Consider the following 72,089-nt stretch of genomic DNA (forward strand, 5'->3'; position numbering starts at 1 on the left):
TAATCGTTGGAGAAAGTGAGTACCCAGATTTTAGAAAATGGAATATTCCTAAGGTTTCTACTAAATCTGTTTACGATCTTAATTGGACTGAAAAAAGTATTTTCTCTGAATATAGAGCTCGAACTGTTGAACAAACTTTTTCTATTTCTAGAACTCATGAAAAATGTTGTTTATTTTCCAAGAAAAATATTAACGAGTTTTTGTCCAAGAAAAATCTTAAATATTTACACATTGGTTTGGTCCAAGTTGCTGTTAAACCTTTAACAAGAAAAGGAATTGATGCTTCTCTGCTTATGTGTTTACGTGATGCTAGATTTAAGAAATTTAATGATAGCATTCTTGGCATGATTACTGCTTCTTTGTATAATGGTCCCGTTTATTTTGATTGTTATCCTGATCTTGCTCTTGCTCTTGCTCTTGATGATCCTAATATTATTAAAGCTTTAACTTTGAATATATTGATTTCTGGATATGATATGGATGATGGTAGTAGACCCTTTACTCTTATTTATCGAATTTTTTATAGATTGCTTGATTCGCAGCTAACTCCTCGGTCTAGAGGACGTGATCCTGTTGGAAAAACTATGTTGATTCAATGTTCCACACCTGATGCTAAGATCCAAGTCCCTAAAATGATTCAATGGCAAGATATTACTCTTCCCAAAGAATGGACTTTGGAACAAGTTGCACCACTTTAAACCTTGTTTTTGATGAACTTGATCTTTCTAAAATTGCACACTATTCTGATGGAACTGTGAAAATATTTTTTGATGATACCAAATGTTTTTCTTCTCACAAACCTTTATGAATCCATGAAGGAAGAAAGTCCTTTCTTCGGATCTCGAAAGTATTGTTAAAAGAAATGCTGATGTTGACGAATTTTTGAAAAAGAATTTTGAACCACTTGATTTAAAGCTAAAAGGAGTTGCTAGCAACAATTCCCAAGTTAGTAATACTTATTATTCAACTAAACCCGAATTTCTTCCAAAAGATGACCAAGAAGAAGAAGAAGATGCAAAATCGAAGCTCCTTGGATCTGATTTTCCACCTATTGAAACTCCTCCTCCTTTTAAACATCTGCGTGTAATAAATTTGATGGATATGGATGTTGAAACCCCTGCTTTTCAAATTGATATGGTTGCTTTAAGTAATGAATTCTTTTCTAAAGCAAACCGTGATAAAAGAAAGTATTACCAAAGTACTTTTGCTCAGTCTGAGAAAGACAGGATCAAAAGGAAATGGAGAAAAAAAATGAATTTGTTAAAACAACATATTTTGTTTTTTGATTATCTTGGGAATTATTATGTTTCAAAAAATGAGGTTAATACCAATTACTTGAACGTAATAAAAAAATCTGATTTTGTTAAACATGATAAAACTGTTGTTAAATCCAGTCATCCACCTCTTGAAACTGTTTTGATTACTTGCAAAAATGATAAAGAAAGCACTGAGGTGAAAGCCTCCCCTTTCAAAATTGCTGATGATAAAACTCCTATTTCTGCCATTATTGAACAAAACAATTTTACTAATGAATCTTTGCATATTATTGGTCAACAGCTTGACCGTATTGAAGAAAAAATTGATGAAAAACCTTCTATTTCGAAACCTGAGAAACCTTTGATTGATTTACCCAGTCAAAGAAAAAATATTGATTTTAAAACTTCTTAGAGTAAGACTTTTGATTTAGTTAATTCCCAAGGATCAACTGTTGAAAAGATTGAAAAAATGCTTGCTGATTTAAAAGTTAAAACCGAGCAAACTTCTACTTCTAGAAGCGCTGCTTGTGCTATTTCAAGAAATGAGAAAGAAGTTGTTTCTGATGCCGACACAAATTCTGACTCATTATCTTCAAAATCTTCCAAAAATGCTTTTGATGATGGCATAAGTTTACCAGAAATTAAAAGATTTGTTGGAAAACCCACTCCCATGTCTTTTACAAAAAATTGGTATTCTAAACCCACTCCTCCTGATGTACAGTTTGAAGAAAGATCTTCTTAAACTCAATTTTCTGTTTCTGCTGATAAACTTTGTGAATGGAATATTGATGGTTTGTCTGAACAAGAAATTATTAACAAAATGACTCACATGTCTATGGTTGGTATTGCATACATAAATAACCATGACAGTTTTGATCATCCTGATATTGTTGATTTGCTTGCATCTGGTTTTACTGGTTGTCTTCGCGGATGATGGGATTCACATCTCACAGAAGAATCCAGAGAATTTATTAAACATGCTGTTAAAAGAGATACTGATGGTATGCCTATTTTTGATCAAAATATTAACCGTGGTGTTCCTGATGGTGTTAATACTTTGGTTTACACCATTCTTAAACACTTTGTTGGTACTCCTTCCAATATTTCGTCTCGAATTTCTGATTATTTCAATAATTTGAGATGTCCTACTATGTCTGATTACAGATGGTACCAAGATGTATTTACTTCCAGGGTCATGCTCAGAAAGGACTCTACGAAGCCTTATTGGAAAGAAAAGTTTATTGACGGTCTGCCTCCTATTTTTGCTCATAAGGTAAAAAATGAATTAATTGGTAAAAATGATTCTATTGACTTTGATAATTTAACCTATGGTGATATTTTCAGCACTATTAAGAAATTGGAATTAATATGTGCAATGATGAAAAATGGTTAAAACAACAGTTAAAAGATAAAAAGAAAGCTAAATATGAAATGGCTAATTTCTGTGAACAATATAGTTTACCTCCTATTGCCCCTTCCAGGCAAAAAGAGAAAAGTAAACATGATAAGATTTACAAAAGTTATTCCCATAAAAAGTATAAAAGACACAGAACCCACTTTGTTAAACCCAATGATTTTTATGCTAAAAACAAAACTGCTTTTCGAAAACATGATAAACAGAGATCAGGTAAAGGTAAGTGCTTTAACTGTGGCAAATTTGGCCATTTCAGTAAAGACTGTACCCAAAAGCCTGGTAAGTTGAAAAATAAGTTGAACCTGTTGAACGTTAATAATAGTGATCAAAATGAATTATTTCAGATTCTTGAATCTGCTGCTTCAACTGATTCCTTTGAAGAGGATTTTTCCTCCTCATTTGATTCTGATTACCACTCCCGTAGTGATGTTTCTAAATCTCCTAATATTAAACTTGGCTGTAGAGATTGTTGTTGTAATGTGATTAAATCTGTTAAAATGTTAACCAAAAGTAAAGAGAATGATGATTTACTATTGACAATGATAAGTAAGATTGAAGATCCTAATTTACAGAAAGATTATCTTGATAAGTTTTTGAAAAACTTAACAAAAGAAGATAAGGTTAAAAGACCTAATTCTACGATAAGTTTTGAAGAAACTCTGAAAAGATTTAATAAAAATAAATCAAAAGAGATAACTGTTAATGATCTTCAACATGAGATAAAAACTGTTAAACAAGAAATAATCCAATTAAAGAATGATGTTAAAACTATTAAACATGATAATGATCATCTTAAACAAGAATTGTTAATTCTAAAAATTGATAAAACCATGGATAAGCACCAATCTGATGATGATGAGCAAAAGGACGGAGACAAATCCGATCAACAAGTTTCTCCTTCTGGAAATGTTTCTGATAGTACGTTGATTAATTTGATTGATAATCAATTGTCTCTTGTTAAACATATGCTGCCTAAATGGTACACTAAAGTCAAAATTGTTGTTGCTCATGATTATGCTTTTGATGTTGTTACTATGATTGATTCTGGTGCTGATGTTAATTGTATTCAAGAAGGGCTGATTCCTTCTAAATATTTTGAAAAATCTACTGAAAGATTAATTTCTGATAATGGAACTAAAATGAAAATAAAATATGAATTAAATAATGCTCATGTTTGCCATGATAATGTTTGCTTTAAGATCCCCTCTGTACTTGTTAAGAACATAACTGATAAAGTAATTCTTGGTTTGCCTTTTATTAACTCTTTGTATCCTTTCCTTACTGAGGATGATGGAATTACCACTGATCCTTCATACCATTGGCCTTGGTGAGTATATCCGTTAATAAGAACAAGATGCTTGGAAGGTTGAACATTCATCCAATTATTCTTTTCCCATTTGGGTAAAGTACTCCAACATCGGATTGAAACATAAGAGGTTGCTGCAACATTTGCAACAGCCTTTTGGATAATATCAAGGAACTGGTTAATTTGATTATGACTCGTTAATTTGATGAGTCTGACAAAACCAGATTCAAACATTTGAGAAAGCCAAAAAGAATCATCATCAGAACCATCTTTATAATTAATCAAAAGACTGGGGAAAGGATGGGTTTTTTCATGTACTCTGAGACTGCTCCCAAAGTATTTTCCCCATTTCTTTTTCAGGTAGCCTCTGTTGGGGCCATCAGGTTCAACAATGGTAGGAGCAATTGAGACAAGAGTTTTGAAATGTTTTAACCAAAGATCAAGATCTTTAGTCATAGCCTTGCTTTCAAAAATACAAGTTTGTACTTCTGGATGCAAGTTGGCAACAGCACTTTTAAGCAAAGATTGATTTTTTAGACTCAATCTAGCAAAATCAGTACCCATTATAGTCTTTCTATCCATTGAATGGATTTCCTATTTGCCAAAGAGTTGACTAATCATGTGTGATTCATCATGATGGTTTTGAGCGTAAACAAGGCAATTAAAAAGTTGGTCGGCAAAGGCTGCATTTTCAGTAGCAGGGTCAATAATTTGGGTAGCAAGATTAACAAGGTGAATTTTAAGTGCTCTCATGGTTTTGTTGAATAGTTTGTGGTAGTCTGAAGAATAGGCAGCTTGAAGATTGTCTAGAATGAATTTAATGGAATCTGGTAATTCACTATAGATTCCATTATGGAATTGCAAGTCTGTGTTCAATACTTCCTGTAGAGTTAATATGATATCACCACTAGAATATGTCACCTCTGCTGTGACAAATTCCTGAAGGGATGTTGCATTACTGGATTTTACTCCAGAAGATGCGCCTTCATGCATTACAAAAGGGTATCCTGCTGGGAACCTTTCGTCTTGAGGAAAGTCCTGTGCAGGTGCTTTCCCCTTGTCCCTCTTCTCTGCCAAAGAAGTCATAATATTCCACTTAGTAGTGGTAGTATTAAATCTTATTTTGTCCTGCCAAGTAAGGGAGAGGATGTTAAGCCAGTTGGCCATAGTTAATAATATGATAGGATATTTTTTAGAAAAGTGTGAGTCAATAGTATCAATAAAATTCTTTTGAAAAGTATGTTTTAAAAGCCAAAGTTCAATAAGAATATGTAATAGTTGTGCCGGACAATGAATGTTGGAATGAGCATGATTGTGTTGGAGAATATTGTGGAAAGAGAGTTGGAGAATATTTTTGTAGGAGGATATCATGCTACGGAGAGTTTTGGACCTATGTAAAGACTTGGTCAAAAGTCTAATGCAAAGAAGACTTTCATGGGTTTTAGCATCCATAGGAATTATAGGAAGACCTTTGGTGAAGATATGCCTTTCACTAGGGATTTTGTCATCATGCAAGGAGTCAACAAGAGAGATATTCATATTATTTTGGTATCTATCATCCATCAAGGCACAGTGGCAGTCTGTAATAATTGTTGGCAACAATTGAGTAGAGCTATCCTTTTGTTTAATAAAGTTAAGATGTTTATTATGGGTTTCACACTTTGTACAAAATTTGAATTTTACTTTTTGTCCAAAAGGATCAGTAGTAATTCCATCATCCTCAGTAAGGAAAGGATACAAAGAGTTAATAAAAGGCAAACCAAGAATTACTTTATCAGTCATGTTCTTAACAAGTACAGAGGGAATCTTAAAGTAAACATTATCATGGCAAATATGAGCATTATTTAATTCATATTTTATTTTCATTTTGGTTCCATTAGCAGAAACTAATCTTTCAGTAGATTTTTCAAAATATTTAGAAGGAATCAGTTCTTCTTGAATACAATTAACATCAGCACCAGAATCAATCATAGCAACAACATCAAAAGCGTAATCATGAGCAACAACAATTTTGACTTTAGTGTACCATTTGGGCAGCATATGTTTAACAAGAGACAATTGATTATCAATCAAATTAATCAAAGTACGATCAGAAACATTACCGGAAGGAGAAGCTTGTTGATCAGACTCGTCTCCGTCCTTTTGCTCATCATCATCAGATTGGTGCTTATCCATAGTTTTATCAATTTTTAGAATTAACAATTCTTGTTTAAGATGATCATTATCATGTTTAATAGTTTTAACATCATTTTTTAATTGGATTATATCTTGTTTAACAGTTTTTATTTCATGTTGAAGATCATTAACATTTATCTCTTTTGATTTATTTTTATTAAATCTTTTCAGGGTTTCTTCAAAACTTATCGTGGAATTAGGTCTTTTAACTTTATCTTCTTTTGTTAAGTTTTTCAGAAACTTATCAAGATAATCTTTCTGCAAATTAGGATCTTCAATCTTACTTATCATTGTCAATAGTAAATCATCATTCTCTTTACTTTTGGTTAACATTTTAACAGATTTAATCACATTACAACAAGAATCTCTACAGCCAAGTTTAATATTAGGAGATTTAGAAACATCACTACGGGAGTGATAATCAGAATCAGATGAGGAGGAAAAATCCTCTTCAAAGTAATCAGTTGAAGCAGCAGATTCAAGAATCTAAAATAATTCATTTTGATCATTATTATTAATGTTCAACAGATTCAACTTATTTTTCAACTTACCAGGCTTTTGGGTACTACTTTTACCGAAATGGCCAAATTTGCCACTTAAAGCACTTACCTTTACCTGATCTCTGTTTATCATGTTTTCGAAAAGTAGATTTGTTTTTAGCATAAAAATCATTGGGTTTAACAAAGTGGGTTCTGTGTCTTTTATACTTTTTATGGGAATAACTTTTGTAAACCTTATCATGTTTACTTTTTCCTTTTTGCCTGGAAGGGGCAATAGGAGGTAAACCATATTGTTCACAGAAATTACCCATTTCATATTAAGCTTTCTTTTTATCTTTTAACTGTTGTTTTAACCATTTTTCATCATTGCACATATTAATTCCAATTTTCTTAATAGTGCTGAAAATATCACCATAGGTTAAATTATCAAAGTCAATAGAATCATTTTTACCAATTAATTCATTTTTTACCTTATGAGCAAAAATAGGAGGCAGACCGTCAATAAACTTCTTTTTCCAATAAGGCTTCGTAGAGTCTTTCTAAGCATGACTCTGGAAGTGAATACATCTTGGTACCATCTGTAATCAGACATAGTAGGACATTTCAAATTATTCAAATAATCAGAAATTCGAGACGAAATATTGGAAGGAGTACCAACAAAGTGTTTAAGAATGGTGTAAACCAAAGTATTAACACCATCAGGAACACCACGATTAATATTTTGATCAAAAATAGGCATACCATCAGTATCTCTTTTAACAGCATGTTTAATAGATTCTCTGGATTCTTCTGTGAGATGTGAATCCCACCATCCGCGAAGACAACCAGTAAAACCAGATGCAAGCAAATCAACAATATCAAGATGATCAAGACTATCATGGTTATTTATGTATGCAATACCAACCATAGACATGTGAGCCATTTTGTTAATAATTTCTTGTTCAGACAAACCATCAATATTCTATTCATAAAGTTTATCAGCGGAAACAGAAAATTGAGTTTGAGAAGATCTTTCTTCAAACTGTACATCAGGAGGAGTGGGTTTAGAATACCAATTTTTTGTAAGAGACATGGGATTGGGTTTTCCAACAAATCTTTTAATTTCTGGTAAACTTATGCCATCATCAAAAGCAATTTTGGAAGATTTTGAAGATAATGAGTCAGAATTTGTGTCGGCATCAGAAACAACTTCTTTATCATTTCTTGAAATAGCACAAGCAGCACTTCTAGAAGTAGAAGTTTGCTCGGTTTTAACTTTTAAATCAGCAAGCATTTTTCAATCTTTTCAAATTTGATCCTTGGGAATTAACTAAATCAAAAGTCTTACTCTGAGAAGTTTTAAAATCAATATTTTTTCTTTGACTGGGTAAATCAATCAAAGGTTTCTCAGGTTTCGAAATAGAAGGTTTTTCATCAATTTTTTCTTCAATACGGTCAAGCTGTTGACCAATAATATGCAAAGATTCATTAGTAAAATTGTTTTTTTCAATAATGGCAGAAACAAGAGTTTTATCATCAGCAATTTTGAAAGGGGAGGCTTTCACCTCAGTGCTTTCTTTATCATTTTTGCAAGTAATCAAAACAGTTTCAAGATGTGGATGACTGGATTTAACAACAGTTTTATCATGTTTAACAAAATCATATTTTTTTATTACGTTCAAGTAATTGGTATGAACCTCATTTCTTGAAACATAATAATTCTCAAGATAATCAAAAAACAAAATATGTTGTTTTAACAAATTCATTTTTTTTCTCCATTTCCTTTTGATCCTGTCTTTCTCAGACTGAGCAAAAGTACTTTGGTAATACTTTCTTTTATCACGGTTTGCTTTAGAAAAGAATTCATTACTTAAAGCAACCATATCAATTTGAAAAGCAGGGGTTTCAACATCCATATCCATCAAATTTATTACACGCAGATGTTTAAAAGGAGGAGGAGTTTCAATAGGTGGAAAATCAGATCCAGAAGGAGCTTCAGATTTTGCATCTTCTTCTTCTTCTTGGTCATCTTTTGGAAGAAATTCGGGTTTAGTTGAGTAATAAGTATTGCTAACTTGGGAATTGTTGCTAGCAACTCCTTTTAGCTTTAAATCAAGTGGTTCAAAATTCTTTTTCAAAAATTCGTCAACATCAGCATTTCTTTTAACAATACTTTCAGATCCAGCAAAGGACTTTCTTCCTTCATGGATTCTTAAAGGTTTGTGAGAAGAAAAACATTTGGTATCATCAAAAAATATTTTCACAGTTCCATCAGAATATTGTGCAATTTTAGTAAGATCAAGTTCATCAAAAACAGGTTTAACAGGTGGTGCAACTTGTTCCAAAGTCCATTCTTTGGGAAGAGTAATATCTTGCCATTGAATCATTTTAGGGACTTGGATCTTAGCATCAGGTGTGGAACATTGAATCAACATAGTTTTTCCAGCAGGATCACGTCCTCTAGACCGAGGATTTAGCTAGGAATCAAGCAATCTATAAAAAATTCGATAAATAAGAGTAAAGGGTCTACTACCATCATCCATATCATATCCAGAAGTCAATATATTCAAAGTTAAAGCTTTAATAATATTAGGATCATCAAGAGTAAGAGCAAGATCAGGATAACAATCAAAATAAACAGGAACATTATACAAAGAAGCAGTAATCATGCCAAGAATGCTATCATTAAATTTCTTAAATCTAGCATCACGTAAACACATAAGCACAGAAGCATCAATTCCTTTTCTTGTTAAAGGTTTAACAGCAACTTGGACCAAACCAATGTGTAAATATTTAAGATTTTTCTTGGACAAAAACTCGTTAATATTTTTCTTGGAAAATAAACAACATTTTTCATGAGTTCTAGAAATAGAAAAAGTTTGTTCAACAGTTCGAGCTCTATATTCAGAGAAAATACTTTTTTCAGTCCAATTAAGATTGTAAACAGATTTAGTAGAAACCTTAGGAATATTCCATTTTCTAAAATCTGGGTACTCACTTTCTCCAACAGTGAGGTCTTCTTCATTTACAATATCAGGAGGACAACCAGTCATAGAGCTAACAGAGGAGTCGGATCTCCACATCCTATCAATATCTAACTTAGTTATAACACTCAATTATTATGTTTTTCTCACAACCGTTGCATTTTGTAACACATACCGGATATCAACCCTATTCCTCTCACGCCCTCACGCTCTCCTGGCTTCACAGGCCTTACTGTTCGGATCTTGGACTTTTTACAATGGCGGTGGCGCCAACGATAGTGAGATCGACACAACAACGAAGTATCACAAGGTCAGGTAGACACGGACAGAAAATGAAAGACACAACAACACTATCGGATATATATATATATATATATATATATATATATATATATATATATATATATATATATAAAGAAAAGAAAATGTTCACAATTCATTTATAGAATGTGGTAGGGAGGTGATGAAAGTTGTAGCTTAGAATTTTTAGTTTATTTTTACTGCTATTTATAAATTCTGTTACACTTTTTAGTATTATTTATGAGTTTTACTATATTATTCAGTTAGTTTTTAACTTTTTTTACCATATTTTTAGCAAAAAAATCTTAAATTTTAACTAAATAGATAGGAAAGTAATTTCACTTTTTGGAAAGACATTAATTTCACTTCATGCTTCCTGACTCTCGCATTATATAAAAAGAAGAAAAAGCAAAAGCAATGATACACTCACGTAAACTTTATTGGGCAGCTTAGTTATGTTTGATCCGAACTCGAATAATGTTACGTGATTTTTAATGAGAGATTTTCTGAGGCTTAGTTTATAGGGCGAAGGCTTGGGCAATAACTTGTTTTGTAGCCCATTGTAAATCCTGTGTACAAAATGAAAAAAACGTTATTTTTATAATTAGGGTTTGTTGTGATCGATTTTGAGAGAAAAAAATTGTAGCTGCACGTTATATTTGTTCTTTAATTATAATAAAATTCTTACAATTTCGTAAACGTAGGTAAATTACCCAACAATATAAATACTGTATCGCCCATGTGATCATTTTTTATATAATTTGTTTCTAAGGAAATTTCGTGGTATTTCCCTACCAACTTTCCAGCTAAGAATTTTTGTCTTCACTCTTCAAAGAGACTTCTGACTTTTGATAGGGGAAAAACTTTCCTTCATCCTTCCGGACTGTCCTTTCCCAACAACCCTCTGCCCCCTGAGAAAAAAATCTGTAATTGTTGTACTAAGTTTTAGTGTTTTACCCACAAAGGAGGGAAAATAATCAATCAGACATGGCAGACAGTGTTGTGAGTTTCCTGTTGGAGAACCTGACTCAGTTGCTTACCCAAGAATTAGACTTGCAAGGTGGCGTAAAGGATCAAGTCAGGTCACTTAAGAACGAGCTGTCACTGATCAACCTCTTCCTCCAAAAAACTGAAGGCAAGCGACACGACGAATTGGTGAAGGAGGTAGTCAGCCAAATTAGGGACGTAGCCTATGAGGCTGAGGATGCTATTGATACATACATCATTACTGTGGCGGAGCACAGGAGAAGAAGCAAGCTGAGGAAGTTAATCCATTCTTGTGACCGAGCATTTACGTTTCACGAGGTTGCAAGCAAGATAGAGAGCATCAAGAAGATCGACAAGGAAATTGACGACAATAGGAGCAAGTACGGCATAGAAATTGCTGAATCATCCGGAGGAGATGCAGAAGCAGAGAAGATACTGCACAGGCGCAGGAACCATGTTGAGGAATATCAAGTAGTGGGCTTCGCTCATGACGCTGAGGAATTGGTGAAGAAGCTTATGGAAGGGAGCTTGCAACGGAATGTTGTTTCAATCATTGGCATGGGCGGCTTAGGCAAGACCACTCTTGCTAGGAAGATCTACAACAGCAATGATGTCAAGAATTACTTTGATTTCCGTGGGTGGGTTTATGTCTCTCAAAAATATAGAATCAGAGAGCTGTTGCTTGAAATTTTGAAGGGTGTGACACCAATGCCAAAACTGAAGAAGTATGTGTTGAAAGCTGAATTGAAAGAGGAATTATTTCACGGTCTGGAAGCTAAGGATAGCTCGAGTAAAGATAAATTGAAAGGGACACCAATTGAAGACTTGAACGATATCAAGGCAATGAATGATGAAGAATGCAGAAAGGCATTGTTTGAGTTCCTGGAACACATACAAGACCATAAATTGAAAAAATCGTTGTCGGGTTTTGTGCAAGGTATTTACAAAAAGAATGGTGAAAGATGGCAAGATTTGGATGAAAATGAATTGAGAAGTTTGTTGTTCGATTGCTTGAAAGACAAGAGGTACCTAGTTGTCATAGACGACATCTGGGATGTTGAAGCATGGAATGAGGTAAGTGCTGCCTTTCCTAATAACTCGAATGGGAGTAGAATATTGATCACTAGCCGAAGTAAAAAAGTAGCATTACATGCAACTATAGTTAATAATAGTGTTCCTCCTATTCCCCCTTATGAACTCCCATTTCTTAATAAAGATCAAAGTTGGGAACTCTTCTGTAAAAAGGTATTTTGGGAAGGTACCTGTCTTCCAGATCTAGAAGATCTAGGTAAACAACTTGTGAAAAGTTGCCGTGGTTTACCACTTGCTATTGTGGTATTGGGAGGTCTTTTGGCGAGTGAGGATAAAACACGTCGAATATGGGAAAAATATATTGGCCATGTCAATTCATATCTGACTGAAGATAAATCAGGTTGCATGGACATATTGGCTCTAAGCTACAATCACTTACCCCGACGCTTGAAATCATGCTTTCTATATTTTGGTATCTACCCAGAAGACTTTGAGATACCGGTGAGGCAACTAATCCGACTTTGGATAGCCGAGGGATTCATACGGCAAATTGGGAATAGAAATATAGAGGATGTTGCTGAAGACTACTTGGAGGAACTCATTAATCGAAGCTTGATTCAAGTGGCAGCAAAAAGGCTAGATGGAGGAGTCAAAACATGTCGTATCCATGATCTTCTACGAGACCTCTGTATATCGGAGAGTTCTGAAGAGAAGTTTCTTGAGGTTCATTCAAATGTTAACCTTTCACCCATAGGCAAATCTCGTAGAATTTCCATCCACTATGGCAACAATCCATACATTTCTTCCTGCCCTTGTAAGCCTTCAAATAGTCGTTCTATAATAGGCTTCGGGGGTGTTGTCAAGCTCAAGAGTCCTGATAATTGCTACTTGGAATGGATTTGCAAAAGTAACAAGTTGGTTCGGGTGGTAGATCTCAGTAATCTGGGCATCTGTTGCTTAATCTCCAAGGGAATTGAAAAGCTGGTCCTACTGAGGTACTTAAGCATTTCGTCTGGTGAGCGTCATGTCATTCCGAATTCCATATGCAACCTTTGGAATCTAGAGACGTTGGACATGAGAAATTCTACAGGGATAACAATATGCTTGCCCGAGGGGATATGGGAGTTACAAAGATTAAGACATTTGTACCTGGATGGGCCAACATCTCTACCTAGAACTAAAAAAAATACAGCGGCTTTACCCAACCTTCAAGTCCTTACTGGTATAGCTATAAATGAAGACACTGAGAGTCACTTAGCCAAGGCCAGATTTCCTAATCTAAGAAAATTAGGATTGTATTCTTCGAGAGGGGTAGAGTCAGGGATTTTGTCAAGCCTCCTTCCCTTGTGTCATCTACAAACTTTGAAGATCTCTGAATTTTATGAGTTTCCAAGTGCAACTTCAATTTCGTTGACCGTCACAAAAATAACCTTAGTAGATGCAACCTTATCTACAGCCATCATGAAATTGTTGGGTAGCCTTACCAAACTTCGAATACTCAAAGTAAGACGAGATGCCCCGTATCGATTCCTCGGAATTACTGGCCTCATTTGCGATGAAGGAAGTTTTCAGCAACTTGAAGTCTTTAAAATGGAAAATCTGGGCGTTTCAGGATGGTATATGGGGCAAGGTGCAATGCCAAAGCTTCAACGTTTGGTCATCCAAAGCTGCGAGGATATTCCCATGCTCCCGGACGAACTATGGTGCTTGGGTGCCTTACGGGATGTGGAAATTTCACATCCCCATCCAGATTTGGCAGAGGGGCTTCGACAGTTGCAGATGAGGGACGGATGTAAGCTCCATGTCTATCCACCTCTCAATCCAACTAATTGAGAAAAAGTTGATCAGTTGTGCCATGCTTTGGTGCGAGGCTGGGTCCTGAGGGTCAATGGTCGTTTGCTTTGTCGTTCATTCGTGTTTTAAGGGTATGATATGATATCACATGTACTAGTTACTTTTTTTCTCTTAATCCCCTGATTTTTGCTTTTTTTTTTGTTATTTATTATTATTTGTAATTTTGTATAAAATAGTTTGTGAGAAACAAGTATTTTTTTTTATTTCCTAATTATCCAAGCTTTTACGCCTTTATTGCTATTTTTTTTTTTTCCTTTTTTAAATCCTATATAATAATTTATTGTGTTTATGGTGAAATATCCATTTTGGTTTGAAGGAAGTTAATTAAAATGTTTAGTAAGTCTGTGTTTGGGCTTGATTATATTATGTGTTTGTTTAGGTGTCTCACTAGGACTCACAAATAATAGAAAAAATAGGTAATAGTATGTTGGTTTATAAGTGATCTAATCTCATCTAATGTTCAAAAGAAAATTCAATTAGATTCTATAATTTAACTCCAATTTTTTGTTATGTCCCAAAATTTCTCAATTTTTGTGTCAAAATGGGGTACCATGCCACGAATATTCATCCTGATGAATAAATCATGTCTGGATTTCTCTTCGAAAAGCAAATAAAGACGGTAGAGTTATCTTCTTCCATACACATGTTCATCCCAAGCTAGATTCTAAAACTTTAGCAAATTAGAAACGTCTAGCGGTTGAAAATTACGGTCCTACACAACTAACGGTACATATTAGCACCAGCTATTTACATCACTGCCATAACTAAGGAGTCAGACTCAGAGTCCAATGGAAAAGGCCGCAAAGAGTGAAACCTCCTGGCTGCTCCTCCTGATAAAACCATATTTATCACATACCCACGTTAACAATGATCAAATTTCTCAGGTAATTCACCCAAAGCTTTTTGTTACTTGCACACATATTGTTTGTTCAAATAGCTGAGAGTGTTTTGTTCTTTTTATTTTTTTTAAGAACTTAATTTTGCTAAAATTGTTGGGTAACATACCTCCTATTTATCTTCGATAGACTATCATGAAAGAAGACCTGCTTTACTTGATGGCCTATTTAGTTTCGCTATTGGTTTGGTTCTTAGATGAGTAATTGATTAACAAGACAAAGTTGATCCAATTGTGTCTGTGATGAAGGTTGAGAAGCTCCACTAGAATCATGTGTGGACATAGGCGGTTTAGATGAGGCATTTGAAATCCCTGAACTATATGAAGTTTTACATCCCAATCCAAAATTGGCAAAGAGGCTTGAATAGTTGCAGATGAGGGATGGATGTAAGCTCCAAGTCTATCCACCTCTGAGCCTAACAACTAATTGAGATAAGTAGTTGATCTGTTGTGCTATGCTTTGGCCTGAGAAGTTAACTTAAGCCTTTACTATCTTCGTTTTTGTTTTTGCTTTTTGTTCTGATAAATCGGTTTTGGTTTGGAGGAAGGTATTCTGTGTTTAAATTCAATTATATTATATTAATTTCTTAAGGTTTTTTTTTTTTTTTCATCTTATAGACTTCCGTCCTTTTCTGTTTATTACAACAAGTAGGAAAGGAAAGTTGAATCCAAGCGACAGACGTTGGTTCTGAAATAATGTTGCTTTAACCATAAAACGCTTGTGCATACACAAACATTAAACATAATATCTAGACGCTAGTTTTGTCTTCAAGATGATTCTTCAAAGATATCTTGGAAAGGGAATGCAATGCACCAACGAATTGGCCATATGTTTTGATAGTGAATTGACTGAATTCTGCTTGTGATTGTACTCAAAGCTAGTAATTATAAGTAAACTGTTTTTTTAAATTTTAAATAAACGTAATTATTAGTTAACTGATGGAATCAGTCAAGTTACTTTGTCATAATGCTCTTTTTATGGATATCTATTATTGCACTATTTTCTTAGTCTTTTTTTTTTTTGACTTTTCAATGCTTAACAGTCTTTTTTCTTATGTTACTATGTATATCAATGTCTAACACTCATTTCAGATGTGTGAACCAAACATGAAAATGTTCAATTGTAACTCACAAGGCTTCTTTCTATCTGCTCCTGGCTAATTAATTTATGAACCAAGTAGTTAATTACATTGTATGATTCCAAGAAAACTATCAAACGTGAATTGATAATTGAGCTCCGTCATTGTTGTATTAGGAGACGAAAAAGAATGGAACTAGAACTTCTATAAAGAATTGCAAAAAGCTAGCTCACTTGATATGTCCATGAGGAACATCTTAACACACACACGCACAGGAGAAAATCCATAATTCTAGTACAACAAAGTTGTTGAAATTCCTGACTTTTAGTTCTTGGCTCTGTATAATTTGCCCCACTTACCATATGATGGAAAGTGAAGGTCCTATTCCCCCTTATGAACTCCCATTACTTAAAGAAGATAAAAGTTGGGAACTCTTCTCAAAGAAGGTGTTTTGGGGAGGTACATGTCCTCTGGAACTTGAAACTCTAGGCAGACAAATTGTGGAAAGTTGTCATGGTTTACCACTTGCTATTGTGGTATTGGGAGGACTTTTGGCAAATAAGGAGAAAACAAATTGAACATGGTCGAAATATGTTGGTCATGTCAATTCATTTTTGATTGAAGATAGATGAAGTTGTAGAGACATATTGGCTCTAAGCTACAACCACTTATCCCGACACTTGAAACCTTGCTTTCTATATATTGGTATCTACCCAGAAGACTTTGAGATACCAATGAGGCAACTAATCCAACTTTGGATAGCCGAGGGATTTATACGAAAAATTCGGAATAGAAATATTGAGGATGTTGCTGAAGACTACTTGGAGGAACTTATTGATTGAAGCTTGATTCAAGTGGCAACGAAAAGGCTAGATGGAGGAGTCAAACTTGTTGTATCCATGATCTTCTACGAGACCTGCGTATATCGGAGAGCATTGAAGAGAAGTTTCTTGAGGTTCATTCATATGTTAACCTTCCATCCATAAGCATATCTCGTAGAATTTCCATCCACTATGCCAACTATCCATACATTTATTCCAGCCCTTGTGAGCCCTCAAATTGTCGTTCTATAATAGGTTTTGGGGGGGGGGGGGGGGGGGGGGTGTGTTGTTGAGCTCAAGAGTCCTCCTGAAAAAAGCTACTTAGAATGGCTTTGCAAAAGTGACAAATTGGTTCGAGTGATAGAGCTCAGTAATATGGGCATTTGTTGCTTAATCCCCAACATGATTGAAATCCTAATCCTTTTGAGGTACTTGAGCATTAGATCTGGTGAGCATCATGTCATACCAGATTCCATATGCAACCTTTGGAATCTAGAGACGCTGGACATGAGAAATTCTATAATAGAACGCTTGCCCCGGGGGATATGGAAGTTACAAAAATTGAGACATTTGTATATGAATGGACGAACATCTCTACCTAGAACAGACAATAAAGCGGGTTTACCCAATCTTGAAGTCCTTACTGGTATAGATTTAAATGAAAACACTGAGAGTCTCTTTGCCAAGGGTAGATTTCCTAAGGTAAGAAAATTAAGATTGCGTTCTTCAAGTTGGAGGGTATCAAAGCTTTTGTCAAGCCTCCATCCCATGCGCCATCTACATACTTTGAAGATTTGTGAAATTCTTCAACTGTCAAGTCCAAGTTCAATCCAACTGACTCTCACAAAGATAACCTTAGAACGCACAGACGTAGGTTCTGCCATGACAGTGTTGGGTAGGCTTACCAACCTTCGAATACTCAAAGTGGTAGGAGGTGAAATTCAGAACACCCTCTTTTGCGATGGAAGTAGTTTTCATCAACTTGAAGTCTTTAAAATGGCAAAGGTGAATGTTATAAAATGGTCTATGTGGCAAGGTGCAATGCCAAGGCTTCAATGTTTGGTCTTGGAGAGTTGCAAGTTCGGTATAATGCCCCCCGGACGAACTATGTTACTTGACTAACCTGCAGTATGTAGAAGTTTTAAATCCCGACCCAAAATTGGCAAAGATGCTTCAACAGTTGCAGAAGAGGGATAGGTGTAAGTTCCATGTCTATCCACCTCTACATCTGGACTCAACTAATTGAGAAAATAGTTGATGGCTTCAACTGCTGTACTATGCTTTGGTGGGGGGCTGAGGCCTGAGGGGTCAATGCTCCATTTTTTCAGGTTTTGATGGTATGATATCAAACGTAATCATTGTTTTTCTAATTCCATAATTATCTTAGATTTTAAGCCTTCATTGCTACTTTTTTTTGCTATGAAAGTCTTTCCAATAATTTATCATGTTTGTGGTGATAAATCCATTTTGGTTGGGAGGAAGGTATCTTGGGACACTAATTAATCAAAATGCTTAATAAGTCTGTGTTTGGGTTCAATTATATGTAATATATTCAGTTTTTTTTCCCTTATAATTCAAACTTCTTCTTAATTTTTTTTAACAAGTGAGGTGGTAAATTTTTTTCCAGATTCTCCTTAAAAGTGAGACTATAATATTACTAAGCCACAATACTCTTGGCATAACTTCCCATTTAAATGTGTATATTAAACAATCTCCTCTCTTGTTAATTTCTAAAATGGTATTCTAAACTTAAGTTTACTGATGTAACAGACTTTGGGTTTGAAATAATGAACATTGAACATAATATGAAGACATTACTTCTGTCTTGAAGATGATTCTTCAAAGATATCATGGAATGGGATTGCAGAGTGTCGATGAATTTGTCATCTGTATTGGAAGTGAATTCTGCTTGTGGTTGTAGTCAAGACTGGTTATTATTGGTATATCACCGGTATATCCCATGAGTTTATATAATAAAATTCTAGTTAACTGGCGCAATCAGTCAAGTTACTCTGCCATAATGCTATTTTAATTGATAGCTATTATTGCACTATTTTCCTTGTTCTTTTTGTTCTTTTTTTTCCTATGCTTAACAATTTTTTTCTGCTGTTGCTCTGTATTTCAAAGTTAACAGCCATTTTGGAATGTGTGAACCAAGCATGAAATGTGCAATTGTAAGTCATAAGGCTTCATTCTGTCTCCTACTGGTTAAATAATTTGATTACCAAGTACCAAATAAAAATTGAGCCACATCATTGCTGTATTAGGAGATGAAAAAAAGAATGGAATTAGAAATTTGATAAAGAACTACTAGTTAGCTCAGTTGATAGTTACACTAGCTCTAGCTGTCCCTGAGAAATATCTTAACACACAGACACAGGAGAAAAATCAAATTTCTAGTATAGCATAGTTGTTGAGAAAAGTTCAATGGTTGTATCCTGCATTTTAGTTCTTGGGTCTATATAATTTGCCCCACATATCATATGATGGAAAGTGATGGTCCTATATTGGGGCATGCTTGGAACACATGCTGAAATATAATAGAAATGTCATAACAGACCTTTATTGATGACCTTATATTCAACTTCTTAAGCTTTGCAATATCCTAAGTTGTTTCCCCATTGTTGTTTCCTAGGGCCACTTCCCATCTCAGTTTTGGCTCAAGAACTAGAAATCTGCTTCCACCAATGGTTATTAGTTTTAATTATCCTTTTGTGGACTTAAGGATTAAATTAATTTTTTTATACGTACACTTCAGTTACCCAAAAATAGATGATGAGAGATAGCCAGGGTCAAATTATTTTCATGAATTCAGTCACACCAAAAATACTTGCTTTTAATTTGTTGAAGTAAATGGGGAAAAACAAGAGTGAAGAGAAATAAAGATTGCACAGAAAAAATACATGGAATTAATGTAATTCAGTTTTTGTCGACTAAGTACTTGCTCTACAAAATGGGAATTAGGATAGGTTTTTCTATATCAGTAACATTAGGATTCTGAGTATAATGAACCTGGATCAGGATAATACAATAGACTTGGGGCTTGACTAGATCGTATAATTGGCTTCTACACGTCTATTTTAGTATTTTTAGTCCACAACTTTTCTGTAATTATCAACTTTGGCAAGTTAGCATGAGTACAAGCTTGTCACAACACCCATTGGGAAATACTCAATTGTCAACTACTTGAAAATAAATGTTTTGACTACAATAACATTAGTAGTTAAAATGAGGTAAGAAAATTATCAACCATCTAGGCAACCAAAGATACCGGTTAATAATAAATATAGGCTGCAATAAACTCTCAATCTTTTAGATTCTTTTTCTTTTTTTGAGAAACCAATCTTTTAGATTCTGAATTATCAAATGACATCCCTTCAAAATGCAAAAAGAGTGTGACCTAGAGGTTGTAAAGAATGATATTGTATTCATGACGTATTTTTTCAATGAAATAATTGGAGGATATGCAATTCAGTAAAGAAAAACTGTAAACTCTAAAGCTTCTGCCTCAAAGCCTGGCCCTGGAATCTGCAATATGAGCTGAAAAGGGCCTGCAACTATACATTTAAAAAGACAAATTCAACTTACTTCCGTGCCAAAGTTTAGTTCAATTAACTTGGGATGGAGTGGTGCCTTTGATTTGCTGAACTAGACATCAGATTGTATTAATTCAAGCCACCTCTTGACTTTACCTTAAAGTTCAAAATAGCATCTATCATCCCACTGCAAGTATTCTTTCTTCTTATGCTGCATTACCTAGCCGCTAATCTTATCTGGTTCTTTGGAACGAGATGATTAAACTATTTCTGTTACCAATCAATCAAGCAATTCATCTCCTCAGAAAATTCAGCCTTTGCTCGGATAGATTTTCTTGCAGCAATTACCATTGTATTGTTGTTCCATCTTGTAAGGCCCAAATATTTTGGATGTTCAAGAACGAAAATAGTGGAACAGATGAGTACATATAAAATTGGAATCATGGTTTCGATTTTCAACCATGGCTACATCAAACTAAAATAGAATAATTAAATTAAAAAAAAAAAGCAATTTTAATTTTTTACACATTACCCCCTTACAAGTTACAATGTGGAATAAATGTCACAGGGAATACGATTTATAAATTTTGATCACCATTCTTATATCCAGAAAAACATTTGAATTTTGATTTCTTACTATTTTCTATGTTAAAGTGATAGTCCTGAAGACTTCATAATTACAAACACTTCCCTCCAAGGCCAGATTGACATGTCAAAGTATATAGCCCGTGACTGTCATGATAAACAAGGTGTGCGGGATGTTAATTACTCCAACGATGCGCAGCTCAATTTGTCCGGCATTTTCACGGTCTCTAACACCCAAAACAAGTTTGTGGTAGTTGGCTGTGACACTTATGCATACCTTAAAGGTTACCAGCCATATAATGAACAGTTCTCCACGGGCTGCAGGTCCCAATGTGAAAGCATAAGGTACATAGTCAATGGATCTTGCTCTGGTGTTGCGTGTTGCGAGCTAGATCTTCCTATTGGGTAAAGAGATATTGCTATCACATCCGAGAGTTTTAATAAACACAAAAAAGTATGGAGTTTCAATCCTTGTGGCTATGCGTTTATTAGCAAAAACGGCACTTTCACTTTCTCTGTAGACTCCCTTCGCAGTCTACGGGACAAAAAAGAGATGCCAATGGTTTTTGATTGAGCAATCGGGAATGAGACATGTAAAGATTTTGAGAACATGTGTGGAGGTAATAGTACATGCATCGATTCTGACAACGGGTCTGGGTACCGTTGTGAGTGCAACAACGGCTATCATGGGAATCCATATCTTCCTCACGGTTGCCAAGGTATTGATTTATGTATTTACATTAAATTTTTAAAAAAACAAATACTAAATTTCAAATTATGCTCTCTAATTTTTATATTTTTTAGGGAGAAAAAAAAATACCTCTCCTTCCCAAACCTCTTTCTCTCCCATTGCCAGCTTGTTATCTAAAAAGTGGACGAGACAGGGCCGGTTCTAGACATTTTGGAGTATAAGGCAAGAATTAAAAATGAGACTTTTTTATACCTATATATTAATTAAATTAATATTTTTATATTATAATATATTTCATTTAAAATCTATTTTTCTTGCCTTTTGAGATGCAAACTGACTAATTAAATTTTTGTATTTAAATTCTTCTAACATTTCTTTTTCAATCGATAGTATAACTAATCTACTTAATCTTTCTTAGGATATTGTCGATCTTAAATATGATTTTATTAATTTTAATTTTAAAAAACTTCTTTCTGCAGTAGCTACTGTAACAGGTATTGTTAGTAAAATCTTATAAGCAATGATTGTATTTGGAAATGAATCTAATATTTTTATATAATTTAGTATGTCAATTTGAGTATAATTTTTTATTTGTAAAATTTCTTTTAAAATCTTTAACTCTGACAATAAACCAAAACCATCAATATCACAATAAACATCATATTTGAGAAAATCTTCAAGTTTAAGACAATATTTTTGTAAACTATCATTATCTAGTGACTTCAATTTTGTGAAGTTAAATAGAAAACAAAAAATATCTTCATATATTTGAAATTGTTCAAATCTATTCTCAATTGAACTAATTGTTTTATCTACTATATATAAGAAATAATTAATTCCAAAAGATTCTTGAACGTGTTATCTCATTATGAATATTTTCATCATTATTTTCATTTTCTTCTAAATTATTTTGAAGTTCATTATCAAAATTTGTTGTATTGCAAAATTGAACATCACTGTTATCTTGCAATTGTATCATTTCATTATCTTCTAACTCTTTTTGGTGAATTTCTTGCTCATTTGTGATATTTTCATCTAAATTTTGTGTTATATTTTGTTTATTACTAATAACAAATTTATCCATTGATCATGTTTAAGACTCAATTAATTTTTTTTCTTTTTTTAAGTTTTTCATATCCAGATGCATATTTCCTAGTGGATATTTCTAATCAAACAATATATTTATAAAGACTAAAATAAAAAATAACTTTTAAGTGTAGAGCAAATGAAAAATAGAACCTGATTTATATAAAAAGTATTGTTGTAGTTTCATCGAACAATAACAAGTTTTTAGCAATTTTAACCTGCATAAATAAAAACTTATTTAGTATATGGCCACTAACTAATATATATATATAAACTGAAAACACAAGATTAAAATTTTAAAAAAGAAAAAGCACAACCATAACAAAATTTAAGCACAACTATAACACAACAACACTTATTATTAATCTTATCCCAAAGTTTCAGACGATTATTAATCCTATCCCAAAGTTTCAAACAAATTATTAATCCTATCTAATCTTATCACTTAGACGATTCAGAGTTTCAAACTTATCTAAAACAGTAAAACCCATTAACCCAATACCCAAAAAACACAGTAGCAGCTAGGCAGCCAGCAGGCTTTATAAATGCACTGTACACACAGCAGCAAGCTTTTATAAAAAATCCCAACTATCTAACCCAAATCCAAAAAGAAGAAACGCAGGCAGCAGCAAGCCAGCAAGCTTTATTATTTAAAAAAAAAAAAAAAAAAAAAAAAAACCTTGAAAGAAGCTTGTCGGCTGAACAGAACTGAGGAAAAGGAAGAGAAAGGCCGGAGGAACTGAGGAACAGAGGAAGCTTGTTGAATGAGAGACTCAGAGACAGAGAGTGAAAGAGAGGTGGAGAGCAGAGATTAGAGAGAAAAAGATAAATTTTTAGGGTTTTGAGTTATTTTATCTGTTGTGATTTGTAATTGTTTTGTGGTTAATGTGTTAGACCGGATTTGTAGTTTATCCGAATGATTTTTGGTTTGTCTAAAAATTTGTCATATCGATTTAATTTTTCGAGAGAAATGCCACGTGGCGTGTCTTGATTGGTCACGTAATTCGAGACACCATTTTTCAACGCCTATAAATAATGGAATTCCTCTCGTACCCTCTGCATTTTCTCAAATTTTCTTTTTTGGCATCCCTCGTCTTAGCACCTCATCTAGAAGTTTCCTGCATCCATAGTCTCCCTTCGTTTAGACCTAGGTATTTTCTCCATCCTTGTCCTCAGGTTTTAAGCTTCCTTAAAGAAAGTATGAGGCAGTCTTTTCTTCGTCTAGCAATAGTGTTGACAAAGCCATAGACGAGTATCATGACCTTAGTAGTTTTAGTGGGTCTATTGATAGTAGTAGTAGTAGTGATTGCAATAGTAGTAGTGAGGGAAATACTACAGACGAGAATACGTTTGGTGTCCCTGGGGTTCCCTTAGAGGTATTTCAGGAAAGTCTTAGGACGAGGGCTGAGTCCGGGTTTAGGGCTAGTACAAGTGCTCCCTCGTCTTCCGCTCAAGACGAGGAAGAGGTAGTTTATAGTTGTGCTGTTGGGATTGCCTCTAAGACTGACGAGAGAAAATTAGGCATCCTTAAGACTTGGTACCAAATTCTTGAAGACTTGAATCCCAAGGTACCTATGCGTGGTGAGTGGTGTTGTCAACCCCATTTTGGTGTTGGCATTTATGAGGCTTACCTATTGGGGGTTTGAGGTTGCCCCTTAATGCCTTTGCCAGGGAGTTGCTTTCTAGGTTAGGTTTAGGTATATGTCATTCAACCCCAATGCATGGAGGCTAATTGTCGCTATGCAAGTTTTATGGAGGGAGGTGTTTGAGGGGGATCGTCCTCTTACTATGGACGAGTTCCTCTTCTGCTATAAGCCCTCCGAGATTAACCAATCCCTTGGCTTTTATCAATTCACAGCTAGAGGGAGAGATTATAGGCTAATTAAGTCCTTAGTCACCTCAGATAGGAAATGGAAGATGAAGTTCTTCTTTGTCTCTAGCTTTAGGGCTGGACGCCCTATTGAGGTTGATAGGGACTCATTCCCTCCCTACACTAGAGAAAGTTAGGGAACCTTCGTCCTGAAGGTATGTCTAGCCATCATTTTATTATTTTATTGTTTATTCTTGATTGTGGTTGTCTAAACACTCTTTTTTTTTTCTTTTTTCTTTTTTGTTAGGTGCTAGATGGCCTCACTTGAGCAGGTTTTATCTTGAACGGGTCTAGAAGGCACGTCTATATACTGACATGACTTTCATTCTTTGGTAAGTCTTCAACGTCTTGCCACTTAGGGGTTAGGTCCAGAGCCATCCGCTGAAGCTATTGCCCACGAGCTCAATGTTCATAGACGTAAGTTGCCCTTTTTTTTGTGTGACTAATGTCTTTCTTTTTAGGAATGGTGATGATGAAAGAAAACAAGGGCAAGGAAGTGGTGGACGAGGCAGCTAGGCAGGGGGCGCAATCCCAACCTCGTCTATCTACTGGTGATAAAAGAAAGAGCCTATCACTAGGAGTTGATTTAGGGAATCTTCCAAGTAGACATAAGGAGAAAAAGGCTGAGCACAGGTCGTCCAAGCCTCAAGACGCCCAAACTTAGGACAACCAGCCCAATCCTTTCCTTGTCCCCCAGGGTCATTTCGTCCAGATTCGGGATGTTGATTCTAAACCTAAGGATTCCCCGTCTGTGCAAATCTCGTCCAAGGTTAATGCTCTTGCCTCATCTCAACCTTCTCAACAAGTGCCTTAAAACCTTTTTCCAATGAGGATTTGGCTTGGGAAAGGTTTGAGAAGGTTGTGATGGACGAGGACGTAACGACATGTTTTGACATGTCTTTAAAGGACTTTGAGCGCTCCGGAGTTCATGACCTTTTTAAGGTATGTACTCTTTATATATGTATTCCTCGTCTTTGCCAGTAATACTTGTATATATTGTGATAAGATTTTAATGTATGCAGATAATGTCTAAGTTTATCACCGCATCTAGGCAGGCAACTTAATTAGACAAGACGAGGATTCTACTGGAGAAGATGGTTCAAAAGGGGAAGGACGAGTCTAAATGGTGGGCTAAGGTGGCTGCCAAGGCCAAGGAAGATGCAAAAAGGTTGAAAAATGACATAAAGGAGTTGAAGACTGATGTAAAAAAAAGGATGCTCGTCTTGATTTGCTTCAGAAGAAGAATGACAAGTTGAGTGTCCATCTTGAAAAAGTGAAGGGATATGTAGTTGCAGAGTTTAAGTCGTCCAAACAATTCATGGATTTAATGGACACCAACTATGCAGCTGGGTTTGAAGACTTCAGGATGGACGCCATGGAGAAATTTCCCGCGATTGACTTCAATCCGATCAAACTCAACCTTGGTGGGACTGCTACAAGCTCCCTCCTCCAGATGAGTTCAGAGGATATCAATGTGGAGGACGATGCTACTACACAGCCACATCAAGACAACCCAAAGCTAACGCCCCTCCTGCTTGAAGACGAGACTTTTAATATTTTGCTCTTTCCAATGTTTGTTTTTGTTTTGTTTTGTTTTTTTTGTTTTTTTTGTTTTTGTGTTTGGTCCATTTTTTTAGGACCATCTTTAAGATTAATTTAAGTAGATTTCACTCGTCCAGAGTGCTTTGGACGAGTTTATTAACAATTGTCTTTTAAGGCCTACTTTGTAAGGGTTTTTGGACGGTGGTTGTCTACCCTCTTTAAACTTTGATGAAGGTTATTTTTACCCATCATTGAATGTTATTGTATGAACAAGTTAATCTTTATTATTAATGTTATTGGCTTCTGAATAGTTTGCCCACTCCAAGTGTCAGAGGGTCGTCCATGCGTTTTCCCTTATGGACGTCCTATTTATGCATGGACGTCTTGTTTGCCTACTTAAGTTTGCCTGTGTGGCTCGTCCTAGGAGTGGCAATGATGATTTTGCGTCCTTTTCCTCATCCATAAGCTGGGCTATTGGTATTCATCCTTCGTCAAGACGTCTTTAGTGTTTTACTCATCCTAGAACATTGGAGCATCTTGGCTAGATGCTCGTCCATAGACTCTAAAGTTTCACTGTATGCCCTTTTATCGTCTGTCTGCTTTTCAAACGAGTATTCCTTAGCTTATTTTTCTTTGCTTTATCCTCATTTTGAGGAAAGCTTATGAACGTTACATCCTTGCATCTAGAGATTTTCATTTGTCTTTGGCTTTTGCCTTTTTTGTGGATACTATTATGGAAATTAGATTTATACATTAAGTACATTAGAAATCCAAACCATATTATATATATAAACATCGTCCACAAATAAGGTACATGCTTTGAAGCTAGTTCCTTAGGAAAATACTTAAATGTACATAACTTCGTCCTGAACAAACTTGTCTATAGACGGTGCAAAAGTTTTTATTCTTAAAACACACAATAGTAGTAGTAAGAACACAACAGTAAACATGAGTAAACACGTGGACCATAGCAGTAACCTCGTCCGTAGTTGGAACCTCACCCTTGGTAAATTTCATCCAAGCTCATTACTATAGTACCTCCTCAGGTGCTCCACGTTTCAGAGATGCTCTAACTTTCGTCCGTCCAGAGCTTCCAAGTAGTACGACTCCTACCTTTTACAGTTAACTACCCTATAGGGTCCTTCCCAATTGGGCCCTAATTTTTCATGAGCTGGGTTCCTAGTTGCCAAGGACACCTTTTAAGAACGAGGTCCCCAACGTTGAAACGCCTGGGTTTTACCATGGCATCATGCTGCCTAGCCATAAGATTCTTGTATCTTGTTGTCCTTTGCTTTGCGTCCATCCGTACCTCGTCAATGAGATCAAGGTTAAGACGGAGTTGCTCTTCATTATCTTTCTCCTGGTATTTCATCACTCGATGATTAGCCATATGAACTTCTGCAGGTATGACTGCTTCACTTCCATAAGCTAGCTTGAAGGGGGTTTCTCCTGTCGGTGTCCTCACAATCGTCCTATAGGCCCAAAGAACACCTGGCAACTCATCTAGCCATATCCCCTTTGCCCCCTCGAGTCGAGTCTTGATGATTTTCAGCAAGGATCGGTTTGCTACTTCTGCTTGTCCGTTTTCCTGTTGGTGGGAGGGCGAGGAATAATGATTCTTGATTCCAAACTGTTCATAAAAGTCCCTGAAAGGTGCGTTGTCAAACTGTCGTCCGTTATTAGATATTAGTACCCTAGGTACTTCGAACCTACATATGATATTTTTCCAAACAAAATTCTTAACATTTTGCTGAGTGATTTTTGGAAGAGGTTCGGCCTCCACCCACTTGGTAAAGTAATTGATCCCTACTACCAAAAAGTTCGGCCTCCACCCATTTTGCTGAGTGATTTGTCTGGTTCCTAGGGGGAAAGGACCTAGGATATCCAGTCCCCACTATACAAAGGGCTATAGGGCCATTATTGGAGTCTGTACTCCGATGGCTATCTTGGGACGTTGCTATAGCGTTGACACTAGTCACACACCTTGACATAAGCCTTAGCATCTGCTTGAATTATAGGCTAGTAGTAGCCTGCACGGACAACCTTATGAACTAGCGATCTTGCTCCCGAGTGATTCCCACATGCTCCTTCATGTACCTCCCTCAACACATAGTTTGATTCGTCTGGAGCCAGGCACCTTAGGTAGGGCTGAGAAAAGTCTCCCTTGTAGAGTACTTCATTTATGAGGACGTAATTGACAGCCCTGACCCTCAGCTTCCTAACCTCGTCCTTGTCTTCTGGAAGCCTTCCATCCTTAAGATAGATTACTATTGGACTCATCCAATTTTCATATTCTCCTATATGTTGTACATCTGGAAGGTCTATACTTGGCATGTATTGGATTTTGTCGTATTCGTCCATAACTCCTCCTGCCAAAGTTGCTCTTGCCAAGGCATCTGATTCCATATTTTCCTCCCTCGGGAGTTGAACAAAACTCACTTCTTTAAACTTTTGGACAGGCCGCTTCACTTTGTTGAGGTATTTATTCATCCGATCTTCTTTAGCATCACACATTCCATTCACTTGGCTGATGACTAACTGAGAATCTCCTTTAACTATTGTTGATTCCGCCCTTAGGGACTTAGCCAATTCTAGCTCTTTGAGTAGAGCTTCATACTCAGCTTCGTTATTGATGGTTTGGTACTGTAAACGGGCTGCGTACTCCAATTTGTCGCCCTCCGGGGATTTTAATATGACTCAAATCCCTCCCGCGTATAGTGTGGATGACCCGTCTACATTGATAACCCACCTCTCAACTCCTACATCTTTATTCAGCTCGTTTTGGCTAGGGGTGAACTCCGCAATGAAATCTGTCAACGCCTGTGCCTTTATAGCGCTCTTCGGCTAGTATCTAACATCAAACTTACTAAGTTCCATTGCCCATTGGATTAGTCATACTGCAGCTTCCAACTTGTTCATTGCCTTCTTTAGGGGATGATCCGTTAGGACGTTGATAACATGAGCTTGAAAATAATGTCTCAGCTTTCTAGAAGTCGTGATCAAAGCAAAGGCTAGCTTCTCCATCATCGGATATCGTCCTTCCGCTCCTCTTAGTATTCGACTCGTATAGTAAACCGGTTTCTGAACCCGTTCTTCTTCTCTAACCAATGCCGAGCTTATAGCGTGCGGGACACTGCCAAATACAAGTACAATTCCTCTCCAGGTACAGATAGGCTCAGCAACGGTGCTGTCGTGAGGTAAGCCTTCAGGTCTTGGAAGGCTTTCTGACACTCTTCCGTCCACTCAAATGCCTTCCTGAGGACTTTAAAGAATGGCAAACACTTGTCAGTAGCTTTTGAAACAAACCTGTTAAGGGCAACAACTCGTCCGGTAAGAGACTGGACTTTTTTAATGTTCTTCGGTGGTTCCATATTTAGTATCGCCTGGATTTCATTTGGATTCACCTCAATTCCTCTATGCAAAACCATGAACCCCAAAACTTCCCTGACGAGACTCCAAAAGCACACTTGCTTGGATTTAATTTCATATTATACCGCCGAAGCGTGTCAAAAGTTTCTTAAAGGTCGTCCAAATGCTTCTCCTCGTCCAAACTCTTTACTAGCATATCATCTACATAAACCTCCACATTTCGCCCAATTTGAGGACGGAACATGTGGTTAACTAGTCTTTGGTAAGTCGCCCCCGCATTCTTCAAACCAAAAGGCATTACCTTATAGCAAAATAACCCTTGGCTAGTAATGAATGAAGTCTTCTCTTGATTTGCCTCGTACATCTTTATTTGATTGTAGCCTGAGAATGCGTCAATGAAGCTCAGCAGTCTGTGACCCGCTATCGAGTCCACCAGCTGGTCAATGCGTGGCAATGGATAACTGTCCTTGGGGCAAGCCTTGTTTAAGTCAGTAAAGTCCACGCACATCTGCCACTTGCCCTTGGCCTTCTTTACTATGACTACATCCGCCAACCAGTTCGGATAATAAACTTCTCGGATAAACTCTGCGATAATTAACTTTTGGACTTCTTTTTTTATGGCATTGTCTCGTTCAGGAGCAAAAACCCTTTTCTTTTGACACACTAGTTTGGAGTAGGGGCGTACATTCAGACGATAAGTAATACACTTGGATCAATACCTGACATGTCCTTATGACTCTATGCAAAGACATCAAGGCTTTTCTTCAAAAACTGGATCAGAGTATGCTTTGCCTCTTCTTCCATGCTCACCCCAATTCTAGTGAACTTCTCGGGTCTACTTTCATCCAGAGGGACATCTTCTAACACCTCAGTTGGTTCCGCTGCAATCCTTTTTTCGTCTATGCTCATTGTCTGTACATGCTCGTCCATCGCCAACATGGCTAAGTAGCATTCTCTGGCGGCTAACTGTTCTCCTTGTACTTGGCCCACTCCGTGCTCGGTCGGAAATTTGACAGATAAATGGTAGGTAGAGGTTACCGCCTTCTAACTATTCAAAGTCGATCTTCCAATAATAGCATTATATGATAATGAACAATCAACAATAAGGAAGTTTACCTCTTTGGCTATCTACTGCAAATACACTCCAACCACCACTGGTAATATAATGGTACCCACAGGCTGCACTCATCCGTGTCGTGCCCATGGTCTTTGTGAAAATGGCAATACTTGTTCCTATTGCGCTTGTTAGGATCTCCTTTCATTTTCTCTGGCCATTTCAAGAACATATCGTCCTTGATTTGCATAAGCACTTGTTCTAGTGACGTATTCAAAGGAGTGTATTGTTGGTTTCTCCTTAAAGAACTCACCTTCTTACTATCTCTATCCCTTTTCTCTTCTGCTCGAGCCTTCTTGGGACGAGGACCTTGATCGGGATGACGCGGGTGACCTGCTTCCAAACAATCTACTCTCTTCCTCTTCTTGGCTATGAATGTGTCCTCAGATTCATGAAATTCTGGGCCAAATGGACGAGCTTGGCCATAGTCTGTGGTTTTTGCTCGTAGAGCTTATGGATGAACAAGTCAAAGTTGACCCTATTATAGAAGGTGGCCAATAACAACTTGTCATCCATTTCATCCATCGTCAAGGCTTCTCTATTAAACCAAGTAATGAAAGACCACAAACTCTCATTTTTCCCTTGCTCAATAGTTAGCAAACTAGAAGAGGAATGCTTATGGCGTTGCCCTCCAATAAAGTTATTGACGAACAACTTACTCAACTCCTTAAATGAGCCCACAGAGTTTAGGGGTATTTTGCTGAACCACACCCGCGCTGGTCCCTCAAGTGTGGTAGGGAATACTCTACACGTAATCTTGTCTGGAACCCCTTGAAGGTTTATGGTGGTCTTGAAGGTAGTGATGTGGTCACATGGGTCACGATTCCCATCATATGAATCCTAGGAAGGCATTTTGAACTTCGGGAGTAAGGGATGACTGTTGATGGAAGCCGTGAAAGGGGAGTCCGTTCAGTGAACTAAGTCATCCACGAGGTTCGCCCGTCTCATATTCTCCTTCATTTCATCCATAGCTTTTCTCATCTGGTCCATCTCCTTCTCCAAGTGTGGCACTCTTCTTGAAGCAGTACCCCTTGACTGATTCTCGGACTCAACGTTTTCTCCTCTACCTTCTTGACTTTGGGGTTGCCCTTCCACATGCCTTTTGTGGTGCTGTCTCCTTAAATTGATCTCCCTATTAAACTCTTGGTTTTGATGGATTAGTTCTGCCATAGCGGCTACCATAGATTGTATATGTTGAATGGAAGGCAGTTGCATGACAGGTACTGACTATTAATCACGGTGAGGATTACTGGAAGCATCCCTACTCTCTTGGTGGCCTGGGATGGTAGCCCTCGATCTTGTCTGGACCATTCAGCCTTTTGTCTGGGAAAAGGCTAATCGCTGAAATAATCAAACGAAAAGAACCTAGATTAGTTCCTACAGACGGGGCCAACTGATGATGCGATGAAAATCAGTAGGCTGGATGCTTCATATTAGAAAGAACTACTGGCTGTCTTGATGGGCTGAGAAAGAAACAAAAGCAATCAAAGGTAACCGGGGTCGCCGCCCAAGAACCCTCTGATGCCAAAGTTAGTTTTTCTCTCTCAAATTTTGGAGTTCCAACTTTTTAGGAAATGTAAAAAACGTACATTTTTCTGGTCTGAATAAGCATTTATATAATGTCCTAGAAACAGTTATTAGACTTGTAACCTCCTCTAGATTTGAGGACGTGTAAGGGTTCAGGGATAACTTCCACAACTGTTTAGGAGTTACATTTTTCTCACATAATGGTCATTGAAAGTTATGCGTGTGATAAAGAGTTGTAGTGCACACTCAGGAATTTTCCTAAGTGTCAAGGGCTCGTCCAGGAGTCCTCCTGTCGAGCGTACCTCGCTTCCAAGGAAGATCATTCCTCTATGGATGACCTTCTTCAGGACGAGAATGATGGCTCCCTTGGACGAGACGATGCAGTTTTGTCAAACTTGACCATGTGAAGCTCGTCCAAGCATCTTCCTGCATGGACGAGCTTTTTATGGACGAGGTTCTTACAGCCTTTGCTTTCCTGGTCTTGTCCTGGATGACCTCTACGGATGATATTGGAGTTATATTTTATCATACCCCATCATAATCTATAAACATATATTTTATGCATAATCTTAAACTATAAAAACCAATAATTACAAAAATTTATTGATGACATAGCTATCGATTTTTATTTTTCTTGAAATTTTGCAAGCATAGAGGATATAAGAAGAAAATGTAATCCAATAGTGAAATTCTCAAAATTCACCTCCAATAAAAAGATATTGAGCAAGATTGTAGCCTTAGACTACAACTAATTTTATAGCTAAATTTTGTCATTTATATTTTAAACTATGGCATTCACTTCATTGCAATTGCTCTTATCATCAAGTCAAGATATTAATTGGTTTTTGGTATAGGGGGGATTTGAACTCTAGATCTCTTATTCGACAATAAGAAATTTTACCAATTGAAATAATTGGATCTGCCACTTCACTCTCACTATAAATTCAAATCAAATTGAGCTCCCAAGATCTTTTTACCTTTTGCATTTTTCAAAATGTTCTTGCTTCTATTTCTGAGAAAACAATCAAGAAATTTTAAAATGGAAACTTTTTTTTTTAAAAAAAAGTTAAAAGTTATTTTTAGCAAGAATTTTTCCTTTTATGGCAATTAATTTTCATAATAAGTGCAAATTTCATTAATAGATATTAATAAATGAAATTTATTAGCTATAATCTCATTCTCATATTATATCACCATGAGCTTTACGGTTTCCATTTATGATTTCATCTATTGGGGGATGGTGCTGTGAATTATCTTCTTGAATGTTGTTAAGAATACTACAAATTTTACTAACTTTTAAACACAAAATCAAAAAGAGTAAAGAACCTTTTTTTTTTTTTTTTGCTGTTGATGTGTCACTAATCATATTCATTGCCTAACATTTTCATAGTAAAATTGATAAGCACCTTTAACATTTTTCCTTGGGTTTTTAGGTTTTGGTGCTTTGAATGGGGAGTTTTGGTTTATGTGATAATATTTTGGGTGGGAAATTGTAGGTGACATCATTAAGATTTTGAAGGAGAATGGAAATGAGTATACATGGGGAAATGTAACTGTGAAATTGGCAAAAAAGTTTGGTTTTTGCTGGGTTGTTGAGCGGCCTATCCAGATTGCTTATGAAGCAAGGAAATAGTTCCTGGATGAGAAGATTTGGATCACCAATGGGATTATTCACAACCCAACTGTTAACAAGGTCTCTTAATTTTATACTTGACCTTTATAATGACTTGAATTTAATAGGTACTTGCTTTTTTTGGATACAAGATAGAATTTCTACTCTAGCCTAATTTAAGTGTATATGTATGTGAAACTCCCTCCTAGAGACTTGAACCCTGACCCTGACCTCCCACATCCCACAAGCATTTATATTTGTGAAGTGACCACCGCACTGAGAGTGCGCGGTGGTTAATAGGTACTTCCTAATTATTCGTTTCTTGTTGCTTTTTTTGGGTCTTCTCTGGTGTTGGATTATGAGGAAAACAGAAGTAATTAATTATGGTTAAATGCTTCTTGAAAGTATTGGTGTTTAATATATAGCCACTAATCTTGTTATTCATGGGCTTACTTATCGTATAATAAGAGAATTGAAAAAAATAGTCCTTTCTCTAGTCAATTCTGTAAATTCCCTTTAATTTGGATATTGTGTCATATGTTGAGAAGTTCCTTATATATATATATGGTACTAGCTAAGTTCCGCATGATGTGCAGTACAACTTGTTATCAGTTCCTTCTAATATTTTAATAATTTTTGTCAAGACCTCTATAACTCAACTTGTTGGTAATTTTTGGTGTTTTCAATGAAAACATTTAGAATTCAAATCCCATCACACCAAACTATTGATTTGTCAAAGAAGAAATATTTCAATAATTTCGTTGTAAAAAATTGTAATCATTTATGTTCAATTTTATAAACAAATTAGAAAGACAATAAGAGTGGTGTAGTAAATTAATCATACTATATATGTTTACAAACTTGAAAATTGCATAATATAGTGACTAATAGTTAGGCATGTTCATGCCTACATAAGAATACAAATATCCTTCAATTATTATTATTATTTTTAAATTCTTGATTGTGTGTTATTAAATTTTATTTTCCCTTTTGTTAGACTTTGTTTCAATTGTTGCAATAGCAACTAACTTTGAGTAACAATATCATATTTCAAATCAGTTATTTTTCACATAAATGTTTTAAAAAAACAATTATATCGAAATTTCATTATACTTATAATAAATGCACCACTTAACATAATTAATATACAAAAGTAAATGTATTTGTTATATGTTACTAATAGGATCAATACAATAACGTTGGTTCCACATATACATAATATTATATGTCACTGAAAGGAATTGGGAAATCTAAATGGTTAAGATAATTTGATTAAATACATAAATATTTTATTTATATGGTTTTTGTGTCAATTGTTGTCAAAACAACTAAACATGAAGAAGAATGTCATATCCTAAATTATTATTATAATAATTCCAAATAAAATTTTTTTCCTATATATATAATTTATCAAAATAATCATATAAATTTTTTAATATAAATAATTAATGTACAACTTAAATAATTAATATACGCATTTACACCATTGGCTAATTAAATGAACTAATACTTTTTTTTAGAAGCCAATGAACTAATATTTTGATATATATATATATATATATATATACAAATGCAAACTTTGTTAAGGTGGAAGCTTAGACAAAGAGAATCTTTAGAAATACCCTACATTACAGAATCTCAGCTTCTCACCTGAAATATCTACTCATATATGTGTGTGTGTGTGTGTTTGTTTGTTCTACATTCATTTTTAATTAATTTTCCTAATGAAGTCTCAAATGCTTGTTATAGCATTTGGAGGAGATGGAGGTGCAGAAAATTCCCATTGAGGGAAGGAAGCAATTAAAGTTGTCAATAAGGGTGATGTTGTGCTTTTGCCTGCGCATGGAGCTACGGTGGCTGAGATGCTGGTTTTGAGCGACAAAAATATACAAATTGTTGATACAACTTGCCCATGGGTGTCTAAGGTACCTCTTGTAGATATTGATTATTGACCTCTTTTTTTGTCATACAATTTAAAAAAAAAAATTAAATTGGTATTATATTTTATATTCAAATGATATTTGGGATAATTGAAAAATTAAAAAACAAATAATTCAATTTGAAATGACTAGCTTCATGAACTCAAGACGGAGAATATATTTATCATCATCTACTACTGCATATTCCAAATTCAAATCCTTCTGCTATGCATAATTTAATAATTATTTGTCATGTGTCATAGGACACAACATTCCCTTCTCCTTTAAGATGAATCTCTTTGAAGTGTTGAATGATAAGAATTCTGACATTCGATACTTGCATCAATTCTTGAACCACTTATGCGAGCACTTGGAACAAAAGAGCCTTACATCCCATATCCTTGAATTAATTAGGAACGACAAACTTAATGTGTGAAATCAAGGTAGGCTTATTCAAAATTACTAGATCTCTTCGGTCTATCCTTTTCACTTTGTTGATCCTTTGATCTTCAAACTCAAATTTCATAGCAAGTGCATTCTCCAAAATGTTACTCTCATGAATTGTAGTGTTCTAGGAGCATGTTGTTATGATTCTCCAAAATTTCTTAGGATCCTTGAATTGTTGGTTGATCTTTGATCCCCAAAATTTCATTGGATTTTTTATCCGTTGATTGTTTCTCCAAAACCTCTAACATTTGGTTACGAGAATCTTACACCCTTGTTATTCCTTTGGACATGTGCATGAGAATATCTAACATTTGGTTGACATTCTCTAACAAATTATAAAAAATTTATGGATCAATGGTTTGATATGGGCTAGACATGACGATTGATAAGGTTAATGGGCAAATCCGGCTTCTTCTTTTTGGGCTGCACGTGAAAACGTATGTGAGTGGCTTTATTTTAGGCAAGTGGGCTAGGTCAAGTATTATATTGGGCTTAATGGGTGGGTAATAACAGGTCCGACTAAAAAAAAGTTGGATTTATTTTTTAGGCCAGGTCAGACAAAAATTTTTTTTTGACCAAAAGGACTCATTTAAGCATCTCATTGAAAAGAGCCTTTACACAAAATGGAGCCATCACCACTAGTGATGATAGCTCATTTGATATGTGTTTGATGAAGTAATGTTAACTCAGTTTTAACTTTTAACCACCACTTGTGGTGGTTTGGTACAATTCTCTATAAAGACTCTATTACAGCATATGGATTCATACTGTTACATTCCAAGAAACAAAGTTTAATGATTCCACCTGTTTGAGACATCCACATGCTCCCTGACTTCTTTACTCTCATCTGCAGTAATGTATGTCATTTAGGGTCCAATTAGTTGGAGAAGTGGAAAAGTGAGAAGATAGAAAATTAGTGGGAGGATGGAAAAGTGGAAGGATAGAAAAAATTTTGTTTTCTCTCGTGTGTATTTGGTTGGAATGGTGGAAAAGTGGGAGTGTGGAAAACTTTTTTGTTTGGTTGGAGAGAAAAATAGGAGGATGGAAAATATAGTTTATATAAATTGACTATTATTTCCTTTTTATTTAATATATAAGAAATAAATATATTTACACTCATTAAATAATATAAAAATTAACACAAATACATATATATTTATATTACTTTTCTTTATTATTACATATAATTTTAAATTTATGGGCAAAAAAAATTGATTATGTAGATTTTATCCACGTGACCATACGTAGATTGGAAAGATATTTAAAAAAAAAAAAAACTTTATTCACATAGGAGACTGGGCAACTGGACATTGCTGTGTTGATTAAACAAGGCAAAAAATAAAGGGGGCGAAGAAGAGAGAGGGGTAGGTGAGATGAATAAAGTGAGGGTATTTGTATAAATTATATCATTCAGCACTTTTTCCTCTCCATTTTCCTCCCAAATTGGGAGGATAAAAAAATGTGAATTCGGAGGGATTATTTTCTCTCCCTATTTTTTGTTTCTCTTGTTTTCTTTCTTAAACCAAATAGTAAAAAATGCCATTTTCTACCCTATTTTTCTCTCCCTATTTTCCATATTTTCTGTTTTCACCCTAATCAAATATACCCTTAAATTAAAGGTCAGACAAAAAGTTGGGGTTTATAAAACAGTAAAACTAGGTCGGTTATTTATTTATTTATTTTAATTATAAAAGTTGCATTGGTGATACCGTGATATTGGCGGCAAGATAGAAACTCCGGCTATGCATGACCATTTTCTGCTTGGGAAATCTCTAGGAATACGTGGGTTACTTGGGAAATAGAAGAATTTTTTTTTACTAAATGGTTTGGTTGGATCTTATACCAAATAATATGAACGGGGATAATTAAAAAAAGATAGATTAGTTAATATGGAGATAGACATTTTTGGTTAATTTTCTATTTAAGTTTCGTTCTTCGTAAATAATACTCATGAAAAATATAACTATCCTAACAAATACAAATTTTAAAAAACTCTTTATTTTATCTATAGTTATTAAAAACTTCAAATATTTATCTAAAAATATAGAAGTTAGCCCCCAAATATTTAAGTTAGTCCAATGATGCTGTTAAAAAAAAAATTTTATCAATTGACCTAGTAGTTAGAGATAAGATAGTTTTTGTTTTCTTAAAATCATTTTTTGAATATGTTTAAAATCAAACTAAACAACTTTTATATACTCATTGGAAATTAAAAGGTTCCCCTAAAAATATTATCTGGCCAATATAAATACGTCAAAGTTGATAGTTTTATATACAATATATTCATAAATTATGGCTTACTCTAGCATCAAATTATTAAGGTATATATATGTATGTATGTATGTGTGTCGTTTACGTATGTGATGTTTTATCTGGATTCTTGACTAATATATTAGTATCACAATTTGGCCCTCCAAACCAAAAATCCTAACTCCACCCTTGATACTATTCATTTACAATCTGCATGATTATTTGCTCAACAGCCTTGGGACTCAACAATATCTCATTAAATTTGTGTGAAGGTCTAGAATACTGTTGAGAAGCACAAGAAAGGAGATTACACATCAATCATTCATGGTAAATATGCTCATGAGGAAACTGTAGCAACTGCATCTTTTGCTGGGAAGTATGTTATTGTCAAGAATATGATAGAGGTATGTCCCAAATGTAGCTAAAGCCTTACTCTAGTTATAAACCACTATTTTTGGTATGTTACGGTAGATTCACTTTTGTTAAAGAAATATGTTTTTGCTATAAACTTTTCAATGAATGCAGGCAATGTATGTGTGTGACTACATTCTTGGGGGTGATTTTAATGGGTCTAGCTCAACCAAAGAGGAGTTTCTAAAGGTGCAGAATTTGGTTCCGATTTGAGCTTTAATGTCTACTATGTTAGGTATAATCCAAAGATTTAGTGATGGTCAATGGGTTGCCTGCAGAAATTTATATATGCAGTTTCAGAGGGGTTTGATCCAGATAGGGACCTAGTAAAGGTGGCATTGCAAATCAAACAACAATGCTCAAGGGAGAAACAGAAGAGATTGGTGAGTTTCCAGTTATGCTATTCCAGCTTCTATTTTTACAAGAAGTCGCTACTTGTGTTATTTCTATGTAGTTTCCCCTTACACAAAAAGAGGGGAAATATTTGACAGGTAAATTAGTAGAAAGGACGATGATGCACAAGTATGGAGTGGAAAACGTTAATGAGCACTTCAAAAGCTTCAATAACATTTGTGATGCTACTCAAGTAATTTCTTTCACCCTATATCTCATGGTATTGCTTTTCCATTAAAATTATATTAAAATATTGTGGTGTTCAACATTTGTTAGTGTATGTGTGGGTTCTAGTTAGCTCAATTAGTAAAGTTTTTTGTTGTCAAATAAGAAATCTGAAGTTCAAACACCACCTATACCAAAAAACTGATCGGTGTCTTAGCTTGATAATAAGAGCAATCATCATGGATTGGATGTTATATCTTTAAAATCTATTGTATCTATATAGAAGAAAACATTTTTTAGTATGTGTGTTTCTTCATATGATCTCCATCTTCACCTCATCCTCCTTGCTAGCTATACTATAGTACAATCAACGAAGAGAGAAGATGTTCTAACACCAATTAGGAGCCCTTCATCTATCCACTCACTCGCCCCTATGTTGCATAACCAACTTGCAGATTAGCCACATGCTTCTCTGCTTTGAGACAGTGACACTCAATATCTTTATGTCCAGGCTTTCTGATATTTTCAAGTGGACTTAAAACTAATTTAGTAATTTGTTTCATTGTCAGGAGCATCGAGATGCATCGTATAAGTTGATAGAGGAGAAGCTAGATCTAATCTTGGTGATTGGTGGGTGGAACTCAAGCAACACCTCGAACCTACAAGAGATTGCAAATGACAGTGGGATCCCCTCATACTGGATTGACAGTGAGTAGAGAATAGGTCCTAGCAACAAAATTGCATATAAGCTGAATGTGAGTGTGAATGCATTGAGTTCCAATATTTCAACTGATATTAAATTCCAAATCTTTTCCCATTTTCTTTCTCCCCCCTCCCTTTCTTTAAATACTAGTCTTTGAATTTCTTAAATGTGAATTTGCAATAGCACGGGCAGTTGGTTGAGAAAGAAAACTTTCTACCAGAGGGTCCCTTAACAATTGGTGTAACATCTGGTGCTTCTAATCCAGATAAGGTAATTCTCTTACTGTCAAAGAATGTTGTTTTTTTACCATTGAAATCCTTTGTTGTAAGCTAGGGTATTTCCCAACCATTATATGCCATCCTAGATTTTTAATGATATTGGCTATAGAAGTGACAAAATCATGTCCTTTTGGATTTTAACTAGGTTGTTGAGGATGTCCTTATCAAAGTGTTCGACATCAAATGTGAAGAGGCCTTGCAAATTGTGTAACTTAGGTTAGCTTCATATGCATACATCAGTCAGAGAGTACCAGTGTAATTTTATAACTGAACAGACGTGTAATTGAAGGATATATGTTATGCAGCCCCAATTCAACATAAATGTTTTTTGTTCTATTGAAAGGTTATGGTTATTGTGGTTTGCATGTTTTGAATTTCTAAATCAATAAGTTTAATGACACTAAAACAATAATTTTCATAACTACTAAGGTAACAGGTTGTGATTAATGCACAATAAAAGTGATACATATAGCAGGCCATATGATATTGATGTTGCACCGCTTGTAACACCATAGCAAATTGTAAAATAAGTTGCGAATTTTTTTTTCCCTATCATTATTCATGTATAGAATATCTAAAGGTTGTTATGTCTTCAAGATGATTCTTTGAAGACATTACTAGAAAGGGAATTTAGGGTATTGGTGAATTTTTTATCTATATCGATCCCCTAGCTAAGATTTTCCCTGGAGAATTAAGGACATTTGCTGTGATATTTCAGCTATACTCTCACAAACCCCTCTATGCTCTGTTAACTTGATTCCCGGAGGGGTAAATGGCAAGGCTCGTGCCTTGGCCAAGTGGTTGTTATTGAACAATGTGTTTGAATTTTTTTGATTTGAGTTGTGGCCCTCCCTGTTTTGAATCTTTAATCAGGGTGGAAGCAAGCAGACCCTCTTGTAATTCTTTTTGGTTATGAATAAAATTTTCCAGTTCATCAAAAAAAGAAAAAAATTTCAATATACCAACGTCCATTAGATTCAATAGACCTACTTCTAGTTGGTGTAAAAAGTATATCTCACATTGAGTTTAAAGTAAAAATTTCGTACTGTTGCAAACAATGCCATTTTAATATATAGCTTTTATTAAACTATCTTATGTAGATATTTTTTTTCAGGAGAAGTGTTCCGTCTGCAACATTTTCACAACAAATTATAAGTAGTAAGCCATTATTAGTTCTTCTTTAAACATATCTTGAAATTAATTTTTAATCCACCAGTAACAATTAATAACAAATTATCAATTAAGATGTGTTGTGAAAGCTTTCTAAAAATGTTGTAGACATAATATTTCTCTTTTTATAACGTTTAGAAATCATTTTGAAATTTGTGTGAATCAGACACGAGAATGTAGAATTTTAACTCAAAATGCATTCTTTTTATCTACTTTTGGAATAATAATCATGATTCCAAAATAGATTATGAATTGGGAATTGTTGTATTAGTAGCATAAAAAGAATAGAATTCTTCCCCTAAGTAGATTAATTGAATTTCATGAAAGTGTGGTTGATTATGAGTGGTGGTGAAAAAAATGTTACAGGTTTTTCTAGCTAAGACACTTGTCTTTGAGAAGCATAATATCAATGCACAGGAGGGAGGTTAGAAAAAATAAATTTTAGTACAATGGAGTAGTTGAAAATGTTGATGGTGTCTTGACTTAGGGGTGCACTTTTTTTTTTTTTTTTTTTTAACAATTGTTTACATAATTTGTTATACTAATTTTTAAAATTTGTTTGGATTTAAGGAAGTGGTGTCTGAACATATCCACTCCCTTTTTGTGAGGTATCCTGAAAATCTTATCTTGATTATTTACGTGGATGATGAAATTTGAGATCTTAGTTTATTGCACCTCCTTCAAATCAATTGAATTTACTTGTCAATTATCACTAACGAAACAAGACACTATGATTATTGCTTGGGTTTGTTTTGTTTTTGTTTTTTTTTTTTGAAAATGATTGCCTGGGTTTGTTAGTTACACACTTACACCACCTTTTTTCTTTTTTTTTTTAATATGGAAAATAAATTAGTCACTACACTTTTATTAGGCACTCACCGCAACATATCATCTATAAACTCTATGACTTCGTTTGGGGACAGCTTATTTAGATAAAATTGAAATTTTTTTTACTGAAAGTACTGTAGATAAAGCTAAAAAGTAGCTAAAATAGTACAATGGAACCATGAATAGTACGAAAAAGTGCAATGAGACCCATGAATAGTAGCAAAAATAGGCTGAATAGTAAAAAAAAAAACTTGTTTTTTAAGCCAATGCCAAACGCAACCTATATAACCATTGTAAAGTTATGGTTTTACACATAACATTTGTATTGGATTTATTCCATGACAAAAAGTGTTGTAATTACATTAATTTATTTCCTTGTATTTTGTGGGATTTATTTGTAATGGGTTTAGTATTAAGTTAGTGAAGATTGCTCAAGAAGTTGATCTTGCTACTTGTCTCACGAATGGTGCAACTCGCGAAAGTCACATGAGAAACACATTCTGGAAGCTGAAGAGTCAAGTGTCAGCTTGTATTTTGCAAGTTACTTTGCAATTTAGGCTAAGTCGCTAGTGACCCGTGAAATTCTCTACCTAGAGGATTTTAAGTGTGATTTTTTTACCCTTCACCTATACTATATATATCTTCATTACCCACAAAATTTAAAAAAGAGGCTATTCAGAAGAAAACCTTAAAAAGGTTTCTACAACACACTCATCTTTTAAAGAGAGAGCTACTCGTCCTTAGTGAGGAATCATTATAGTCTTTTTTCCTTTCTTCTCCCATTGTTATACTTTCAGAGGAGATTTGTGCCTAAACACAACTCACACTTATTCAGAGTATAGAGAGTATTTTGGAGCTTGGGAAGCATTTGGGATTTGCCAAAAGAAGCCGATGAGACTTGGCGGATGCAATCAGGCGGTATTGCAGGATCTAGATAACTAGTGAAGACAAAATTCAGAGGTCCATTGATAGTTGGAGTTTGGAGGGCTCAAGTATATTGGGTAGATTGGGCTTGAATGGTCTTTTTGTTATTCGTGTACTCTAACTTATTCACTAGTAGATCGATTTCGACTTGGAGGGTCGTGAAGAGGTTTTTCGTCGAGTTTTTGGTTTTCTCTTCGATAACACGTCTCGATGTTTTCTTGTGTTTGCATCTCTCTTTACTACTCTTTAAGCTTTACATTTATCGCTTACTGTACTTGCTTATGCATTAGAGTAGTGTTCCAGTTTATTGCGTTTCATTTACTCTTGTTCCACACTTAGGTAAATTAGAGTAAAAGCAATTAAGTCATAATTTAAAATTTGGGATCTAAACAAGCAATAGCGTTTCTACACTGATTGAGCTTTCAATCATTTTTTTGAGAAAATTTCATCAACCTATGGCGTCCGCTCTTAATAATAACTCTTTTATTATCGGACAAAGATACCAATCAATTTTTGGTGTAGGCAAGGATTGAATTCCAGATCTCTTATTCAACCATCAGATACTTTATCAGTTGAGCTAACTGAAACCCACAAATACTATATAACCAAAACCTTTGACTTTTTGTTGACCTTCTTATATTGTGCCACCTAAGTTTTGGAAGCCTCACAATTTTACACATCATCTAATTTTTGTTATTTTTAATGTTTATTTAATTTAATTTTCTTTTCTTTTACTAATTAATTCTAATTTTCAATTGATGTTCCCAGTACTTTTTCTTCCTCCCCTCTTTAGACTCTCAAATCTCATTGTCTCTATTCAAAGCTGAAGCCCTCCCGCTCTGTCACTTTCTTTAACTTCTCCTCGGTGCAAATACATTCTCTTCTATTTATCTCAAACCTGATCTATTGGAAGAAGTATGGGTTATCTCTCCTATTTCAGTCTCTTCTCTTCTTATTTTGTGTTTTCTCTACTACCGTTGTTTCTTTTTCTTCGTTTTCTCTGTGTCATCCTCCGTCTTTTGTTTCTTCATTTCTTCTTTGCCTTAGGTCTGTTTCTCTCTCTATGACCGCTTCTCTCTATTTCTTTTGCTTTTTCAAATTCGGTTGCACTGGTCCTACAACTTTAGACATTCTGATACAAAGACCCAGAGATTTGAGGGATATGGAGATTAGGGAAATTCTTCAAGGTGCTAGGCCTTTAAGCGTAAAAGATATACAACCAATGGTGCATGAATTAATGGGCTGGGCTCCAACAAAAATTCCTCGTCTCTAACCTTAACACTAACCATGAAAGAGAGTTCAAAGAGGCCAGTAGTTAAGCATCAACATGCATTGGTGGTGTTGGCAACTTGGCATCTCTTATTACAACTGTGGCCTTTCAAATTGGAATAACCCCAGTGGGAACATGTGGAGGAATTTTTTTTTTTTTTTTAACTAAAGACGATAGCATGTAGGAGTTTAAAAGAACGAAAAAAGAAAAAACGTTACAAGGTTGAAAGAACAAGTGGATGAGAATAAAAGAAGGTTAAAAAATGTCAGTAGGATATTTAGGGTAAAAAAATATAAATGATGCTAAAAAGACAACAAATTTCATCACTTAACCTCTAAAAACTAATGTCACTGGTGATTAAAAAAATTTCGATATTTTATTATTATTTATTATGATAATGTCTTTACCAATTATAATTATTATCACATCACTACAAAAAACACGGCCTATAGCCGCGTTTAAAAAAAACACGGCTATACCTTACCTAAGAAATGCGGCTATAAACCAGACCTACAGGCGCATTTTTGGGAAACGCGGCTATAGACCTAACCTATAGCCATGTTTTTTATAAAACGCAGCTTTAGACATAATCTAGAGCCCCGTTTTAAAAAATGTGGCTATAGCTTAGGTCTATAGCCGCGTTTGTAAGTGCCTTTAGCTGTGTTTTTTAATGGTCTTATAGCCGTGTTTTCAAAAACGCGGCTATAGGTCCAGCCAAATAAAACTTTTTGAAAGGATGGCATGTACAACCGAATAAATATTTTTTTTATAAAGGAGGGGCTATAGCCGCTTTTCTAGGAAACGCGGCTATAGACCTAACCTACAGCCGCGTTTTTTTAAAACGCGGCTTTAGACATAACCTATAGCCCCGTTTTAAAAAACGTAGCTATAGGTTAGGTCTATAGCCGCATTTGTAAGTTCCTTTAGCTGCGTTTTTTTAAGGGCCTATAGCTGTGTTTCTAAAAATGCGGCCATATGTCCAACCAAATATTACTTTTAAGAACGATGGCATGTACAACCCAATAAACATATTTTTTTATTTTTTAATAAAACGCGGCTTCAGACATAAGACAAAAAACAAAATGACGAATATTTATTTTTAAACGTGGGGCTATAGCCGTGTTTTTAGAATCGCGGCTATAGGTAACTGGGGAAAAGGACAGGTAGCATGAGATATGAGCAAACTAAAATATATATTTTAAAAGGAGGACCTAGAGCCGTGCTTTTTCAAAATGCGGCTATAGGTAACACAAAAAACAAAAAAGGGATACCCTGAGATACGTAGCCTAATAAAATATTATATTTTTTATAACAAAGTAGGACCTATAGCCGCGTTTTTAAAAACGCGGCTATAGGTCTGCCTTTATAAAAAATATCTCATCTTTTCTATCTGTGGCCGGTGTTCTTCTTTTCTTTTCTTTTCTTTTTCTCTCAACACAACACAACGGATTCTTTTCATTTTTCCGGCAAGGATGATCGGAAACTTTCATTGGAAAAGCTAAGGCTCACTTATCTCTACTATTTGAGGTAAAAAATTTCTAATCTTCTTATGGGTATTATATTTTTGCTAGAGCTTATTTTTTATCTAAGCTTTATGAGCATTGAGAGTAATATTTATGTGTTTATATGTATGGGTTTTACATTGGTGGAATTATTTGATTTTGAATTTTTTGGATATGTGCTTGAATTTGTACTATTGTGCTTATGTTTAAATGGGTTTGTGTTCTTGAGCTTGTTCTTTTCTGTTTTTGGGCTTATGCTTTTGTGTTCCTTGAATGGATTTAGTGTTAGATTTGGGTTGGTTTTGTTGAATGAGAGGAGATTCATGGGTTTGTGTTATTATATTTTGGAGCATGTTATGTTTGTATTATGAGTATATTGTGTTTGATTTTGAATTTTTTGGGTGTATTTGTATTGTGGGTATGTTGTGTTTGATTTTGAATTTTTTGGGTTTGTGTTTGATTTTGAATTTTCTGGGTTTGTATTTGATTTTGAATATTTTTTGTTTGAATTTTAAATTTTTTGGGGAAAAAAAAACTAGAAATTTTTTTTTTGTTTTTAATAAAACCTATAGCCGTGGTTATAAACGCAGCTCAAAGTGGGTCTGTAGCCGCGTTTTTAAAAAATGCGGCTATAGACCCGAAGCCTATAGCCGTGGTTAAAAACGTGGCCTTAGGTCTGACCTTTAGCCGCAGTTATAAAAACGCGAAATAGGCTGGGTTCGTAAATGCGGCTATATCCTATTGCCGCGTTTTCGTAGTCTATAGCCGCGTTTTTGAAACGCGGCTATAGACCCCTTTTTTGTAGTGCATCAATTCACATAATGTTATGTTATAAATTTGTAGTATCTTTAGTATTTTGCAAAATAATTAGTTTAGTGCGTGTGTGTTTTTATATATATATATAACGATAATTCTGAAATGGTACATCAGTATTGATCAGAATTGATATACATTGTACCCTTAGGTAAACAAAAAAGGTCTCCGATACAAAATTGACTCCTTGCGATGTACACCATGTGTTTGACAACATGTCTCACTTATGCTTTAGTTTAAGTCAACTTCATGGTTTGTGCCTCTTGGTTTAGTTTCCATTGGTCTTATTATATTTTGTTTTATTTTATGTGCATTTAGGCATACTAGGCCATTGACATAATTGGTATTTTTAGTACATTAGAACTTTAATCATAAAAACCCAAATTGCAACATTATAACAGTAGTCTTCTTACAATGAAATTTTTTATGAATTTTGTTTTTTGTATTAATATAAGTTTACAAGGACAAATCAAACATTGGAGGAAATTATAAACTTGATAACATTTAAACATTAAAGGGTACAATTATTACTCTGAGAGAGAGAGAGAGAGAGAGAGAGAGAGAGAGAGAGAGAGAGAGAGAGAGAGAGAGAGAGAGAGAGAGAGAGAAATTCATTGAAAAATATTAGTTTTTTTTTTTAATTTTAAAAAATCTCATTAAGTAGTTTTCCTGTGCATAGCATGGGTTACTGACTAGTATAAATAATGTGTGTCGATAGCACTACTCCATTATTTTTATCCCACAAGACCAAAAAGCTATGAACAGGAAATCAACGTTGCTGTTTGCATTACCAAGCTTTCAAGCTAAGGTTTCTCTCCAAATCTGAAGATAAACCCTTTAAATTTTTCCTATATCTTTTTATTATATGTGATTTTTGAAAATCTAATCATTGAATTGTATGTTCTTATTATATCCTTCATATTTGCAAAATTTCAAGAAGATTAGAGATCAATAACTATGTCATCAATAAAATATTTAAATTTCAAGCTTTTGTGATCTAAAATTATGCATAAAAATAAGTTTATTGAATGAATAGTAAATAAACATCTGATTTGAACAAAATTTGACACGTGCGTTAAAAAAAAAAAAAACAGTCTAATAGTTAGATTTTTCAAAATTCACTGCCAATAAGAAGATATAAGAGAAGTTTGAAAAGTTTCTCTTCAAACTAGTTTGGAAAAAAAACCTGTGGGAGGGCCGAGGACTAAGGTACCCTATGTCACGCCCCAAACCCCAAAGGGTTCAAAGCATGAGAAAGACGTCTCAAAGTACCTGTAGATTTTTCCTTTTTGGCAAATCAAACTATAGGAGATCTTTATTTTCCCTTCTTTTCCACAGGATAAGAATATATGACCATACTAAAATCTCCACATTACAAGTTAGAGCTCTATAACACATTTACGAACAATAACTAAAAATCATGTGCCTCCACATAATACATGAATATATTACAAAACTCTAATTAAAATTAGAAAAAGTCACAATCTTATCAAGAATAAAGACCTTAACATCGAGTCTAGGCCTACCACGCCAAAGGCTAACAAACCTCAAGTGACCAACCTCCAATAGAATTAATTAATGTCTCGGTGAACATAGCAAAATCAAGTCACCAACCGTTTACAGCAAAAGTCTCCAAATAAAACATAGCACTTCAATCATCACCAATGAAGTAAGCTTCATATCCAAGGTATATCTAATTACTTTGAAAAACTGTTAGAGGATGGGATGAGCTAAAACCCAGTAAGTAGCATAATTAATGGGGGTGGGGGAAATGCAAGTTTCATCTTCAATAATAATAATAATATGACAAGAATGATTAAGTAATGAAATACAAAGTTTCTCAAAGTAAATACCTTGAAACTATATATTATGATCTGTGAGCACCAACAATATAATTTTCAAAGCTATAATATTTAACATAAGGTAAATTATCGTAAATATACCACACTACCACATAGACTGGTCAGGGGATCCACTCATTCACAACTGGCATGATATTGTCCTCTTTGGTATGCAGACTCTTGGCCGTATGGACAGCAGCCTCACTCATACCCTCAAGGTTTTTTTCTCTCCCCATGGGCAACAGAGAAAATGCGTCAAATAGGACCTCTCTTGCATGTGGTCTCTTGGCCCCATGGACAGCAGCCTCACCCACACACAATCAATGAACCTCTTCCCCCCATGGGTAGCAGGTAAGAACGCGTCATCCAAAGTGAAAGGGTACTGACTTAGATTTGATTCTGTTGTCACAAAGACTGTGAAAACCAAATCGGGTGATCACCGGGAAATCACACATGGCATGGTGTTAAAACCACATAAAACTCACAGGTTACATTATTTCCAAATACATAGTTTATATTTAGGTAATTTGAGGAAAACCTTAAATAATCTAACTTCCACAAGCTTTGTAAGGTTTTCAACTTCATTTTTGTCAAAAAGATTTTATATCAATTTCTCAATAACAAGACAAGATAAGCATCTTTAGATTTTCTAATAAACCATAAAATTCATAATTTCTTTATCAAAGATTAAATAGAAGATACTCATATTTTCCATGTCAACAATTCATGCATTTCTCCAAATGCAATACCAAATATGATGCATTTTCATATATATATATATATATATATATATATATATTAAGGTTATGACACAATAGTTTTTAGCAAAATATAGTTTCCATAAGTAATTTCCAAAAGTGTGTCTAACCCAAAAACAACAGTTACACAACATGGTTATTTTTCAAAAATCCCATTAAAAAGCAACTTACCTCACAACTGCAAAAGCCTAATTCTCCAAGCTCCAAGGAGATTAGCTGGAACCCAAACAATATCAAGTAAACCTATCACAATAAGCATAGAGTTTGAAATTGTATCTAGCTACAATTTAAAATTTTAGGAATTGCCAAAAGCACTTAATTAGGCAAGCCTAGTATCTAACCTCATCAATAACATATTCCTCTTCCAAATTTTCTCAACAAATTAATTCACAAGGCATAGACTCCAATTTATAAATTTAACCCATTTAATATCATCTCCAACATTATGACTTTAACTTCCATAAAATTTACACTACATTATTAAGAGACCCAGGAAAGCAAAATCATGATATCCTCCAAGACAAGAAATTTAGGACTTCAACTAACTCCCAATAAATCCAATGGCAATACAAAAATTAAGTTTACCAAAAATCACATGTTATAACTTAAAACCCCTAAATTTTCCACCATAATAAACCTTAAGTAGCCATTTTTTGCACAAATTATATACCCACTCATCAAATAATTCTACCAATACAAAACCCATACATAAAAACACAGAAATATCACTTCCAATGCTTATAAATCACATGGGTATCATTATTCAAGCTTAGATAAAAATAACCTCAAGCAAAAGTGTAAAACCCACCAAAAAGACTAGAACATTTTACCTTAAATAAAAGGATGAAGATGCTTAGGGGTTCCTAAGTATTTTTCCGGTGATCTTGCCGGAAAAATGATGGTGAGATGGTGTGGTTTGGAGGTACCGGCGGGAGAGCTTGAGGGAGTGAGTGTGTGTGTTCTACTGAAAATGAAAAAGAAGAAAAGAAAGAAAAGAGAAGGAGAGGTGAGCCGGTCAAAGGGAGTAAGAGATAAGTGCAATGAGTGGTGGGGAAGGGTGGGGTAGTTGGGAGGCATGTGTGAACCATTAAAAATCTAACCCCTTTTCCCTCTTTTTTTTATTTATTTTTTATTTTTTATTGTGGGACTGACTGGGATGTGACACCCTACCTGAAGATAAAGTTGCCAGCCCAAGCAAAGAAACGTAACCAGATCCCGAGGATCACACTTATCCAAGGAGGACTAAGAGACCAAATGGCAGCTAGCACCTCGAAAAGCCTAAGGTATGGGAGTCAATGACAAACAAAGAGTATAAGCCATGTAGGGGAGGAGGAAGGAAGTTTCCTAAGAGAAACACCTCCCACCTCCACATTCAATACTCTACACCAACTTAGCTAGCTGCATTAATGGGGAAATGACCCCTGAACAGTGTTCTTACAACCTGCCAAGCATATCTCAGCCACCAGTACTGCCTCAATGGGACAAGTATCCAAAGGATGATCCTTAATCGTTCAGATGGAGGGCAAGGATGCATTCAACATTGGTATATAAGGGTCTGGAGAGCCAAATGAAGGGGGACAAAGAAATCAAGTTTGAACAGAAATAGAGAGAGAAAAGTAATGTAGCTCCCCGAGCATTGTTACTTGAATATAAACTACGTAATACATATCCTCAGGAGTTCCTGAGGAAGAGCTAGAACTTAACTTCTAGATTTCCCTTTGAGTTGTAATTTCCTTGTTGCACTTATTAATCAAACCTGATCACAAGATTAACTGATATACGTTCCCATACTCTACAAATTAGTTGTATCGAGTCAAAATAAACCTAAGTTTGGCCCTTAAATCTTAGTGTCTTATTTCCAGGTTCCCTGCAAACCCTTATCCAAAATCTTTTGTCTTCATTCTTCAAAGTGATTTTAGGCGTTAGAAAAGCAAAACGATTAGGACCCTTCCCTCCTCCCTTCATTTCCAACTTCAAAGTCCACATGACAGTCAACATAAAACACTTTCCTTCATCCTTCCAGACTTTCCCTTCCTAACAAACCTCTACCCCTGAGAAAAAAATTTGTAATTGTTGTACCAGCATTATGGACTAAATTATGATATAATTGTCCATGAACCAACAACTTTTTCTACACAAATATCTTCTCCCAAAGCATCAATGAAGTGGACTAAATGGACCAAAGTAACATAATGGATCAAAGTGGACCGATTGACCCAAATGAACTAAAGTAGACTAAAATAGACCGAATTAAACTAAAGTAGACCAAGTGGGCCAAAATGGACCAAAATAAACTAATTAAAGTAGACCATACTAGACTACAGTGGACCAAACTGGACATAATGGACTAAAGTGGACTGAATAGATTGAAATGCTATGCTAGTATGGTTCAATAGGAGCATACACACTACGCTTAAGCATTTAGATATTATATAGATATGAGTACATGAGGATGCTAATATTTTAATTCCTTATATACTTCTCCATGAATTGATAAATACATTGGTCAATTTTTTCTTACAAAACAGATTAGCAATAGAAACTTCATAAAATTAATAAAACTTGCCATATAAATTTTTTTAAAGAAAGTGTTTAGAAAACATTAAAATAATATAACAATAACATAATTTTTGTTGATAACTGCTCCAAACGGAATAGCTTCTGCATCATTTGATGATTCAAAAAAAAAATTGATGAAAATTTGATAATTCAAATTGTAAAATAACTTCTGCACTGTTTTCATATTTTTAAAGAGCACAACTTGAATTTTACAGTCTGAAAACTAGAAACGGATTGAGCAAAACAAACAAACAAATTAGAAATGTAAATACCAACAGTAAAAATAACAAATGGAAAACTACAAAGGAAAAATTGACATAGCCAACTGAAGAAGTAAAGGAAACTATGATTTCTTTGAATTATTTTTTTCAAAAACTTAATTATCCATTTGTTGATGTACAGTAAATTGTCACGATTGTTACCCAAAAATAGGAGAAGAAAGGTAGACGGATCAAATTAATTTCTACTTGCTTATCATTGCTACTTTAGATTTTAATTTGGGCCAAAAACCTCAAATATGGAAGATTCAAAATCTGACTTCTCTACCCATTTGGATTCAATAATTAAGATAGGAAAGCGTGGCCGTCTTTGCAATTTGGTTTGAAAAGTAGCGGAATTTTACTTATGTAAACTTTCCAGCTAAGAATTTTTGTCTTCACTCCTCGAAGAGACTTTAGAAGATAAGGTAGAAACGAATGAGTGGATGAAAAAAAAAAAAAAAAAAGATACGTAGAAGACATGCATTCGGGTAAAAAAAAAAAAAAATGTGGATGACATGCACTGAAGTAAATAAAATTTCAAAGATAAAATTTTAAATTTCAAAAATTTAAAAGATAAAAAAAATAGCACTATAAATTATTTTATAACTTTTTTCTCACCATTATAATGTGACAATGTGTAAGTGGTAGAGAAAAAATTGTAGATTTATGTATAAGTAGTAGGCAACTACTCACGATATTCTTCTAAATAATTATTGTGGGGTCATTGGGCCCAGGAATAGGTGTTGGGCTAGAGGCCCAATCCGAGGACACTGAATGGCCTGAGGATGTGGATATATCAGCCCAAAAGGCAGTACTAATGGACAAAGCAGCGAGGTCTGATCAAGGTTGTCCAAAAAGGTGGTCCTAGGAAGAGTATGTTCTCGACTTTGTAAAGTCAATGGAGGAGAAGGTTGTCTGGCGTCCAAGGGCGATACTTTAAGAAATCCTATAAGTAAGGGTAGGCATGGTGGATGTACAAGATAAGAAGAAGAGCTACGAAATATCTAAGATAAAGCTTTTACCATCACATTGAATGCTCTACAACTACTTCTCTGGCCGCATTAATGGGGAAGTAATGCCTGAGTATCAGAGTTCAGCCTTACAGTTGCTTCCTAAGACTTCAGGGATAGGTTGATGGGACAAGTATCTAAATCGGTAATCTGATCCATACGTAAAAGATGGGGAGAAGAAGGAGGATGATATAAAAGGAAAAGGAAGATTTTCAAAAGGGGGATCGGAGCAAAAAGGGAAAAAATATTGTACCCATTAGCACCCATAATTGTAATCTGTCTTTGAAAAGATAATATCAATCATCCTCGGCTTGTGTCCAAAGACAATTTTTGTTACATAAATAGTCCAGTATGTATGATGTTGCGATCTAGCCCATCATTTTTGTTATTTAACATCACCAAAACTTAGATTTCAAGCCCACTCTCTACAAATTTCATTGTATTGGGCTTTTTGGGCCTATCCCCTACTTACTATTGGGTTTGGGTGCAAATTGTGACCTTACAATTGGCGCCGTCTGTGAGAAATTCTTGTGTTTCAGGAAGTTTAACATTATGGTAGGCTTAGGTCCACACCATGCATAGTCTATGGGGTCCCAGTGTGAGGATCACTTCTTGCATCTTGAGCAGAAAAGAGATTAGGAGGGCAATGTGCATAGAGCTCATACTAGTAGGAGCCATTCACGAGGTGGAAGCAAGATTCCCTACGAGGAAAATGCTAAGGCAATGCAACTGGAGATTGATCGTTTAAAGAGGAAGTTACGCTGTGAAAGGTGAAGGCAAACTCCTTCCTTTTCTGATCCTTCTTCTGAGGACACCAATGATAACAGTTATAGGCCCAAGTCAAGAACTCCCCCAGATGAGTCTTTCTCCTATGAGGAGGACAATCTGCATGAGCGTGGGGGTAGGAATTTTTTTTTCTAGGGGCATAGGAAATAATGCTATGAGTAGGGCGTTGCATCAAATCTCCAAGTCACCCTTCACATATAAGGTGGAGAAAGGTAAGCTTCCTCGTCGGTTCACCCAGCCAACATTCACCATTTATAATGGCCGAACAGACCTTGTGGAGCATGTAAGTCATTTCAATCATAGGATGGCGGTGCATTCTAAGAATGAAACTTTAATGTGCAAAGTCTTCCCTGCTAGCTTAGGACCTGTGGCGATGAGGTGGTTTAATGGCTTGAGGGCAGGTTCTATTGATTCCTTCATGGAACTCACCCAGGTGTTTGGGTCTCGCTTCATTACGTGTGGTAGAGTTCGTCGGCCCCTAGATTCGTTATTGTCCATGGCCATGCGAGAAGGGGCAACCCTAAAAACATACTCTGACAAATACTAAGAGATGTTCAATGAGATAGATGGAGATTTTGACGATGTAGCAATAAGGACTTTCAAGGTTGGCCTACCTACCGAGCACGACTTAAAGAAATATTTGACCAAAAAGCCTGTAAGGAGTGTACGTCGGCTTATGGATCGTATTGATGAATATAAACGGGTTGAGGAGGATCAGCAGCAAGGTAAGGGAAAAGCAAAGGTTATCCCTCAAGAGAGGATGGATTTCAAGTCGGACAGATACAACAATAACAAAAGAGATTTTGTCGGACAATCTGGTCCTACCACTCCTCAGGTGCTTAATACTGTCTTTCGGGAACCGGTGCATCAGCTATTGGAGAAAATCCAAAATGAACCATATTTCAAGTGGCCCAACAAGATGGCAGGGGACCATATGAGGCGTAATCAGAATCTTCATTGTCAGTATCATCATGAAAGGGGACATACCACCGAGGATTGTAAGACCCTATGGAATCATTTGGGGCAGTTAGTTAAGGAGGGAAGGTTAAAACAGTTTTTGTATTGGCCCAATGGGTAGGGAGACCATTCAAGTTCGGTAAATCAGGGCAACACTTCTTCAAGTCCTCCTTTGGGTACGATCAATGTTATCTTTGCTACTCCTAGGAGGACTAGTTCTCGTCCTTCCAGGGTGATGTCCGTAGCACGAACCCTTGCCAAGGATTCTAATTCTAAGCCAAAGAGGACTAAGGGGAATATCCCATTAATTTTAGCTTTCTTAGAAGAAGACAAGATCGAGACTATTCACGCATGATGATGCTTTGGTGGTTACGCTAAGGATAGGGGGCTACGACGTGAAAAGGGTGATGGTTGACCAGGGTAATGGTGCAAATATCATATACCCTAACTTGTTCAAGGGGCTAAACTTAAAGCTTGAGGATTTTACGACTTATGATTCACCATTAATAAGTTTTGAAGGAAGACTGTCATACCAAAAGGGCAAATTAGATTACTTGTGCAATCATGCTTAGAGGTAGTAGAGGTGGACGTCATTGTGGTGGATGCCTATTCTCCCTACACGGCCATTGTGGTAAGACCTTGGCTTCATACTCTAGGTGTTGTTTCCACAACTCTACATGTCAAGGTGAAGTTTCCATCTGGGGATCAGATCGAGGAACTAGTTGGGAGTTAATCTGTGACTAGACAGTGCATGGCGGCTGCAATTCTGCATCAGCCTGGGTCAGAATCCTTGGCCTCTATTAAAGGGGGCTCATAGCAATCAATATCTCTGGCCACGCCGAGGGTGGCAGCGGTAGAAGAATCTGCGTGTGAGGGGTTAGAGGAAGTTATTATAGATGATGACCCGAAAAAATTCTTTCAGGTGGGGGTTCAGCTGCCACCTCAGGAGAAGGAGGAACTGGTTATATTTTTGAAAAAGAATGTTGATGTATTTTCATGGAATGCTTATAAGGCCCCCGGGGTAGATCTGAGTTTCATTTTTCATCATCTAAATGTTAATCTGGCTGTGGTGTCGAGGAAGCAACCACCTCGGCGCTCATCTAAAGAGCATTTCGAGGCCGTCAAAGAAGAAGTAGTCAAGCTCAAAAAGGCTGGTGCTATCAAGGCAGTGTTTTATCTTGAATGGTTGGCTCATACAGTAGTAGTGAAAAAGAAGAATGAGAAGTGGAGAGTATGCGTAAACTTTACAGATTTGAACAAAGCTTGTCCTAAAGATTCATTCTTAATGCCACGTATAAATCAGCTGGTGGATGCCATTGTAGGGCATCCTCGGATGAGCTTTTTGGATGCCTTTCAAGGTTATCATCAGATACCTTTGGCTTTGGATGATCAGGAAAAGACAGCCTTTGTCACTCATACGGAGAATTATCACTATAAGGTAATGTATTTTGGTTTGAAAAATGCAAGGGCTACCTATCAAATGATGATGATTAGGATGTTTGAGCCACAGCTAGGAAAAACTATTTAAGTGTATGTGGATGACATGGTGGTGAAAAGTAAAACATTTTCCATGCATGTGGAAGACCTAAATGACACATTTCAGATGCTAAGAAAGTACAAGTTGCACCTTAATGCTTCTAAGTGTTCTTTCGGTGTGGGATGAGGTAAATTTCTAAGTTACATGGTAACTCATCGGGGAATTGAAGTTAATCCTTCGCCAGTCAAGGTAATTAATAGCTTACAGCCACCTCAGAATCCTAAAGAGGTTCAAAGGTTGACAGGGATAACTACCGCCCTCAACCGGTTTATTTCTCGGTCGGCAGATAGATGCAGGCCTTTCTTCCAGTTGTTGAATAAGTGGAAAAGATTTGAATGGATTGAGGAGTGTGCTTTAGTTTTTCATCAACTTAAGGAATATCTTTCACAACCACCCATTATGTCTCGGCCAGAAATGGATGAAGTTCTGTTCACATATATTGCTAAGGCTAATCACTCTGTTAGTCTGGTTTTGATTCGGGTTGATAATGGTGTATAGAGGCCAGTTTGTTATGTGAGCAAATCCCTACATGAGGCCGAGGTGCATTATTTACCATTGGAAAAGGCTATCTTAGTAGTGGTGCATGCTACGCATAAACTTCCCAATTACTTCCAATCTCATACGATTGTTGTTTTAACTCAACTTCCTCTTAGGTCGATACTTAGAAGTGCTGACTATTCGAGAAGGATTCCCTATTGGGGTACCATTTTGGGGGGTTTTTTATATCAAGTATATGTCTCGCACCTCTATAAAAGGCCAAGTCCTTCCTAATTTGGTGGCAGAGTTTGTAGAGCCCTCATTAGAAGAGAATGCCAAGAAGTTGGACATGGATGAAAAATCAATTGGCATGATTTCGTGCAAGGAACCTTTGAAATGGAATGTGTACGTTGATGGAGCAACGAACCAAAGAGGATCTAGTGTGGGGCTAGTTTTGGTGTCTCTTGAGGGAATTACTTTTGAGAAATCCTTCAAATTGGGGTTCTTAGACACCAACAATGAGGTAGAGTATGAAGCTTGATTAGTAGGAATGACTATGGTTCAGAAGATGGGTGAAAAAACAGTGCAAATATTCTCAAATTCACGATTAGTAGTGGGTCAGGTGGAAGGAAAGTTAAAGGCCAGAGACCCGAGAATGCAAGAGAATCTAACCCAGGTCAGGTATTTACAATCAAAATTTGAATTTTTTACCTTGTTACATATCTCCAGGAGCAGGAATACCTATGCTGACTCCCTAGCCACCCGTGTAACATCCTCGGCATAAGGCCTACCTCGAGTCATCCTTATTGAAGATCTGTGTAAACCCATTAGGATGAATAATGACACCATCCGGATTCATCAAATTAGGGTGAGATCTAGTTGGATGGATCCTATAGTGTCATTCCTTAAGAATGATATCTTGCCCGAAGAGAAGTCCGAAATTAAAGTACGCAGAAAAGCACCTCGGTTCTGGTTGTCCGAGGACTAGAAGTTGTACAAACGCTTTCTTTCAAGACTATATTTGCTGTGTATACACCCTGAAGCAACAAAATTACTTTTGGAAGAGTTACATGAAAGGATTTGTGAAAGTCACATAGGAGGGAGGTCTTTGTCTCATAGAGCTCTTACACAGGGGTATTAGTGGCTAAATATGCAGAGAGAAGCGAAAGATTACGCAAGAAAGTGTGACCAATGTCAAAGGTTTGCTCCCCACATCCATCAACCAAGAGGTGTCCTTAATCCCATGTCTAGTCCTTGACCTTTTGCTCAATGGGGCTTGGATATTATAGGACCTTTCTCAATAGCAGCAGGAAATAGAAGGTGGTTGCTCATTGAAACATATTATTTCACTAAATGGGTTAAAGTTAAGCCATTGTCAAACATTAGGGATGTGGATGTGAAGAAATTTGTTTGGAAAAATATTATCACCAGGTTTGGAATCCCTCATACTCTTATTTTAGATAACGGTCTGCAATTTGATAGTAAGGCCTTCAGAAGATACTGTTGTAATCTAGGCATCACGAATAGATATTCCATTCCAACTTATCTGCAAGGAAATGGGCAAACTGAGGCTGTTAATAAAGTTATAGTTAATGGGCTCAAGAAAAGACTAGATGATGCTAAGGGAAGGTGGGTGGAAATATTGTCACATGTTTTGTGGACGTATCGAACTACACCTCAGAGATCCACTGGAGAGACACCCTTCTCTATGACTTATGGAGCCGAGGCCGTAATTCTTCTGGAAACTGGGTTCTCGACATTAGGGATGAGCTTTTTCATCCCAAGCAGTAATGATAATTTATTAGCGAAAAGCTTAGACCTAGTTGAAGAGTGGCGAGAAAATGTCATGATTCAGCTAGCTTATTATCAGCACAAACTCAAACAGGGTTATGACTCCCATGTGAAGCTAAGATCACTTGCACCTGGAGATCTGGTGTTAAGGAAGGTTTTGGGTACTGCGAAGAACCTAGCATGAGAAAAATTGGGACCTAACTAGGAAGGACCTTATCGTATCACTTCAATAGCTGGCATAGGGGTATATTATTTTGAAGATCTAGATGAAAATGTTGTACCACGTCCTTGGAATGTAAATAACCTACGAATGTATTATTATTAATGAAAGGCACTTATAGCATATTATTTCTGTTGATACCATATGACATTGATTACTATTTTTCTAAGTATCAAACTGAAACTTGATCATGCCTAGCTCCTCAGACCACATACCTTGTATAAATTGATATTTTATTAAGTGTTAAATAGAACCCTAGTTATGTATGGTCATCGGATCATCTACTTTGGGGAAATTAACACTTCAGATCATCTTTCTAAGTATCAAACTGAAACTTGGTCATGCCTGGCTCCTCGGACTACATACCTTGTATAAATTGATATTTTATTAAGTGTTAAATAGAACCTTAGTTATGTCTGGTCCTCGGATCATCTATTTTGAGGAAATTAACACTTCAAATCATCTTTCTAAGTATCAAACTGAAACTTGGTCATGCCTGACTCCTCGGACCACATACTTTGTATAAATTGATATTTTATTAAGTGTTAAATAGAATTTTAGTTATGTCTGGTCCTTGGATCATCTACTTTGGAAAAATTAACACTTTAGCTCATTTTTTCAAGTATCCAACTGAAATTTGGTCATGCCTAGCTCCTCAGACCATATACCTTGTATAAATTGATATTTTATTAAGTGTTGAACAGAACCTTAGTTATGTCTGGTCCTCGAATCATCTACTTTGGGGAAATTAACACTTCAGTTCATTTTTCTAAGTATCAAATTGAAACTTGATCATGTCTGGCTCTTCGGACCACGTACCTTGTATACATTGATATTTTATTAAGTATTAATTAGAATCTTAATTATGTATGATCCTCGGATAATCTATTCTTGGGTCAACTAATATCTATATTTGATTTTTGCACTATTTTGCCATTATGACCACGTATTTTGAAGACTCCCAAAGCAGTGATGAACAGATGGGAGTTCATGAGCATTACTTAAAGCATTTGTAGGTATATTAGACATGTTTGTTGTTTGGTTCAAGTCTGATTAATTCATTAGAATCATTAAGTTATATTGGAAATGATGTGGGTTATTGTTCTATTGTGACATATAGATTTTTCAATCACAAGGTGGTTTTGTTAGATTTGGTCAATTAACTAATTCTGAATTCATCATAAAAGAGTTATTATTTATGCAGATGACAAATCTAGGGATGTGCCATTGTCTTATTAATTAAGCATTAAGTAAGGTAGAATATATATATAAGCGTCAAACGCATAAGAGTAACAACTTGATATTTTCATTCATTTAAAGTCCTTTGGAAATACAATTTTCTTACAAACTACCAAGTTACGTCAACTAAAAGGAAAAATAACACTAAAAGGATGAATGGACGAGAATCAATCATGACTTTAGTTTTATCGTCAGATTGCCCTTAGGATCCTTTGGAGGCTAAAGAGGAGCAGTGGAGTCAGAAGTAGGCCCTTTGCCTTTTGGATCCTCCTTAATGGTAATGGGAAGGGTCGTCAGGACTAGTTCTAGTGTCTCAGTAGCTCCCTTCTCTTAGGTAGATTCCTCAAGGACATTAAGCGGCTAAGCAGCATCATGAATCACCTTTACTTTTGTTCCTTCAACAGGTTGTATGGGGGCTTCAAACTGCTTAACCTCCTTAGACTGATGTCCAGAGGAGGGGAAAGCTTCAGAAGAGCTTTCTTTTTCAATGTCTGCTCCCTGGGTGGTAGCATCAACCTTGGTGTGGACGGAGTAGAGGCTCGGATGGTTGGTGGGTAGCAAACATTTTCTGTCCTCTAAAGGGCAGAAGAGGCCTCAATCCTAGCTCGGGTAAGTACCTCGTTCCACACTTAGAGGCAGTAGTGCTTACATACCTCTGAAACCTGTGATCTAAGATTTTCCATAGTCTTCGCCACTCCGACCTCGTACCCTTCTTGCTCGGCTTGGTCCTTTGCTTTCTCAGCCTCCTCTTTGGCATTTTCAGCTTCATCCTTGGCCTTGTTGGCTTCCTCCCTAACTTTCTCAGAATCCTTCAGGCTTTTCTTAAGAACCTCTATTTGTTTCTTCGCCTCAGCATTGTCCTCATCGGCCTGGCGAAGTTGCAAGTGCTGGGTCTCAACCTATTTCTCGATCGTCTTTAAGGCTGCATCAGCACTTTTCCACTCATTTTCTTCCTTGCTTAATTGGGCAGTGACCTCTTGTAGCTTCTTGTCCTTTATCTCAAGGGTCTTCTGGGTATGGTTGCACCTTGTTTCCTCATCCTTAAAGGCTTTGTAAGTGCTGATAACAATCTCTTCAGCTCTATGAGCAGATTGGACAGCCTATTGACAATAACAAGGTGGAACAAAGAAATATAGTCAAACCAAAAAAACTAAGTACAAAAGGGAAATGAAATGAATAATAGGTAAATAGGATCTTACCATAGCGAGCTCATTTTTTAGTGTCGTAAAGACATTTTGATCCCTCATCTGCCTTAGCTCATGCATGTCCTCAGGCAGTAAAAGAGCTTGTTCTAACGCATTTACAACACAAACAGCTGTTCCTGCGTTAGAACCCCTGATGGAAGCATCGGCGGTAACCGCATGATCATCCATTGTAATTGTTGGAGCCCAAATTGGGGCAAGCACAGGTGCATGGATCACCGTCCTTTTTTCTAACCTCGTCTGTATTGTGCGAGCCTGTTTAACTCCCTTCTCAGGCTCCATGTCTTTGGGAAGGAGGTCTTTCGCTCCCTCAATCACGTCCTTCCCCTTGTGCTGACCCTCTTTCCCTTATGATCAACTTGATTAGTGCATTAGGATTGGGTAGGTAGGGAAGGAGGAAGTTTGGGCTGAGAAGAATTCTCTAGGCCTTTATCTTTTGTCTGGGGAAGTTTGGTCTGAGCTGCCTTCTAGAGCTCTTAATTTCCCACCTGGGCTTCCATTATGTCTTTAAGGTTCTATCTGGGCTTGAGCTGAATTCTCATTGTGTCAGGGCTGTGAGTTTCTCCTTGTGGATGACTCGAAGATGAAATGCCGAGGTCACCAATTCGATCCTCAAGAGAAGGGGGTTGGTTGAAGACTTCAAATTTGTCCTCGGAATCTGAAACTTCAAAAATTTATTCTTCTTCCTTTACACAGGGTTGAGAAGAGGTTGCTTCATCGGCTGTGTGTTGAGTTGGAAGAGGAATTAGGGGAATATCGTCTAGTATGAGTTATGTGACGAGGGTTCCTTGAGGAATAGGGGTGCCCGCAGGTAAAAGGAAGCCCTCGGCAGCAACACTTATCTGGTGTAAGCATGGGTCCTTCGCTCTAATCATGCACTTCGATGCCTGGAAGGCTTTTGAGATAGGATCGTAGTCGAGGATCAAGTGTGCTACTCGGAGTTGGTTATCTGTATGCACGAACACTTCGACCTTCAATATTTCGTCCAATTTGTCGTGATTGACAAGATCAAAGTGGCAAATAGCTGCATGTGGGTCTGCAAAATTGATAAGAAAAACAATATTAAATCAAACAAATGTTTTTACATAAACTCACATTAGAAAAGAAGAAGAAAAAGTAATTGTGAGTAGTTCATCTAAACCTAGAGCCTTTCCTGGTTTCCCTTCCCTTGTTGGACAGGAGAGGCCATCATGCCAATCCCCTGAGATGATTAGAAAATCATTTTTCAGGCCCTTGTTGGATTCAGGGAGGCATTAGATTAATCTAACCTTGGGGTACCTAGATTTTAAATAATACCCCTGCCCCTTAAGGTTGTGGAGATTGTAAATTCAGTTCACATCGTGATGAGTGAGCCCTAGACCCATCTTTTCATTTAGTGCATCTACAGAACCCAAAATTCTAAACATATTTGGGGCGCACTGGGTCGGATCTAATCTAAAGGCCCTAAGATAGTCCCTAGTAACCGTCCCCATTGGGATTTTCATCCCTCCCTCTATAAAAGCGATCATTTGGATAACTATCTCTCCTGTTCGCCTTTTCTCATGCCACTCCCCTTTCGTACAATATGTAGCCTTAAATTGCTCTATCTTTTTGTCAGAATCTACGAGGGAAGTGAATCTACCCATTTGTAGAAGAAGGTTAGAGATGTTGACGAATATAGAAAAGGACAGGTGAGCAGAGGAGAAAGAAACACAAAAAAGAGAAAAGTATGTAAAAAGATAATGAATGAGGAAGTTCGGGAAGACTTACTTTAGGACAAAAAACCACCTCGGCCTAACTCTTGGTTGTTGTGAGGGCACGCGTAGATCGAAAAAGTTGGCAAGTTCGTTGTATGAGTGTTGAAGTGAGTAAGATGGTTTAAATTGTTGATATTTATATCAGCGAGAGTTATGAAGCGGGAAAGTTCTCGCCTATGTTCCTATGTAATCCTCAGTCATTGGATGTGCATCGCGTTGTCAAACGTGGGGGACAAAAAGCCATCAAAATTTAATTAGTGGACGCCCCGCATGTCGAAATGTCAAGAACATGCAGTGGGCAGTTCAAGGGACATCACCACTGTCAGGGAAGAGGTGTAGCGAACACAAGTTAACGATGACAGATGTCGAGATCCTCTTTTCCTCCTAAAATGGCGGAAATGAGAAACTCAAGGGGCTATTGTGGGGTCATTGGGCCCAGGAATAGGGGTTGGGCTAGAGGCCCAATCTGAGGACACTAAATGGTCCAAGGATGTAGGAATGTCAGCCCAAAATGCAGTATTGATGGATAAAGAAGCGAGATCTGATCAAGGTTGTCCAAGAAGGTGGTCTAAGGAGAAGTATGTCCTCGGCTATGTAAAGCCAAGGTAGGAGAAGGCTGTCTGGCGTCCAAGGGCGATATTCTAAGAAATCTTATAAGTAAGAGTTGGCATGGTGGATGTACAAGATAAGAAGAAGAGTTACGAAATATCTAAGATAAAGCTGTTACCACCATATTGAATTCTTTGCAACTACTTCTCTAGCCGCATTAATGGGAAAGTGATGCTTGAGCATCAGGGTTTAGCCTTACAACTGCCTCTAAAGACTTTAGGGATAGGTTGATGGGACAAGTATCTAAATCGGTAATCTGATCTATACGTGGAAGATGGGGAGAAGAAGGTGGATGATATAAAAGGAAAAGGAAAACGTTCAAAAGGGGGATCAAAGAGAAAAAGGAGAAAATACTGTACCCATTAGCACCCATAATTGTAATCTGTCTTTCAAAAGATAATATCAATCATCCTTGGCTTGTGTCCGAGGACAATTTTTGCTACATAAACAATCCAGTGTGTGTGATGTTGCAATCTAGCCCATCATTTTTGTTATTCAACATCACTATAACTTAGATTTCAAGCACACTCTCTACAAATTTCATTGTATTAGGCTTTTTGGGCCTATCCCCTACTTACTGTTGGGTTTGGGTGCAAATTGTGACCTTACAATTATGATAAAAAAGTTTTGAAAATTTTATTTTAAAAAGATTCATCTTACCAAAATTATTGGATTTTAACTTTTAAGATAATAATTTTGTATTATAAAAAATGATAAATTCACATACTTTTTAACAATTTTTTTTACTAAGAGAATAATTTATTATTATCGTGAAATCATTAACAATAATAAAACCACAAGTATGAATTTAAAAAAATAAAAATAAAAGAACACAAATATATCAAACCGCAATATTGATAAGTACTTATCAAATACTCAATTTTTTCAAAAAGTACTTTCTGACAGCTTTTACCAAACGCTCTACTTAAAAAAAAAATTCATACCTTTTTTTTTTTTTTTTTTCATAAAAACACATTTTAAAATGCTGAACCAAACTCACCCCTAGTTGTCTAGCCTATAAAATTTGTAAAGGCAGGATGCGCTAATTTTTTTTTAACAATTGTTTATACAATATGTTATAATTTTTTTAATTTATAATTTTTATTTTGGATTTAAGGGAATGGTGTCTCAATATTCACACTCCCTTCTTGTGAGACATCCCAAAAATCTTACTGATTGTTAATGTGGATGATAAATTTGGAGATTTTAGTTTATTACATGTCCTTGGAAATTAATTTAATTTACTTGTCAAATATCAAATCAATTAGTCAAGCCACTTTAACTAGGCACTCACCGCAACATATCATATAGATAATATGTGTCAGCAGTACTGTACAGCGGATATTAATGTAGTAATGTCTCTCTAAAGAAAAAGGAATAGACAGCGGCACTCATTATTATTGATCCCACAACAGATAAAGACCAACAAGCCTATGAACAAGACATGAACATTGCTGTTTGCGCTACCACACATTCCAGCTAAGAATTTTAGGCGTAAGAAATTAGGAAAAAGATTAGGAACCTTCCCTCCTCTCTTCATTTCCAACTTCAAAGCCCACATGATTGATAGTTATCATAAAACACTTTCCTTCATCCTTCCGGACTTTCCTTTCCCAACAACCCTCTGCCCCTGAGAAAAAAATATCTGTAATTGTTGTACTAAGTTTTAGTGTTTTACCCACAAAGGAGGGAAAATAATCAATCAGACATGGCAGACAGTGTTGTGAGTTTCCTGTTGGAGAACCTGACTCAGTTGCTTACCCAAGAATTAGACTTGCAAGGTGGTGTAAAGGATCAAGTCAGGTTACTTAAGAGCGAGCTGTCACTAATCAACGTCTTCCTCCAAAATACTGAAGGGAAGCGACATGACAATTTGGTGAAGGAGGTAGTCAGCCAAATCAGGGACGTAGCCTATGAGGCTGAGGATGTTATTGAGACATTCATCATGACTCTGACAAAGCACACGAAAAGAAGCAAGCCGAGGAAGCTAATCCATTGCTTTGACAGAGCAAGCACGCTTCACAAGGTTGCAAACAAGATAAAGGGAATCAAGAATGTCATCAAGGAAATTTACGAGAATAGGAGCAGGTACGGGGTAGAAATAGCTGAATCATCTGGAGGAGATGCAGAAGCGGAGGAGATACTGCACAGGCGAAGGAGACATGTTGAGGAAGATCAAGTGGTGGGCTTCGCTCATGACACTGAGGCATTGATGAAGCACCTTATTGAATTTGCGACGGAATGTTGTTTCAATCATTGGCATGGGTGGTTTGGGTAAGACCACTCTTGCTAGGAAGATCTACAACAACAATGACGTCAAGAGTTACTTTGATTTCCGTGGGTGGGTTTATGTCTCTCAAGAATATAGAATCAGAGAGCTGTTACTTGAGATTTTGAAAGTCGTGATACCAATGCCAAAAGTTAAAAAATTTATTTTGAAAGCTGAATTGAAAGGGGAATTATTCCACGGTTTGAAAGCAAAGTATAGCTCAAATAAAGACAAATTAAAGGCACTAGCAGACTTGGAAGGTATCAAGGAAATGAACGATGAAGATTGCAAAAACATATTGAATGTGATCTTGGAACAAATAGAAGACGAGAATTTGAAACGTTCGTTGTCGGAATTGATGAAAGATGTTTACCAAAAAAATGGTGAAGGATGGGAGGATTTGAATGATGATGAATTGAAAAGTGTGCTGTTCGAATGCTTGAAAGACAAGAGGTACTTAATTGTCATAGATGACATCTGGAATACTGAAGTATGGAATGAGGTAAGTATTGCCCTTCCTGCTAACTTAAATGGAAGTAAAATATTGATTACTAGCCGAATAAAAGAAGTAGCAATACATGCAAGTAGTATTCCCCCCTATGAACTCCCATTTCTTGAAGAAGATAAAAGTTGGGAACTCTTCTCTATGAAGGTGTTCCGGGGAGCTGCATGCCCTCCAGAACTTGAGATTCTGGGGAGACAGATTGTGGAAAGTTGCCTAGGTTTACCACTTGCAATTGTGGTATTGGGGGGTCTTTTGGCGAATAAGGAGAAAACACAACGAACATGGTCGAAATGGATTGGCCATGTCAATTCGTATTTGACTGAAGATAGATCACGTTGCATAGATATATTGGCTCTAAGCTACAACCACTTACCCCAACGCTTTAAACCATGCTTTCTATATTTTGGTATCTACCCAGAAGACTTTGAGATACCAGCGAGACAACTAATTCGACTTTGGATGGCCGAGGGATTTATACAGCAAATTGGGAACAGAAATATGGTGGATGTTGCTGAAGACTACTTGGACGAACTCATTGATCGGAGCTTGATTCAAGTGGCAACAAAAAGGCTAGATGGAGGAGTCAAAACATGTCGTATTCATGATCTTCTACGAGATTTTTGTATATCAGAGAGTGCAGAAGAGAAGTTTCTTGCGGTTCATTCAGATTTTAATCTTTCACCCATGAGACAATCTCGTAGAATTTCTATCCACTATGCCAACCATCAGTACATTTCTTCCAGTCCTTGTGAGCTTTCAAATAGTCGTTCTTTAATTGCCTTCGGGGGGTTTGTTGGACTCAAGAGTCCTCTTGCTAAACTAAACGAAAGTAACAAGTTGGTTAGGGTGGTAGAGCTCAGGAATATGTCCATTCCTTGTTTAATCCCCAACAATATTGAAGACCTGATCTTTTTGAGGTACTTGAGTTTTCAATCTGATGTCATTCCGGATTCCATATGCAACCTTTGGAACTTGGAGACGTTGGACATAAGAAATTCTAAGCGAAAAGAGAGTTCTACAGAAAAATGCTGGCGCTTGCCCAAGGGGATACAGAAGTTAAAAAAATTAAGACATTTGTTCCTGGATGAGCCAATATCTCTAGCTGGTAAAGTGGCTTTACCCAATCTTCAAGTCGTTGCTGGTATAGCTATCGATAGAGACACTGAGATAGCCTTTGCCATGGCCAGTTTTCCCAATTTAAGAAAATTAGTATTGTATAGGTCGCAGTCAGGGCTTTTGTCAAGCCTTCAGCCCTTGCGCCATCTACAAACTTTGAAGATTTATAATAAAAATCTTGCCCTTTCAAGTCCGAGTTCATTCCCATTGACCCTCACAAAGATAACCTTAGCAGGCGCAAACTTATCTGCAGCAGTCTTGAGAGTGTTGGGTAGCCTTACCAGCCTTCGAATACTCAAAGTAGGAGGAGTTGCCCGACAAGGCATTTATAATTTCCTCAATTGGGATGAAGGCAGTTTTCTTCAACTTGAAGTCCTTAAGATGGCACATATGAAAGTTGTAGAATGGAATATGGGGAAAGGTGCAATGCCAAACCTTCGACGTTTGGTCATTGAGCGTTGTGATTTTTGTTATATGTCCCCCGATGAACTAAGGAGTTTGACTGCCTTGAAAGATGTGGAAGTTTTATATCCCTATGAAGGTCTGAAATGCTTGCTTCATCTGTGGCAGTTGCACATGAGGGATGAATGTAAGCTCCAAGTCTATCCACCTCTGCAAACCTAGAAATTGAAAAAAAGTTGATGACTTCATCTGCTGTTGCTATGTTTTTGTGGGGGTCTGAGACGAGGGGTCCTCTGTTTTGTTCGTTGGTTCATAACTTCATATAACCTTTTTTTTCCACCATTAATTTATCGTCTGGGGGTCAAGCTATGGTGGCATTCGCATAAGCGCAAGATAGTTTCTCCGACTTTCCTTTAGTCTCATTCTGTGGGGGGCGAATGAGGCAGCACATTTAGCAAAGCAAGGAGAAGAAGAACAGATATTGATTGAAGATGCCACTCACTCCTCAGTGCATTGAAGAGCGAGTGGAGTCTGATAGGTCTACTTATGCTTTTGTGTGATTGCTGCTCTTTTCATTGAATCTTTCCTGCTTTCGTTCGTATTGTTGTTGTTTTTGTGTTCTTGTTTTTAAGTATGAGTTTTCAGGCAAAAAAGGCCTTTGTAATAATTTATTATGTATCAGTCCTGCTTCATCTGCTTTGCTATGTTTCGGCGAGGCTTGAGGGGTTAATGGTCCTCTGTTTTGTTAGTTGGTTCAGGTTTTGATTGTATAATATGTACTCAAAAGTTACTTTTTGCTAATTCCTTAAAAGCTACTACTTGAAATGGCCGGGATGCTTCAACGGTTGCAAATGGGGGGCTGAATGTGAGGTCCAAGTCTATCCACCTCTCGAACCGACCCGACCCAACGGATTGAGAAAGAGTTGATCAGCTTAATCTACTGTTGCGCTATGCTTTCCTGTTTTGATGGTAATACCGAATTCAACATATTACCCACGGGTATCATCCGACCGGTCAGAGTATTCGAGTATTGGGTGCAGGTATCATTGTTTATCCGAATTTACCCATACTCGATCCGTATTTTTTTTTTTTTGTAAAAATTATATTAAAAGAATATTTTTCCAAAAAAGGATATTATCAACAATTTTTAAATTCCTTTAAGAAGTTGCTGATTATATTACAGTGGGTTACCATGATTAAACCATAACGATATTATCCATTTGATTTGATAGTCAAATCAATAAGGAAGCAAATTAATTAATAACATTTTAAAACACCATTAAATATTATTTATATTACATATTTTCTTAGCTTCTATGCATACATAAATGTGTAGTTTATTAAAACTAGAATTCTAAAATATTGTAGGTAAAGGTAAAAGTACTGTAAATAAAAGTAAAAGTTAGTTAAAATAGTACAGTGTGAACTATGAATAGTATCAAAAAGTGCAATTGGACCCATGAATAGTAGCAAAATAAATTGAATAGTAAAATAAGTTGGTAAAAATAATCTTTACTAAATGAACACTAAAGAGACGAAAGTAGACCTTCTTCTCTTAATAGATTAATTAATAAAAAAAATCCTTAAATTTATGTCTTACTAATTACATAGTTGTCTTTTGCTTAATTGAATTTTTGTTTGGGATTATAACATGAATTTGACTTTCATTTGTATGGAAATTATTATACTATTATTGCTACTTATGCCTTCTTTGTAAAGTAAAATATCATATATCATGATTTTGACTTTCACTTGTGTGGAAAGCATTGATTCCATTTGTATCATTACTTCCCATAAAATGCTTAATTGATATAATTTGCTCACAAATTTTTCTTAAGAATTTATAAGGGAATATATTAAATAAGATTATATCAATCTTCCTATCAATTACTAATTGATTTTGTTTGTGCATGTATCCTTCCTATAAAATGCATATTGAAGTAATTTGCAAGAATATGTCAAATGTATCTTTTTTTTATCGCTAACTTATTTGATCATTTGTACGTATTTAGAAAGCTCAAATTACTTTGTTTGACACTTTAATTAGAATTCTTTATTATATCTTAGACAAAAAAATAGAGATGCATTTGACACTTTAATTACTAGGAGAGAGAGAGAGAGAGAGAGAGAGAGAGAGAGGAGAACAAGAAGAAGAAGAGCATAAGTGTTTTATTTGAAAAGAGGCGGGCTTGTAGACTTTTATAATTAAAGAGTAATAGAGGATGATGAAGTTGTAAGTGGTTTGTGCATTTTGTCATCTTGTCATTTTTTTTAAGTACTTTAAAATAAAATAAAAATCAAACCAAACCAAAACGGAAAAAAAAAAAAAAAAAAAAAAATCAGATATAAGCATCACAAGCAAGAAATTCGGGTGAAAATTCAGTATGGATGATAATCGGGTTTTGGGTTTAGGTATCCGATTCTGGCCCATGGCCATCCCTAGATGTTGATGGTATGATACTTTAAAAAAAAAAAAAAAAAAAAAAGATTCAATCTATAGTGTTCGCTCTTGATAATAACTCTTTATTATCAATACAAGACACAAATCAGTTTTTGGCGTAAGCGGAGATAGATGGTATGATATGAAATGTGGTTTTTTTTTTTTTTTTCCTAATTAGAATAAAAGACTTATTGTGATTCGGTTTTACTGGACTAATTTTTTGCACTACAAAAAAATATATATATATTAATTGCACTACAAAAAGAGATTAAGTTTTTGAATAAAAGTAACATTCAAATTCTAAGTTAAGTTTTTGAATAAATGTAACATTAGGCTCTCTCTTTTTTTTTTTTTTTAATATATATATATATATATATAGAGAGTTTCAACATATGACGTTCGCTTCTGATGATAGATTTTAAGTGATGATTAAAACTTTAGATTGCTTATTTAACCATTAAAGAATTTATTAATTGAGCTAACTATAATATTAGCTTTTTGTGTATCTATAATGTAAGTTTAAAGTTTACATTAATGATTCATTGTAAACCTATAAAAATCCTTGCTAATCGATAGTGTTATTTGAAAACTATACGGCACATCTCTCTCACACACACATGCACTTTGTATGTGTGTGTGTGATAGACTTCAGCATGTTGGTAAAGGAGGTGGCCTTAGAGAGTCAAAGACTAAAAGCAAGAAATTTTCTTTTTAATGGAAATATTAAATAAGATTTTTTCATATATATGACATTTCCAAAAATAATAATAATAATAGAAAAATTTTATGTGGCACAGGGTGGTGCTTGTTAAGATTTCATTTTTTGTGTTTCACTTAAAAAATAATAAAAGTTGTTAAAAAAATTACCAAAATAAATAATAAAAAAATTGCCAAAACCTAAAAAAGTTACCTAAAAAATTATCAAAAATATGTTGTTAATAGACACCGTACCTTTTCAGTGTTAACGGCACAGTACCCGTTACCACATCCCATAAACTATAAGACAACCTGCCGTCCGTCCAAGGGCATGTATAACATATTCTATATGGTATATAAGTCAAAACCTGCAACAGAACTTTCTTTTTTCTTTTCTATTTTTACATTTGTAATAATCTTGAATCTTGATCTTGACAAAAAGTATAAACGGAAAAAAAGAATAATCATAAACGACAAAAGGGCAGTTGAGATGCCGCTTGATTGATAAGGAAGCACATGCACGAGTTGACTGTTGTTGTCGTCTTTGGCTGTTGATAAAAATAAAATGCGCGCCTCAACAACAACCACTCTGCTATTGTTAAAGCCCTCGTATTTCTCTCTCTCACTTTCACTCTCTCTATCTCTACCAACCATGGCGTTCTCTCTGCAACCATGTCAAATTCCCACTCTTACAGACCTCTTCTCGCCGGAGAGCCTTGCTGGGCCCACAGCTCTCCGTTGTAAAAACCCTCTCTCTGTCAAATGCACCGGCGATTCTTCGTCGGTGGCCTTGGACTCCAATTTCGACACGGAGTTGTTCAGAAAGAACTGGACGAGGAGCAAGAACTATAATCGGGGAGGATTCGGTCTCAAGGAAGAAAGTCTTGGGCTCATGAACCGCCAGTACACCAGTTGAGTCTCACTGACAGGGGCCGGAACTACATTGTTGTTAATAAAAGTGCTAAACCAATTATAAATTATTCTATCTACAAATGTTTACAAATTGATGAGTTAAAGTAATTTTTGGCCTTCAACTATCTAATTAATGAATTTTGAAATTACTTTATTATGATTTGTGACATGTTAGTGCAC

At 35.8% G+C, this 72,089-nt stretch overlaps 2 protein-coding genes and 3 pseudogenes across 4 annotated transcripts in view; all 5 read left to right on the top strand.

The window, feature by feature from the left end:
* Positions 1 to 10,706: 10,706 nt before the first annotated feature.
* LOC142642224 (putative disease resistance RPP13-like protein 3) lies at positions 10,707 to 15,807 on the top strand. Of its 3 annotated transcripts, none has more exons than XR_012845618.1 (2): positions 10,707 to 13,858; positions 14,932 to 15,807. XR_012845618.1 is itself a non-coding variant. In XM_075816561.1 (1 exon), exon 1 carries the CDS (start codon positions 10,902 to 10,904, stop codon positions 13,764 to 13,766), a length of 2,865 nt encoding a protein of 954 aa, XP_075672676.1. In that variant the 5' UTR covers positions 10,707 to 10,901; the 3' UTR covers positions 13,767 to 14,019. The 3 variants fall into 3 exon arrangements, 1 of the variants encoding a protein (XP_075672676.1); XR_012845619.1 differs by lacking the exon at positions 14,932 to 15,807 and adding an exon at positions 14,813 to 14,833; XM_075816561.1 differs by lacking the exon at positions 14,932 to 15,807 and having other exon boundaries at positions 10,707 to 14,019.
* Positions 15,808 to 16,126: 319 nt separating this feature from the next.
* Positions 16,127 to 18,295, top strand: LOC142644376 (putative late blight resistance protein homolog R1B-14; annotated as a pseudogene).
* Positions 18,296 to 21,313: 3,018 nt separating this feature from the next.
* LOC142644377 (4-hydroxy-3-methylbut-2-enyl diphosphate reductase, chloroplastic-like) lies at positions 21,314 to 40,291 on the top strand (annotated as a pseudogene).
* A 24,830-nt stretch (positions 40,292 to 65,121) lies between these two features.
* LOC142642705 (putative disease resistance RPP13-like protein 3) lies at positions 65,122 to 68,686 on the top strand (annotated as a pseudogene).
* Positions 68,687 to 71,649: 2,963 nt separating this feature from the next.
* The window catches only part of LOC142643841 (4-hydroxy-3-methylbut-2-enyl diphosphate reductase, chloroplastic-like), an 8,879-nt gene continuing 8,439 nt past the window's right edge, over positions 71,650 to 72,089 (top strand). Inside the window, exon 1 of the mRNA XM_075818560.1 lies at positions 71,650 to 71,908. Coding sequence (XP_075674675.1) covers positions 71,650 to 71,908 — 259 coding nt within the window. The remainder of the gene's footprint in view (positions 71,909 to 72,089) is intronic.

This window comes from Castanea sativa, chromosome 7 (genome assembly GCF_040712315.1).
Source record: "Castanea sativa cultivar Marrone di Chiusa Pesio chromosome 7, ASM4071231v1".
Lineage (NCBI taxonomy): Eukaryota > Viridiplantae > Streptophyta > Magnoliopsida > Fagales > Fagaceae > Castanea > Castanea sativa.

What these genes read in the sequence shown, in the direction of transcription:
- LOC142642224 (XM_075816561.1), top strand. Translation starts at nt 10,902, where the DNA reads ATGGCAGACAGTGTTGTGAGTTTCCTGTTGGAGAACCTGACTCAGTTG.